This window comes from Nothobranchius furzeri, chromosome 15, assembly GCF_043380555.1.
Source record: "Nothobranchius furzeri strain GRZ-AD chromosome 15, NfurGRZ-RIMD1, whole genome shotgun sequence".
NCBI classification, from domain to species: domain Eukaryota; kingdom Metazoa; phylum Chordata; class Actinopteri; order Cyprinodontiformes; family Nothobranchiidae; genus Nothobranchius; species Nothobranchius furzeri.
This window is the reverse complement of record NC_091755.1, coordinates 51,888,934-51,949,881: the sequence shown is the minus strand read 5'-3', so window position 1 is coordinate 51,949,881 and position 60,948 is coordinate 51,888,934. Positions and strand designations below refer to the sequence as shown.

Genomic DNA, 60,948 nt, shown 5'->3' with positions numbered 1-60,948 from the left:
GCCATTTACCATGACACAAAAGCTGTCCAACCATTTACTAACACTTGTGAGACTGATGCACAAATACATGAAAACCTTCAGGGTGTACAATGCCAAAATTCACAAGACCACACACACACACACACACACGCACACGCACACACACCAGATATACATATTGTTATTTATGTTTATGGAGTTGAAGTAAATACAACTGTTACTCCTCAGCCTATTTTGTAATGTGCTTTGAGACTTTTATGATTTAAAAAATCTACATCTAATGGTCTTAATTACATTGATTTATATCAAAACAAGCATTGCTTTCAGCACACACTGTCCCCCTCATAACACCAACTGCGTAGTGTCATCGAGAGTTGGTGGTGACTGGTGGAGTGATTTTCAGAGGGATGATTTCTTCCATGTGTAACTCAACCTCCTACTTTCTCCTGAGTCACAGTCGGCTGCACAAAACGAGACAGATAGAGTGAAAGACAGACAGCCTAGATGGCAGGCAGACAGATAGTTGACCTTGCATTTTTTTCTCATGAGAGCCAAAAACGTATTGAATAAACACTGAACAAAATGCAGTTTTACATTTGTTAAACCTCTCAGCAAACTGTCATATTTGTGATATTCTTATAACTTATGCTCAGCATAAATGAGTACACCATACTTTTGTCAGAAAACCTTTAGTTTTCTTTCAGAATCAACATTTTCTATGAGATACCATTCTAAAACTTACTCCCACAAATGTGGGCCATTGATTGCAAACAGTGTTACTTTGCACACATGAGAGGGGATGTATCGGTGTAGCAATTCTCACAGGTAAAGCGGAGCACAGCACAGAGGCTGCACACATCATGGCTGCACAGGGACAGGCCTTGAACACCAGAGCAACAGAGGCCAAGATCTATGACACCAGACAATACATATAGGATATGCAAAGAGGCCCCTGAGACAAGTCACCATGTAACTGCAGGGTGTAAGATGCTGGCAGGGAAAGCATATGGAACACCACAACCAAGTGGATGGCATCGTGTGCAGGATCATCTGTACAAAGTATGGACTGGAAGCCCCAAGGTCAAAGTGGGAAGCCCCCTAAGGTGGTTGATAATGAGAGAGCCAAGTTCCTGCTGGACTTCCGGATCCAGACTGACAAAATGGTGATGGTGAATCAACTGAACATTGTGGTGGTGGACAAACAACAGAGGACAGTTGTTGCAGTTGATGTGGCAATACCAAGTGATGGCAACATCAGGAAAAAGGAACACGAGAATGTAGGGAAGTATCCGGGCCTCAAAGAATAACTTGAGAAAGACATTGGTGGTGCCCGTGGTCATCGGGGCACTCGGAGCAGTAACCCCCAAACTGGAGAAGTGGCTAAGCAGATCCTAGAAATAACATCAGACATCTCAGTCCAAGAAAAGTGCAGTTCTAGGAGCAGCTAAGATACTGCACAGAACCCTCCAGCTCCCAGGCCTCTACCCACTTGGGAGAATGAGAATATATATATATATACATATATATATATATATATATATATACATATATATGTATATATATATATATATATATATATATATATATATATATATATATATATATATATATATAGAGAGAGAGAGAGAGTTTTTTTTATCTGCGTAAAATAATCCATTTAAATCGACGGTGTATTTTCTAGTCGCCTTTTAGCTTGTCCCGTTCCGCTTCCCGTACATTTAACTGACGCATGCACGCTATGCGGAACTACAGTTGTAAACAAAAACGTATTATCGTTACGTTCGTTTTCTGAGCCCAAACGCAGATATATCGCGCTGTGTGCCGTTTGTTCAAGGTACGTTTCAGAGCGTAACGACATTTTCTCTTTCTTCAATAACTAAAAGCGAGAAAAAGGGAAGATTTTGTTGTCTTTAGCTGTTTGTTAGCTTATCGTCTGACGTTAAACAACCAACTTTACGCTTCGGTGAAATAATTTCGCTAACAAGTAATACCATTTCTCATTTGTGGGATTAACTTGATGTAAAAATTTACAAAATGTTTAAAACAATCGTTCAGCTTTATGTCTAACTTTACGTTAAAAATATCATCTGGAAACATGCCGACTACAGCTAATTTCATTTGAGTGCATTTTTAAATTTGGTTAACAGAAAACTCTTAACAGTATAAATCAAGTTTTCATGTTAGAAAGGAGGAAGCCAGAATCTGTTGTCATTATTACTAGACATGCTAAAAAAAGCAACAAAAATGTTATTTTAATGTACGTAGATGAAAATTAAATTAGGAACTAACTAAACAAAAAAGTGCTAATTTATTTATTAAAGGTTTTAACAAATAATGTAAGAAATAGGGAAAAAAAAATCCCGTGACAGATTAGAACAATTGTTTTGAAACTGGTAAATTTGACATTGTGCATGTTGAAGGCAAAATAATCATTTTCTTAAACGGGTTCAGGTTTGAAAAGTTTTTTAAACACACATATTTCTATGCATGTATATGTATGTGTTTGAAACAAGTGACATTTTCAAAATAATGTACAAATAGTTGTTATAAAAGAAATTTTTACTATAATGACATTATTATTTATAAATAAAAGAAAATATTCTATTTGAAAGCCACTGGCAAAATGTGACTTCAGTTTTGCTCAGTGATTTACTATTGGTGATCACTATGCTGTCGATCCATCCATCCATCCATTTTCGACTGCTTATCCAGGGTCGGGTTGCGGGGGCAGTAGTCTAAGCAGGGATTTCCAGACTTCTCTTTCCCCAGTCACTTGGACCAGCTCCTCGGGGGGAATCCTAAGGCATTCCCTGGCCAGCCGTGAGCCGTCTCTCCAGCGTGTCCTGGGTCTTCCCTTAGGTCTTCCACTATGCTGTATTCTGCCTTAATGTTTTGATTTGTTGTATAAATATTCAAGTTTGAGAGCTGTTATACTAACATTTATATGAAACAATATAAAAAGAAAATGAGGTGCATTTAATCAGCCTTGTCCCCTGCATTAGCTTTTAGAGAAATTATTAAGATGTTTGTAAAATATAGCTTCACTCTAGATTTATTAAACTAACACCAAATGTTTCTTTTTATGGGTTTCAGATGAGGTGTATTGCTTAATGAAGTGCCAGCTCATCACTGTAACATTCCTGCATTGGTGACCCAGAGAAATCATAGCAACAGAAATGTCACGAAAACAAACAGCAAAACCACTGCGGGGCAATAAAAAGGGAGAACAAGAGCGCAAGCGGGATGAGCGAGCGGCACGTCGAGCTATCGCAAAAGATCGCAAGAATCGCCCTCAGGATGGAGATGAAGGTGCAGAATTTGTCACTTTCTCCAATCAGCTCCAGGCCCTCGGGCTCAAGCTGAGGGAAGTCCCTGGAGACGGGTAAGAGCCCGTCTCTGATCCTGCGACCCATGTTTTCAAACATTGTTTGACTCCCCAAGACAAAATTTTCGTGTGATGGAAGTGCTAAATCAGTTTAATAAAGTGCTGCATGCAAACAATCTTTTATTTTGTTTTGTAGTTTTACACAATCCAATAAGACCTTATTACACCATGTTACAAGATGCAGAAACGTTGTGTAAACATTTAAGCACATCCCATAACTCAGTAGTTAATAGCAGTAATATCTTGAAAAAATACTGTAGGATCAATCTTACATCACTGTAGAGGTATTTGGCCATCTTATGATTCTGCTTATGTTGAGTGTGGTTTGAAGGCAAAAAGGGCATTTGATGTTAACTAAACATTGTGGTTTTTGTTATTGTCATGCATTCTCATTTTAGTCTTAATGACTTGAAGGATTATTACTTGAAACTCTTTGAAACAAGTTAATGAAATCTTAAATTTGTTTTGCTTGCTTCACACCTGTGAATTTTTATTTATTTTTATTTTTTTACTTTTTGAAAAATAGACTCCAAATTTCCTGGAGGACGATAATCGCATCTAGAGCGACGGGCAGCATTTTTCTTTTCTAAGATCTGTGAGCTTTTTCTGCCTCCTTGGTGTTGTGTTAACTCATATTTCAATGTTCCTGTTGCCTTAATATAGAACTTAATTCATGTTTTCTAACAATTGTGAATGATTGTTTTTTTTTATTATGTCTTTTTACTACATACCAGAGGTTTTGGGAGATGTACACTTGCAGCTCTGAAAATGGTATTGACCTTGAAGTGTTCTAGCTTTTTTCTTTCCCAATAAAAATCAGCAGCTTTGGATTTAAATATTCTGACAACTCTCCTTTGGGAAAATTTTGGTTAAAAATGTTCATGTGGTGATGATCTTTGTCTCCTGCAGGAACTGCCTGTTCAGAGCACTCGGTGATCAGTTAGAGGGTCACTCTCGTGGTCACCTGCAGCTTCGCCAGGAGACGGTTCAGTACATGATGTCCCATCGACAAGACTTTGAGCCTTTCGTTGAAGATGACATCCCCTTTGCACAACACTGTAAGAAATAAGAACAAACGGTGCATGTAAATTTACTCACTGATTTGATTCAATTCAATTCAAGTTTATTTATATAGCGCCAAATCACGACAAGAGTCGTCTCAAGGCACTTCACATAATAAACATTCCAATTCAGTTCAGTTCATTAAGCCAATCAGAAATAATGTTTCCTATATAAGGAACCCAGCAAATTGCATCAAGTCACTGACTAGTGTCAGTGACTATACAGCAATCCTCATACTAAGCAAGCATGCAGCGACAGTGGAGAGGAAAACTCCCTTTTAACAGGAAGAAACCTCCAGAGAATCCTGGCTCAGTATAAACAGCCATCCTCCACGACTCACTGGGGATCGAGAAGACAGAGCACACACACGCACGCACGCACGTACACACACACACACACAATGTGTCTACAGTTATATTGTGATGTCTTAGTAAATATTCTATTTGGTGAAAGATAAACCCCATTGTATTTATCCCAGTGGATCCACAATCAAACGGATAAACCAGTATCAGCACATCAAAAGTCAAGGAAACCAAAAAGTAATTATCAGGAGAGAGAGAATGTTTAATGTGATGTGAAGGAATACCAGTGGTTCAGTTAGGGTTAGGAGTTAGGTTTACAAATTCAATAATAAAAGATGTCACTAATATCTTCTTTTAGTGTCCAACCTCTCCCAGCCGGGTACGTTTGCTGGAAATGATGCAATTGTAGCTTTTGCTCGCAGTCAGCAGGTGAAGGTGGTCATCCATCAGCTCAACACGCCGCTGTGGGAGGTAGGCACTAAGCTACTGGCTTAACCGTGTGTCACTTAAACATCTCTAGTTTACCATAATTTATTTACTTATTCACAGATAAATGGTGCAGAGAAGCAGGCATGTAGGGAATTACACATTGCTTATCGCTATGGAGATCATTATGATAGTGTGAGACGGACTGGAGACAACTCTGAGAGTCCTGCTCAACTCCGCTTAGAGGTATGGATCAGTAGCTTCAGACTCACAAAATAACAGCGGAACAAATCTTTGCTGAAATGATAATTTACATAAGCTTAATGATATCTTCTGTAGAAGTTTGATCTATTTTTGATTAAAAATTTTATTAATTATTCCAATGAAATGCTACTACATGAACAAAGACATCATTAACTTGTTCCTTTGCCTTTTCCAGAACCTGCAAAATTCACACGGCCAACAGCGTGAATTTGGAGATGGTCAAGGTGACAGGCAGAAAAAAGCGTCTCCAGCATCACATGTAGAGGAAAATGTGATCCTGAGCTCCATCAAGAATCGTGCGATCCAGGGTCAGAGGATGCATTTGTTATCTGCTGAGAAAAAAATTATTTTTTCAGGAGTCAGCTCAGTTAGGAACTAGATTTCTTAAACCTTGCTTTTCTCGCCTCAGGTGATGAAGAAAACCTGCTCCAACTTAGTGCGGCAACAATCAACGCAGAATGGCTTGCTGGTTCCGTGTTTGATCGGTCTTGTCAGGATAAGTGCACGTTTGTCTCCTGCTCAGCCTGCAGAGGAGCATCCACAGACTGCAGTGAGCATAAGCAGCCAGCAGAGGGCAACATAACACAAAAATCTAAGGTGGAAAAATACTTTGCACTAACAAAATTAACTTAAAAATAAGCTGTTCATTGTGTTTAACATTTCATAATTTGAACTCTTATTTTCTTTCTGCTCTGTGCAGCTGACAAACAAGCAAAGGAAAGAGCAGCAGCGGCAAGAGAAGAAGAAGCGTCAAGAGGAGAGGCATCGACAAAAGTTTCTTCAAAGTAAAGAAAGCCAGGATCAGAACCAGAACCTCCCAGAGGCTGTCACTTTAGTACCAGCTCTCAACACTCTCAGTATATAGACTCAAGCATGGCCAAGAGTTCCACACTGTTACTTCTTCAGCTACCAGTGGGTGTTCACTTTTGCACACAGTTGAATAAAATGATAAATAATAAATGACTCGCACTTGTATAACACCTCTCAGAGTAAGGACTCCAAAGCGCTTTACACTACAGTGTATCATTCACACACTGATGGTGATGAGCTACGATGTAGCCACAGCTGCCCTGGGGCGCACTGACAGAGGCGAGGCGGCCAAATTATAGGATTATGTCACAGTGACAACCTTTTTGCTAAAGAGAACCATCTTACAGTACACCAGTGCCTGCAGACTTGTGTAAAAGTTGGAAACGACAGAATGACAGCGTGATCATGAGTGAATGAGTGATTTTCAGTGTTTTTGGGTTGTGTATGTAGAAACTCCTCAGACCTGGTGCACCCACTTCACTGCGTAGCTCCTTTCCCTGCGGTACATCTGTGTTTCCATGACAACCATGCAGATAATTCTGTGGAACCAGGCTGTTTGACTTCCCAAAGAACAGGTTGCCATTCATTCAGGTTGTCCTGTTTTGGATTAAATGAGGATTCTTCTGTTGTAGGGAATGTGGAAGTGCTTAATAAATAAAAGATCATTTACACTTTCTGGTTTAAGATGATATTAACCACAGTTTAAATGCTCTGAAACAGGTGTTTGAATCTTATCTAATATCCAGACATATTTGTGTTTCTATATATTTTTATGGTCTTTTTTTTCTTAAATGTGTAAATACAGTCACAATTTAGTGTGAACTTTTATTTGTTGGCAAAAGCTCAGCTCACATAATCTTAATGTGCATCTTTATGCATACAATGACTGGCAAACTTTTCCATAAATATCTTGCAGGATAAAACAATGATGTGATTTGGGCCTTTTTGTTTTGGCTTTGCAACTGGCTGCTGAAAAGTACTCCACCAAAATGAAACAGATCTTTGTAAAGTAATTTATGTGGAAAAAAATCCCTGATTCATATTATTGATTAGTTTTAATGTGTTTTCTGGAAAAGACCAGGCACTCAGAGGGTTAAAAGTGTATAAGGAGCCATTATTTATGTACCTAAACAATCCTAATTTAATGTTTTCTTCCTCCCTTTCAGCTATCCCAACTTGCCCTTGTTTTCATAAAAAATGGCAAAACCCCAGTAATTACCTAGTTGGGGGTGGGGGTGTGGTAGAGGCAAACAAACCCACACCATAACAGATAAATGACAGGTGTTGCCAGTGTTTTTAATATTGTAACGTAGATAAGGCCTGCTTCGTCAGTGTGCCACCCATGACAACCAGGGGTGTCATGACACCAGGAACAGGCGATAGTGAAATATCTCCTGACTTATCGGGCCTACAAAGTCAAGGTCTCCTCACAGGAGAAAAGACTTTTATCTAACTCCCTTTTAATAAAAATATATTATTCTGGCTCATAAAATTGTTTACTTAACAGGTTAAGTATAATTAATGTTTAATCTGAAGTGATATAATATGACTGTTTTACAGTGATGAATAAATCAACATAAAGGTTTATTATTTCATGACCTTAACTCATTTATAATTTGTTCTGCATTATCATAGTAGTAGAAATACAGTATTAAATAGATTTTTAAAAACTAGATTTTTGCCTGTGTCAAAGTATTATAAAGTGTTAGTTCCCTGGCAAACCCAAATTACCTGGTTTTATCATCAAATATTATAGTTGGATTATTTTATAATCCATATCTAGTATTACATTTTATTGAGTACCTTTACATTCTATTGACAATTTATTAAAAGTAACTACTTACAAAAGTTACAATATTCAGTGTCTACTTAAAATGATCAGAGGGGTTGTCCTGGACTTTTTACATCACTAATGAGTAAACAAAGGAACAAATATTCCCTATTGCCCTCATCTCCAAACGAGGGCAAAGATAACTGATCATGTCTGTTCTCTGGTCAAACTGAGAAACCCAGTTGAGCTTAAAAATATCAAATAAACGTGTTACAAAAAACAAAGACAGATGACAATGGAAGTTATTATAAAAGCTCATTTTGTTACAAACAGCATTTTAGAAAATAATAAATGTAAGTTAATGTGGAGTCCTTTCATTTTGGCTTCAAATCTGACAAATTATTTACAATTCTAAAAACTTTGTTGAAAGGCAACTTAAAAAACAGCTAGATTTATGAGGCTTATGTGTAGTAACTATTGGAACTACTGCCAGGGTATCAGTAGCACAAACATAAAACTTAGGACTGAAAACTCAGCTGTGTCTGAAATGACAAAATTGCAAAACAAAACAAACACTAAAGCGCTGCAAACAGAAAATAAAACTATTACAGGTGTGTTTGCGTTTTCAGCCTGAAATAAGATGAGATCGGAATCTACAGTTTTGCTTAGAGCAAACACGATTCTGATAAAAGTTCATTTTAAACATTCCAACAATGTTTTTAGTGGAAAATCCTAAACATGTGGTTGATTTAAAGATCTGTAGAAAATGTGTCTGATTGAGGGAACGTTAGTTTTGAGTTTGCGTGATTCTTCAGAAGTCCTGACAGATGTTCTCCTTGTTCTCGTCTCCCTGCTGTTGCCGGAGCTGACCTACTTCATTCTCCAGCTGGACTATGGCTCTCTCGATCTCGTAGTTTTTACTGACCAGAGACACCCAACTGTCAAACAAAAACACAGATGTTAAGACATCTGGAAACAACGTGTTCTCTCCACACAGTGACATGGAAGTTGTTCAGAAGACACACTTAGACTCCAGCTCGCGTAGTTTGGCCCCCGCTGCCAGCTGATCATTCTTACGCTGCCAGTTCAAATCTTGAATTTGCTTCCTGTCAACCAAAGTAATTGTTAAGCTTCTAAATATGAATTCTCAAAGCCCTTTAAATTAGCAAACAATGTCCAGGCATCGCAATTCACCTGAATTTGTGGAGTTCCTTTTGAGCCATCTCAATCAGAAAAGCCAGATTACTGTGGAAGGAGAACAAAAAAAATAATTAACAGTCTTCAAATAAAACAATGGTACTATTTCTGAAAAATAAAAGCTGCCATAACTCACTCATTGTAGACTTTCCATGCATTTGTTCCATACTGTGACATGAGCTCCAGGTTCTCAATGCGAACTGCTTGGTGCTCCAGCTGGGCCATGGAGTTGTTCACACACTCTTGCCACGCTGTAATGTCATTCTTCTGTCCTGAAGTTGGAGCTGGCAGCTCGTATCTTCACAGGCAGGAAGATATTAGAACATAATGTCCATATTTATTAAAATACTGAGCAAATGATTTGCAAAGCAAACATATATCTTGCAAGGCAACTACCACCAGAGCAGTTTTTACCTTTTCATGCTCAAAAGATCCATAGGCGAACGTGCCGCTAACCGCTCAAATTCGTTTCTCATAATTTCTGTCTGGAAGGGTGAAAACAAAGTGCAGTAAGTTCTGTGTCAAAGTCTGAAAGTCCATAAGAAGACCTCACATTTCTAATTAGATTCTTACCTCAAAAGCAGAGAAGTCAGGTGTAGGTAGGTAGCTCAGGTAGTTCTTCGTAGGTCTGTACCTTCTTGTCTCCTCCTCAACCAATGCAGCTGCCTAAGGGATCAAACAGGGTTTATGTTTGGTTCTGCAGCTTTAAAACCAACTTTCTCATTACTATTCTACGGCAATGCCCTGTCAAGCTTAATTCGCTATTTTGTAATAACAAAGGATGACAAATATTAAATACATAAATAAACTAATATATGAAGACTAAATCTGATTTTAGGTTTACAAGGAGCAAGAAGTACAAAAAGAAGTTATAAAACATCCACATAAAAGCTCCAAAGATGCCTAAAATGGTACTTGTCTATGACGTTGTTTACATCCTTATTTACTAAACGCAAATACAGATAACCATTTGATCACTGTTCACAAGGTTTAATGTGGCATTATCAACTATACAATTCAACAAGTTCACAGTTTGAATCTGAAAGATTCTAGGTGTTAAAATCTCAAATTATGCATCTTTTCCCGTGCCAAACTCAAAGGATAATTAGTCACATTAGAACCCAAATAAACCAAATTTAAAGAAAGGAAACATGTCATAAAATGTCTCTGCGACCTATTATGCAAATATATAAAATTTATATTCGTTTCATGTTGTTTTAACAAAATTCGTGCATTTGTTGAGATTCTTTGGTTTCTTCGTCTAGCAGTCTATTACGCACTAATAAACACTAACCAGCTATATATAAAAATAAACGCGTTAGTTTGGTCTATACAAGTAATATTAATTTAACAGTTAAAAGGCCATCGACTTTAAGGATTAATGAAAGTTTCCATGTAGCGTGTTGGCTAACACGCTTCTGATAGCAAACATTTTTTATTTCACTCACCGCCTCTCTGACACCTGGCGCATCATAACCTTGGTCGAAATACGGCAAAGCATCAACAAACACTTCACCCGCTACTGAAGCTGTCCCGGCCATTTTAATGAGTCTATTTACTGATTAATTTGTTGATTTATTTCTTCCTCGGCGGCTAGTAGCTAACTGAACCCAAGTTCTTTTTCCGGTGAAGAGTTTCAAAATAAAATGTCCTACATTTTTTTCCGTGCTCATACATAATGCTTACGGTTCCGTGTTCGATAGGAATGTGACGAAGGCAGTGCGTGATGAAGATGCACATCGAAGATGCGCATAAAAATACAGTTGAACTCCAACTGTGACCTGTTTTCCCTCTACCCTAATTTTTAGTAAATTTTCCTTGAAACCTTATGTACAAGACCCCATATAAAACTGTGCAAACGTTTTAAACCACCCATAATTTCTTCAAAACACGATTCCAAGACGCAACATTTCCTTGTAATATTTTAATATAGACTTAGTTTTAGAGGCTCCAAGAAGGTTCTTTTAAATGCGCGCGCGCGCGCGTGTGTTTAACGAGCATTAACGTAATTTCCCATTTTCTGTTTTGTCACCTGACTATGACAGCATTGGACCATTTTTTTAATGTAGAAAAGTGGATTGGTAGAAGACACAATTGAAGAATTTGGATCACTGACCCTGCCACCACCACAAGCCATATGTGTGCTCCATTTTTTAAATCAAAATCACATTGGCACCAGATAATATCTCATCCACACCAGATAGTTTCTCAGAAATTATCTGATGCAGACTGATACTATCTGGAGTACATGAGATCTGATGCTCATATGAATCTCTAGCCTGGACAGCCATGCCAATGTGTAGAATAGAAAGGGGGTAAGTCTGGCTGGTGTGCACAAAATACCAGCCTTTTTACCCACTTCAAATGCAAGAAATACATTCCAACAAAAATCAGAGATTTTTAAAAAAAGTATTCAATTGATTGATTGACTGAAAACTTGAGAAACCCATCCTCTTTCATTTGATCATCTCCACAGGTTATCTGAACGATGTTTTTTTTTTTAATTTTTTGGGGGGGATGATTTAATTAATTAAATAAAACATTTGGTTAGTATTCTTTAAAAGAAATATCAGTAACCCTATGATGAAACCTAAAATTAACTACTTTTGGGCTTTTAAGAGGAGATCCTTTCAGTATAGATGAGCTCTCGAACACTCACAAATTGATAAGTTGGCCATGAGTTAAAGCTGCTTTAGTGAATCTACAGTACAAGCTAGGTTTAGAGCGCAAACACCATCACAAAACACGCACCCTCTTCCCTTGTTTACCTTCCCCGAGATACTTCTACTGGAAATGGACACCTGCGTTGCCAGAGTAATTAAACCGTCAGTCACCATAAGTCTAGACATCTTTTGTTGTCAGCAACTTCAAATGGCATTTTTCTTTTTGAGACTTTCATATTTTGTTCTAAAGTTGAAGTGGTAGCAGCCAGCTGTTCCTCCTCTGATATTATTGAGCTGAGCACCTCTCCCACCAGTGTTCTGTTGCAAAATATGTGAGTGCGTAAAAAATGGAGGATCCAAAGAAGTGTGGTGGTTCAGCAAGACCGACAACCAGATGGCCCAATAGTTGCTTTTCAGAACAAAACATGTTTTGGGTAGAGCTTTTTAGAAAAATGCGAAAGAACGACTTAATTTTTCTTGTTTTTTTTAAATCTCCACAGTATATTCATAACTATACTAGAACTCTTAACAGGCATGAACATTGTAAGCCAATTAGTTTTCCAAATTTGTTATAGCAACTTTAAATTCGTCATGGCCATGTATTAAGTTGTGGCCAAGCATTTTGTGGCCAGTCATGGCCTCGAGATATATTTATTCCCTCTAAAATACATCCTCAGGTCTCAGATGTCAAACTTCAGACCATGGGAAATAAGTCCCAGGTTTCAGGAGAAACTGCTTCAGGGGAAAAAAGAGCTTTGACAATTCTGACTGGAATAGCTCCTCGGATGAGAAGCGAAACATCTTCAAGAAACCAAAGAAGTCCAGTTGCCTTAATTTGAAGTATTTTGGATGTTGGTTGTAAATTAAAATGGCTATTTAGTATAGAACATGTCCCATAATAAATAAGTTGGTATTTTTTGCTCATTTTCTTATTTAATAATTTGTGGAAGAGTTATAAACTCTGCTTTATTCAGCCAAAGTCAGATACTCCTTTCATCATCACTGTCAGAGGACATCTTGAAGCAGTATCTGAAAAAGAATTTAGGAAAAACAATCACAAAATATATTGACAGTGGCAGTAGGGGAAAAAAGTTAAAAAATGACTGGATTTAGACACCTATGCTTCCAGCATGTGTGTTTGTGTGTCTGTATGTGTTGTAACATATACAACAGAAAACAAGACTTGATAGTTTAAATGAAACATCTCCAGCACCACTGATGCATTGTACATTGTATAACATTCATTGTATATGTTATGTACCGTGAAAAGGCAAAATAATTTAAATTTGCTGTGGCACAGTTAGAACCCCAGAGTTTTTCTTAATGTCAATGTGCATGTAATTCACAAAACGTGAATTACATGTATACTTAATGAAAACGTGGTACAAGGTGCATGTAATTTTGTCCCAGTCCACACACACACACACACACACACACACACACACACACACACACACACACACACACACACACACACACATATGAATATATATATATATATATATATATATATATATATATATATATATATTCCAGCATGTGTGTTTATATACATATACATATATATACATATATATATATATAAAGCAGGGTCAGTCACTGAAAAAAAAGAAAAGAAAAACATATTAAACTTCGTAATGTCTTTTTTATTTCCTAGTTTTAGAAAAGAGACAAAAAAGATAAATAAAATCGATTATTTTTTTACGTCATGACGTAAACTGTACGTTCTCCTGGTTCGAGAACTTACGCAGAACGTGCAGTGGCTCTAAAGAGGAAGGAAGATGGCGGATAACAAAGGCGAGGAAGATATGGAACCGTCAGCTAAATCTGACTCGGTGTCTTCAGTGCAACATACTGAGCTGACGGAACCAAACCCCGAAAATGCGGTAATCATTTTAGAAACAGGTTCAAAGGGGGACGCGGAAACCGAGACAGACAATGCTAACGGCGAGCCCCCGCCCAACAGCGAAACAGTAGACATTAGCAGCGGCGGAACTGCTGTAGAAGTAGAGGAAGCCAACGGTAGCATTAGCAACACCGTTAGCCCTGCTGAGACCAGTGGCAGCACCAATGTGGAGCCCACGGTTGCCGATACCCTTCCCGCCTCCGATGCTCCTGCTGGCGGACCCTCAACTGAAACCCCTACCCCACCTTCCACTGCGGCGGCCACGCCGGTATCCACTCCCATTAATTTACTGGATACGTGCGCAGTGTGTAAACAAAGTCTGCAGACTCGAGACTGTGAACCGAAACTTCTGCCTTGTCTACACTCCTTTTGCCTAAAATGTATCCCGCAACCAGACCGACAAATAAGCGTACAGGTGCCTGGACCACACGGACAAACGGACACACATATAGGTGAGTGTGTTGTGTAATGATTTAAGTGCGTGAAAATAAATTGGTTATTTCTCCCATATTTTATCAATTGCTTTGATGTGTAACATCAACCTGCTCAATCGTACGTAGTATCACCTGTCAAGGGTTTAGAGGATTTACTTTCTGTTGACTTTAACAGTAGCCTGGGATGATGAATCTCAGTAGTTTTTGGTAGCAGTTGGAAATTAACTGACATTTGAGACTGGACACCTTTTAATGAAAACCTACTATAGTTCATTTTGAGACTTAACAATGGGAGACTTGTATAATTTGACTTATAATCCACATTTTCTTAAATGTAGTTTGCCAATTATTTCAACATAAAAATATAAACACTGTAGCAAATGCATGCACTGATTCTCACAATGAAATTAGCGCCAGGTCATGTTTTTAACACGTGATAGGAAACATCAAATCTCCTTTCTATTTATGAATTGATTTGATTTTCTCATTTAATGTAGATTTAATGCTTCTGTTACGTTTCTGAATGCTGTACAAGATGATGTTTTTCTGTGTAAAGAAATAATTGTGTATGAAGCAAAACAAAACCAATTTATTCAATGATTTGTTGAGGATTTGTAAGAAGGCAGATGATTTATTCCACACAATTTTTGACTTTCACAACAAGCCAAGATAAATTTATGCAAAATAACTATTTCTTGCAGCTTTAATGTCTGAAGACATTTTCTTGTAATTACAAAGTTTAGGTTATTCTGTCTTATGTTGTTGTATTTTGATCCAGTGTGTTTAAAGAACATTTTAACATGTGCAAGATGAATAGCAATTTGGCAATAGAAGATCTTTAGCCTTTTTTTTATTACAATGCAAAACAGTTATAATCTATACATTTATAAACATGTTATCTCAGTGCTTATGGAAGATGCTGATGCTACATTGCTTTATTAGTAAACATCTACATTTTAGAACTATTGGACAGTCACTTTGCAATAATCTAAAATAGATATTAAGCAGTCTTTTAAATGAGACTTTTAACAAAGATCAATTAAACTCATTTTAATTTTTATACTTTTAAATGTACAGGAACATGTCAAAGATCTGATATGCACATGCATTCTACCTAATCCATCTCTCTGGTAAACAAATGAAACTCTGACTGCTTGCTGTCGGTATTCAGTTTTATTATTCTAACAGTTTAGTCTGTGATTTACTACTTAGAAATTAATAGGAAGTTTTATATTAGCTGCAGTGATTCCAAGTATATACTTTGGTATGTTGTTGTCTTGGTAAGAGAACAGAAATGTAACTTTCTACAGTATTCTGTTAAAACATTATCAAAAAAATTAATAATTAACCATCTTCATCCAACAGGTTAATCTGTTAAAGTGTCAGTAACCAGACTTCAATTAATTATTAACGATCCGTCTTAAAGGGGCTAGGATACTGATTGATGGTCTGATGTTTTGGTATAAAGTTGAATTTTTTTTAAATTTTTGACTGGAAATGGAATCATGTTATCATAGTTAAAAGGTGTCTCACTCATAACTTTAAATAAGTAAATCATATTTATTTTTTATGCTAATAAAATAAGTAAATTCCAAAAGAAAGAATGATCACCATTTCACATTTTGACAGAACTATTTATTTATTCCTTGTCATCATTGCATATTATAACTGTATATTCATCTTGTTAAAGTATTTTCATTTGGTTTATTATCTGTATCATCCTCTGACTATTTGTGGGGGTGTTGCCAAATGATTAAATTTTGAATCACAAAGTTACAAATCTTTCAACCACTTTGTTTAACATTTTCTAGTTTATTTTCCTAGCTTCAAATGCCAAACAGAGCTGAGATGTTAACAGTTTCACTCCTTCAAGATTACTGAGCTTCTCTTCATTCTTAACAAGTACAAACGGTGAACCAGTTTAAAAATTAATTCTTACGAACATTCCTGAAATGATTTGATTGCAGTTTTGCTTTTGATAGAAAAGCAAAACTGAAATTAAACTTGATCATGATTTTTTACTTAAATAATTTTATTTTTGCTATAGTTGTGTTTATTGGGTCCAAAGCTGAAGATGGAATGCTTCAGTTGAAAATGTCATCAGTGTTGCAGGTTTGTGTGTGTGTGTGCGTGCGTGCGTGTGTGTGTATGCCTGCGCGAGCGAGTTCTACAATCAGTCCAGCTGTTTCCACAGCCAATCAAGCAGAGGTCTCATGCAGCTGGAGCTCACACGAACCGGCTGTGTGCTGCTCAAGCCAGTGTAAACCGGTTCTAGCTGGTCTAGTTTAGTTTTTATAACAGATAGTTGGCTTTTTCTGGGGGTGGGTGGGTGCCTGGGGGCTTGTGGCTATTTTGTAATTGCGGTGGGGTGGGGATTAATAAAGTATCTTTGCATTGAATGGAATTTGAAATGACTGATTGGAGGAAATAAGGTAAAAGGGAGATGCTAATTTTTATAACCTAATTTAAGACTGATATGTGAAGATTGTCATTTGACGATTAGCAGAGTTAAGTGGGAAATTTAATGTTCTTAATTAATTATTTGCTGGAAGTCGGCGATTTTAACACTAGTTCTATTAAAACAGTCAAACAAACTGATTAAGAAAAGCGGTCAGTGTTTAACCATGTGATTTGATTTTTTTAATTTAAAAAAATCCCAAAAATGATTGAATTTGATTTTCTAGAGACCCATGCAAAATCATGTAACTATGAATTTCTCACTGGGAAAACTGTTTATAATAAAAGATTTTCCCCAAAGGAAGTCTGGAGAACAGGAGCCAAAGCATATTTCATTTAAAGTTGGAATTTTTATGAGCCTGAGGACACTAAGAGTCAGGTAGCAATCTACATATGTTCTTGGTGATGGTGAATGACTGATGCTTTGACTTTCTGAGTTCTTATCCAAAAATCGGTAAAGTATCACTAATGATTAACGTTGAAGAACAGACCTTAAACCCCCATTTCTTATCTATTCTTGTTTGTGTCCAGTAAATGTGATGCGGTGTTCAGTTTGCTACCAGGACTACAAACAAAGTGACATCATTGACAACTACTTCGTCAAAGACAACACAGAGGCAATCAGCACTTTGGATGAAAAATCCGCACAGGTATTTATTTGGTCATTGTACTACAGTGTAGTAAATGTCCTCTTGTTATATTTGTATTTATCCACTATTTAAGCAGCATTTGGCATTATCCTAAATTTCTGACATAACTTAGATTATTTTTTTCTTATTGGAAATTTTTGAGAATAGATATTTACAATTCTATTTAGTGACAGAACTTTAATTATTCACTTTGGTGTTTTTTGGAGTCAAATGAGTTGGTCGAGGCTGCACAGTGGTGCAGTGGTTAGAGCTGTTGCCTTGCAGCAAGAAAGTCCTGGGTTCGCTTCCCAGCCTGGGATCTTTCAGCATGGAGTTTGCATGTTCTCCCTGTGCATGCGTGGGTTCTCTCCGGGTACTCCGGCTTCCTCCCACAGTCCAAAAACATGACTGTTAGGTTAATTGGATCTATAAATTACTCTCTGCTGCACACAAGATACCACGTTTTTTGGCCACTTCCTCTTAGAGGCTCCTGAGATTTAGAGTTTAGACGTATCTTTAGGTGATTTTAAGAAACCGGTGGAATTTAGCACTTGGTGGTGAAAAATACTTGTACATGTTTGTTGCCTTTTTTATATTAAAGTAAAGAACAGATTAGCAAATACATTTATTATGTCCTTTCTTTCAAGGTATGCACAAGCTGTGAAGACAATGCTGGGACCATAGGCTTTTGTGTTGAATGTGGAGAGTGGTTGTGTAAGACATGTGTGGAGGCCCATCAAAGAGTCAAAATTACCAAGGACCACAAGATCCGTACAAAGGAGGATGCTGATGCTGTCTCTGGTAAGATTGATTACATTTGGACTCAGTTAGCTAACATACCGACCTTTTTTCTCATGTTTCTGGAGATTTAAATAAGGTTCTTGTGTAGTAAAAACATGGCTTCTGTTTGTAACACAGCACTTCTAATTTAGTAAACTCTGCATGTTGAAATTCTTATGAGTTCTCTGTGTCTGTCCTCATTTAGGTGTTTATATGCTGATGAATACATGTAAAACTGCTTAAATTGTTTCTATTGTGTAATAGGGGTGTGCCATCTTGGGTAGCCCACGATTCAAATTAATTCAGCACACATTAATCCAAGTAACCAAATACCATTTACCCCACTATCCTCTTCATGTAAAAATGAACACATACCCAACATCCTTTTGAATGAAATCTACAAGAAAAACGTGAATAATGAAAATGAAAGTAAACACGATCAGTCCGTTTTGCTTTTGTAAACAGAATAGGCTCAGACGGCAAACATGAGCGATGCAAACATCCTGGAGCTTCTGGATTTAGAGCTGAAGCTGACAATTGTCACTAGACAATTCATAGGGACTGTGAAGAACAGACTCCATTTGGGCTGCATGGTGGCGCAGTTTTTAGCACTGTTGCTTTGCAGCACGAAGGTTGCAGGTTTGAAACTCGGCTGCGGCCTTTCTGCGTGGAGTTGCATGTTATCCCCATGCATGCGTGGGTTTCCTCCGGGTACTCTGGTTTCCCCCACAGATCATAACATGCCCTATAGGTTATAAATTGTAAGTCGCTTTGGATAAAAGCGTCTGCCAAATAAATAAACATAAACATAAACATTTGGAGCAGCTTGTGAAAAAACTTAAGTAGCATGGTTTCAATTGACATAAAAGCTAATAGGAAGTCCGTGACAGAACATAGACTGCCCCACACCCACTTTACACTGCAATTGCGTAACCTTTATGCACGATCGTGCCACAATACCACCTCAGAATGACCACTTGCGATGCATTGATTAAATGGTGAATTGGCACACCCCTATTTTGTAATACCTTTGACAAATGATTGTCATGATCTGTAAAATTTCTTTTCTGGTAATTATTTACAGTCTCTGGCTTCTAATGATGTTATGTCTTTGTGTATCCACTGGTAGAGTCTGTCAGTACATCGGGACAGAGACCAGTCTTCTGTCCTGTCCACAAGCAGGAACCTCTGAAGCTTTTCTGTGAGACATGTGACACATTGACATGTAGGGACTGCCAGCTTTTGGAGCACAAGGAGCACAGGTAGATCAGCATGCACAAATATGTCGTTAAAGGAAATTTGTTTCTTCTAGGGATGTGAAACTTAACTGATTTGTACACAAATGTGTCTCCACTGTTTGGGAGTAGTTCTACAGTCAGCTTTTGCTGCTCAAATATTTTTTTTATTTACCATATCTGGCCATAAACCAGAGATGCATTTGTTTCTTATTTTAAAAGGAAGGTTGCAAGGGAGTCCTGTGCAGAAGGCAGCTGTACGGCAGTCATTGGGTTATGATGAATACGTTTAGTGTGCTGTGAAAAATAAAGCTGTGATGTAGCAGCAAATATCAGTCTGAAGTTTAAGATGTACGTGTCACAGTCTGACATCATGTCACAGGAAGTTCATTAACAAGACCTCTGTTCCTTTTAGTGTTGCCACAGTTAATTGATTCATCATGAGCACGTTGACAGTCAAAAAAGTCTACTATAAATGTAATAGTTGATGTCGTTTTCTATAAGCATTTTGTAAATCTTGCCTGCTGTGGCACTTTCAGCGGCTGCTTTCTATCTCTCTGCTCAAGTCACATGTGCAGTAGTGGCCACCTGGGTCTGCCGCTGCTTTCAGTTTGAGGCACATGCCCAATAGTCTAGGAGAACATTGACGATGCACGAGCACCTTAAAAGGAAGCACGTCATGGCAGAGAACGAAGTTGCTTCTGTAAGATAATTGCCTCTTGTTAGCTGCTAACATCAACAGAGAGTTACTTGTATTCATAGATGTAGCAGCAACAGTAGTGATGGTGATTGTATTACCTTTAGAACACGTATGTATGTCACGTAAAAAAAAAGCACTCCTTTTCAACGGACGAGTTTGTTACTAAGCCAAAAATTACTATTTTAGCTGGATACATTTGTGAGCACAAGTCATTTTTATGCACAATTTATTTTTGGTTTTAGTTGCCTACCTCCATTTGATTATTATTTGTATTAAAAGGTTACAAAGTTAATTAAAAGGTGTTTGATAAGCTATCATCTTGTTTTAATTAATGGTACATAACTGATCACACTTCAAGCTAGAAGCTAATGATGGATACATTAGATCCTCCTGGTGCAATAAGCTATACTTTTATGCATGACACAATTAGTCAACTAATCGTTAACAAAACTGGCAATTAATCGACTACTAAAATAGTCGTTTGTCGCAGCCCTAGTTTCTTTATTCACATATAAACTCTGTGCTGTTGGAGTTAATTATCAACTTCTCTATTTCAGTGGGCTTTTCTCAAATCCCCCATTTCAATTATAAAGCCTGAATAAAGAATGTAACTCTAAAAAAGACAGACAACTTTCAAATGAATAAAAAACAGCATTTTCACTATCAGTTTGTAGCAAATGGAAATGGACATGTCTGATGTGTTCTGGTGTGGCGTGGCTCTGTCTACCGAGGCTCCTTCTACTGTAGATTGTTTCAGTGTCAGATCGCACCACGAAGCAGAAAAACAACTAAAGTTGTTACATCTGTAGCTGACTCTGTGGTTCCCTTGGGAAATGTTTTCGTTTAGAAATAACCCGGTAGATGGTTACTCACCAGCTGAATCCACTGTTGTACGTATTTTTTATTGTGATTATTCAGAAACTTTTTAAGATTTATTAGTTTCTGATTTTTATTATATTATCATTATTTTGGGTCTTTTTTTCCCCTTGCCCTTAGAAATATAGTCCATAAAAATTCATTCTTAATGATTCCTTTAATTGTTTTGTTTGAAAGTGATCAAACCAAAGCTAATGAGTTTGCATGATGTTATGATAACTTCTTATTCCTCAGGTACCAGTTTCTGGAAGAAGCCTTCCAGAATCATAAAGGAATCATTGAGGCCAACATGTCCAAGCTGCAGGAAAAAAAGAAATATGTCCATTACTCTGTTTCTCAGGTGCAAAGCAGGTCAGTTTCTTCTTCGCTTTTATTTTTTTCTGGACACAGTTAACACATTTCATTACTGTGATTATTGTTTTTACGAACATGTTTGTTTTGTTTTTATATCCAGGTTAAAAGAGCTGAATGAGACCCACAGGAAGGTGGAGCATGAGATTAAAATAGCAGTATTCACCCTCATAAATGAAATCAATAAAAAGGGCAAGGCCTTGCTTCAGCAGTTGGAGGTAAGAAGAAAACCATCTTCACAATGTGCTTGAGAATTGTTGTAATGTGATAGCTTTGATGGACGGGATTGGACACCCGTAACTTGTCATTATGGGAGCTTGATGTGTGCTTGTCAGTACATTGCAAGCACTCCCCAACGTAGTAATTTCTCTGTTGTCGTCAGTGTCGGCATCATTTTAATAACATGACTCAAAATATATGTTTGAGTGAAAGCTCAGACATGTGTCTGGAATCTCACCTATAAGACTAGCAGCGTTACACCACGCTCAGGACAATCCAGACTTTTCTCATGCATCGTTCCACAAATGTGGGATGACCTTCCAAGCACTACCAGAACTGCAGCTTCCTTTTCAATTTTCAAGAAACTCCTGAAGACCCTGCTCTTCAGAGAGCATCTTCTTAACCAGCACCTTGCTTGCACCCGTCCCCCCCTCTCTACTGTCCACTCCTTGTTCCCTACTCTCCATGACTGATGTCAATGTTGTTGTTGTTATTGTTGTTGTTAGCCTCAAGGGCAATATGCCGATTATCACTTGTAAGTCGCTTTGGACAAAAGCGTCTGCTAAATACATAAACATAAGAATCACAGCTGCACTTTTTGATTTTTATACATTCTGGCTCTCTTATTGCAATAATTTAATCTTCCAAAGGATTATTAAATTTTAGCCTAACCATATCCGACACAATTTATCCTGATCCAGAGTGTGAGTAAAGAACGCAGCATGAGGCTTGTGGCTCAGCATAAGGATACGACCCAACTGGCCCAACAGGTCAACCATGTGCTCGGTTTCTGCCACTGGGCTATCACCTCTGGCAGCAGCACAGCGTTACTCTACAGCAAGCGGCCGGTAGGTTTCTCGCCACTCTCACATGCACATCAAGGAAAGGAGCTACAGAGTAGATTCCTAACTAAAGAACAATATTGATTTTTACTTTTTACACATGCTCGTAGATCATGTACCAGCTTCGCCAGCTCTTCAAGGCTCGACTGGAACAAGCACCACAGTCTAATGGAGTGGTACGATTCTTCTGTGATCCAACCTTTTGGGCCAAAAACGTGGTCAATCTCGGTGAGACGACAGTTTTATTCTTAAATACTTTTGTTGGGAGGAATAATCTCATTAAGAGCCTTGGTTAAAGAATTGATCAGAATTTGGTTTGCTAATGACCTCAACGATAGACTGATTACAATCTGAGTCTAATCTGTAAGTCTTCAGTGACTCCATAGATCACTCATCAGGAGGACACGTTTCCAGAGTTTCTGGAAGCGGATAGAAAATTTTAGCAGTGGCCATCATTAAACAGCAATAAATACCTTTATGTTGTAAAACATCATTAAACAGCAATAAATACCTTTATGTTGTAAAACAGAATTAAACAGAAATAAATACCTTTATGTTGTAAAACAGAACAGCAACAAAAGGCCATCATAAAACTTTATCACTGTTGTATTTGATAAAGTGCTTTTAAAGCTTTTGTTGAGTTCTAATCAAGAGCAAGACATGTAGGGTGCTAGTGTCCGTTCTAGATATTTTTTCAAATTTTTTGTCAAATATTGTGCAAGCTTGAGCAACCGCCTCAGTGGCCTAGTGGTATGAGTGTCCATCCTGGGACTGGGAGATTGTGGGTTTAAATTCACGGTCGGGTCATACCAAGCACTTAAAAAAATGGACCCATTGCCTCCCGGCTTGACAGTCCGCTTTAATTTCAGCAGTGTGAATATTTATTATTAATGGGACTTTAAAAAATTTAAAGAATTCCTAATTTCTTTATACGTAGCTTCAGTTCATACTTTAAAGTGGCTGGTATCGGTTACTTGCATGATGCATATGTTTAAAACAGATTAAGATCTTATTAGAAGAAAGTTTGTCTCTTTGAAGGCAACGTATAAATATTTGAGTGATTGCTTAAAACCTTTTTGTATTGCTCTTAACACAGGTGTATGCAAGCATGTATGTCTTTTCTGAACTTGGTGTCTGCTGTCTAATCCTAATTTCAGGTAGTCTAGTTATTGAAAAACCACCTCCACCTGCACAACCTCCCGGTGTGTTGGTAGGACCAGCCCTCTCACCAGGCCAGGTCCTACCTGGCAAACACCCAGGACAAATCAACCTGGCTCAGCTACGGCTGCAGCACATGCAGCAGGCTGCTTATGCAAAGCAGCAGCAACAGCATCAGCATCAGCAGCAGCAGCAGCAGCAGCAGCAACAGCAGCAGCAGATCCAGCAACAAATGCGAATTGCCTCTCAGTTGTCCCAGCAGCATCCCAGACAGGCAGGCCCTCCCATAGTTCAACAGCAGGTACGGTACTATCCCGGAATAAAATCTTTTACTCTACTTAAACCGGATGTACTATGTGACTTTTTCACTCATAGCATTCAGCTCCGTCTGAAACTGTACAACATCCTTGCAGAACAAAGCTCACGAGTCATGTTCTCACACTGTTTGATCCAATGCTTGGATGCAACCTGACCGCTCACACTGTACGTCTAGAACCTGATCGGACCTGAAAATGTGCTAAAAATAGTCGTCCTAACACAACACGTTGGACCATTGAGTTCGAACTGTTATTCTTCAGGCTTACCATAGGAGGACACGCAGGGGTTTATGTGGGCTGGAGAAGGAAGACTAAAGAAAAGAAGTAAAGCATTTTTATGAATCTTGTTTTATTTTACATAAACACAGAAAACTCTCTTTCTGGAAAGTCCTCCTCGTGTGTAGAGTAAAGTGTAAAATTAAAAGGAAACAACGTGTGTTGACACGGTTCTGGTGCTTTTGCATCACAGTGCTGCTTCAAAAGTGCAATATCCTCAGAGACGAGCAAAATATCGTTTGAGGGTAATGCTCCTCTGTATTTGACTGCGTTATTTAATCAGCATTCTCCCTCAAAATCTCTGCGCCCAGCTGAGCAGGAGTTGTTGGATGTTCCACGCTTTAGGCACTGGGCCAGGAGTGATCGTGCCTTCTCGGTCCTGGCGCCTACACCGGAATGTGCACTGCAGGTTTTTAAGAGTCACCTGAAGACAAATTTTTATCGTATGGCTTTTATGGGATGAGTTTTATCTTAATTGCTTGTGATATGACCTTTTATCCATTTGTTTTTAATGCTGTTTTTATTAATCTTATTGCTCTTTTGTGATTTTATTCAATGTTGTGTTCAGCGCCTTGGGCTCCTGCAAGCTTGGTGGAAGGCGCTATATAAATAAAATTTGATTGATTGATTGATATTCATGCAACCATACGATTGCTGATCGAGAACTGGTCTTGAGGTTTTAATCGCCCTTTGTAACCCCCTGTATACTTGCACAAAGATTCTGTCACAAGAGGTGAAAATTGAAAACAGTCAAAAATCATAGTGTGAGCCCGGCTTAAGTAAAACAAAATACGAAAGGGTTATTTTTATTGTTACCTTTTAATGATGTTAATGTATATGTATTTCTATTTAACTACATCAGCCTCCAAGGCTCATCAGTATGCAGCAACTACAAAGGGGTCCAGGGGGTATGAACGGAGGGCCTAATCCATCCATGTACCCCTCGTCCCATCACATGCGCCTGCCTGGTCCATCTCAGGGTCGGATGCCCACAGCTCAGCCCAGACTTAATGGACAGCAGTACTCGCCCATGATGCAGCCACAGCTGCAGAGACAGGTGGGTTGCACATGCTTTAGTGGGTTTTTGTAATTTAAAAATCTCAGTTGCTGTTATTGTATAGATAATGCAGGGGAGGCAGAGTTTGAGCTACATCTTTTTCGCTATAAATGTAAAAGCTTAAAGGGATATTCCACCTAAGTCAAATTTAGTCTATTTCTGTATTCCCCAGAGTTAGATAAGTGAAAAAAAATAAGGATTTTGTAACCAGCACAGTAATTCTCTTGGTCTGGCACGGATATAACACAGTGGTTGAAAAAGCCTCCGGTTTCTGTAAACAAACACACGCATTAGCCACACTTCACGCTTACAGCTATTTATAATAGCCCAGCAAAGCTCAAGATGTTAGATTAAATAAAAGACCACTTACAAAAATTAAGGATGTGCTTCCTTTTGGTTCTTCACAAAATACAGATGGGATTGCAGTTTTTTTAGCCACCAGTGGCTTCTTCGACCATTGTGTTATATCCATGCGCCATGCAGCGGCGGCTTACAGCAGTGTTTTGTCGTAATATAGTTCCAAGTCTAAACCAGCTCTTCCAAATCCTTCCTGTTACTTCTTACTTTTCATTTGCAGTCGACATGATTATTGAGCTCACCGTAAATAACTGGTATAATTGTTGAGTGATTTTAGTCACTTTTGTACACAAAATGCTAACTTCTGCTATTCACTTCCATTTTTTTATGCTAAGCTAAAGCAGACGGACTGCTGCAAGACCAGGGGAATTACTGTGCTGGTTACAAAATGCTTTATTATCACTTTTCTAAATCGGGGGAATATGGAAATAGACACAATTTTTTTTAGTGGTGGAATATCCCACCTGCAGTTTTTTGGATTTCAGATGTAAGTTATTTTTTTATTGATTCTTGCTCAACTAATTATTTATTAAAGGTTTAAAAACATTTTAGTTCTCTGCTTAGCAAATTTTCAAATGGGTTATTTCCCCTGAAGATGCAAAATAATAAAAAGGAAAACTTAGAGATGTTTTGCCCAGGTTGAAGTGTGCTTTTGTGTCAAAGAGAATTTGTAGTAACTGGCTTACTGAAGGTCCTTTGTTTGGAGAAATTGAGATCATGTCCTACAGGACTGATATGTGACTGTTCATATTCCTGTGCTTTTATAAGGATACATGCATCTCCTCAGGTCTGCATAATAAGGCATCACTAGTGTATCTATACAACAGTAAACTCTTGTACTTGACACGGTGTGCGTCTCAGAAATTTTCCATTTATTTTCTGCACATGAGACTAGATAAGAGAACCCTCCCACTGTACCCAGCCCATTTTTCTCTGTGTCCAGATGTCTATAGAATCTGAGATGAGCCACCCAAGGTTTCGTTTCTTACTGCAGTCAGGGGTTTGGCACTTTTTCTTCTATACTCATGTCTTGTGCAGCATGTGATCATCCAACTGCATGATAATGGCATTGTTGCTTTTTATGCACAAGTGTTATGTTTTAAACTTTAGAGAGTGATCTCTGATTGTTTCCCATCCATGTCCATTTCCATTTCATTTTCCATTCCTCTCTGTGGTCATTACACTTCCTTTTTACCTTTAGTGTGTTTTTCTTGTTTTTTAATAAGATTCTTTTTTCTTTCTCTCCATAGCATTCCAATCCAGGACATGCAGGCCCTTTCCCAGTGGCATCCCTGCATAATGCCAGTCCCACGAGTCCAACCAGTGCAAGTATGGCTGGTTCCCATGTTCACCGTGGGCCAACCAGCCCCATAATTGGTCCCATTGAACTCATTCCTTCTGTCACTAATCCTGAGAAACTGCCATGCCTACCTGAGATTCCTCCAATTCAGGTGCCCTTATTTAAAATGTCCTTTTATTAAACAACAAGAAATAATTATGAATCCATCTCTAATGTGCTTGCTTCAACTAGTTTTTGCTACTGGTAGAAAGTCTGATCGCTTGAATAAACAAATGTTTTCTGTTTTCTTGTCTTGCCAGTTGGAGGATGCAGGTTCCACCAGCCTTGGAAATCTCCTTTCTCGTTACATCTCAGCCAGCACTCATCAGCTCGGCTCTCTTGACATGAACCCCTCACCTGGACTATCAACACTTTCTCCTGGATTGTCAGGTATCTACAAGTTCAAAGAGATAGACTGCCATTGCCTTCAACAAATCTCCTGACTTTCCACAGATAAATTATGAATCTGAAGGTTAAAGCAATGATATCTGTAGTAAAACAACCCTGAACTGATAAAAGGTTATTTTACTATGATAAACAATCAGTATAATACAAACGATTTCTTAAAACCATAAAGCTGAACAATACCCATAACTAGTTGCACTAAATTGCATTGTTTTTGTGTAATTTCCAACTCCTGCATGAACATTTTTTTCATCTTTCATACTTTTGTGTTCAGGACTGTCTAATGCCCAAACACCAGCACGACCTTCGAGCAACTCGAGCACGGGAAGCAGAGGCAGGTAGGACAACATGAAGCCATGCAAACTTTAAGGCATTTAAAAATAAAATCCCTACAACATATTTTAATTCAGAGCTAAAAGTTAGAGGAAAGGAGGGTTTCTTATGTTCTTCTGTATGACCTGAAACTTAAACATTTGTGCTACTGAACAGGGTTACTTGTCTTCTAAATGTGTTGAAGTTGTTTACACTACATGAGCTTTGGACTGGTTTATTGAGACAAGTTTATTTTCTAAAGTGCCTTCATTGCTAATACAGAAATTGAAAGTCTAATTCCAGGTTACAGTATGTACAGAACTCCAAGAAACCTGACAAACTAGGGAACTGAGTTTTATGATGTAACTTTTAGGTAATGTTCTGAAAAGAAATGTCTGACAGAAAAAAGAAAGGATGCCTGAGCTAGATAAGTGTTTTTTTTTCTTCTTTCTTTTTTTTTTGTCCGGGGGGTTAATCTTTTGTAAAAAAAAAAAAATAATAATAATAAAAAGCTAGAGCGTCTTTGTTTACAATCTGTAGGCCCATGAGGCTGCCGAGTCTGTGCCAAGTGTAATTGGACACTGATCCTAAGCCAATAACAGAAGCGACCCTGAAGCTGTGGTAAAGAAGACTAAGGGCTAATGTTTAGCCAACATTTCTAATGTTGAATTACAAGCAAATAGTCAGCTCTAAAAATATCTCAAGCTACTTTGTCCAATTACCAACAACTCAACATTAAAGTGAAATGTATTTATCTACTGTGTATGACTCATCGTTACCCCTGACCTAGAGTCTTCTGGTGCTGGTCCATAACTGGCAACAGCCATGAAACTCATGGAACGGTAGAAAGAAAGTGTGTTTGGAAAATAAGTTGCAGCACCCAAGTTTGACCACAGGATGCCCTTCTTACTTCATTTTTACATAATCCAACTTTAGCATAGAAGATGAGCTTCTATGCTGATATTTTTCTTTTCATTCTAAAGCATTTGTGTGGTTTAACCAGTGCCTCCAGTAGTAATATTTCCTGTTCTGAAACGGCAAAGACCCTTGGTGATTCTATAGACTCCAGTTTTAAAAATGGTTTGTGTCATTAATCAGTTTCAGCAGTTGCAACAATAATTTGCCCATGTTTTGTGCTTCATTTTCTTTCCAGCTGTAGCTCTGCAGGCAGAGGGGGAGCTGGAAGTGGAGCCTCTGCAGAGCAGGTTAAAGTGAAGAAGGAACCTGGTACAGAGGACAGCTACAGCTGTCCCTCGTCTTCTCTGAAGACTGAACGGGGAGCGGATGCTAGAAGGAGTGCCTGTATGGTATGAAAACAAAACGTTCATCTTTGGGAATAAAAGAATGAACAAAATTCAGGTTTAAGCATTGATATCTGTAATGTAAAATGTAGGGATGCTCCGATTTGATCACAAGATCAGAAATAAGGCCCGATCACGTAATTTTAAAAGGATCAAGAGGAAAACATTGGTGTTAACCTTGTAAAACAACAAACATGCAGTTTTTCCCCTACATAGGCTCAGGCATTGTGCTGCGCCTGAAATTCTAGCGCCACGGCTACATCATCAACCCCAACCCTTACCCCACTCTCACGGCATAACATGTTTCATAGGGATTGTTTGTTTCCCCCTCAGATGAGCAGTCCAGAGAACAGCCCCCTGGGAGCTGCATCTGCAGGCCACGACACTCTGAGGGTTCCTGGGGAACGCATTAAGACAGAACCTGAGCCAGACACGCCTTGTTCTGGACTAAATGGAGCCAGTACCATGACACCATCCACCTCTACAACCTCCACCAACACGTCAGCCACCAAGAACAGTTACAGTCAGTCAGAACTACCGCTCACAAATGGAAACGTAGACAAGAGCAGCAGCAGAGCATCAGAAGCAGCCGGGGGTTCTGGTGGGAAAGAAGACGATCCCAACGAGGACTGGTGTGCTGTCTGTATCAACGGTGGTAACCTGCTGTGCTGTGACCGCTGTCCTAAAGTGTTCCATATGAAATGCCACGTACCCACCATAAAAATCTTTCCAAAGTAAGTGACCAATAAAAACCACTTCATTTTTTTAGAATGAGAAATCATTTGAGGATCGCTAAAATATAAACCATTCTGAAGCTTTGTGTGGTGCTTGCTTGTCTCAGGGGCGACTTCCTCTGCACGTTTTGCCGAAGTATAGCCAACCCAGAAATCGAGTATTGTGATGAAAGCAGGAGACTCAAAGAGGATCAGAGCCTGACTGCTGAAGACCAAAGGGTCTGCACACCTAAACCTTCCTCAGAGAACGTCTTTGTGATGAGTTTACTGAGCTAATTCTCTCTTCCTCTGCCTACAGAAATGTGAACGGGTCCTGCTGTATGTTTTCTGTCATGAGCTGAGTGTGGGCTTTAGGGAACCGGTCCCTAGTTCTGTGAGTGCTCACACACGCACCATTCAGTCTGGTACACTACATCATGGCTCCTAAATTAAGCATTTTACTTCACTTGTATAATCCCAGAAATATGAATCTTTTTTTCTAATTGGTCCACATTATACATGATGACACATAAGGAGCATTAACTTGGTTTGAGTCCAAAAAGAGATAAGAAACTTATAAGATAAGCATCGTCTCATGCAGGAGATGGAACAGCACAGTCTAAATGACGATCATAGAAGGCAAGGCAAGGCGGCTTCATTTATAGAGCACATTTCAAACACAGAGGCAATTAAATGTGCTTTATAATTAGCAGGACCGTCCGTCCGTTCGTTCATTCATTCATTAGTTTGTCTGGAGCTTATCTGGAGTCAGGTTGCGGGGGCAGTAGCCTAAGACGAGAGGCCCAGACTTCCCTCTCCCCAGCCACTTGGGCCAGCTCCTCCGGGGGAATCCCAAGGTGTTCCCTGGCCAGGTGAGAGACATAGTCCCTCCACCATGTCCTGGATCTACCTTTAGGTCTCCTCCCGGTTGGACGTGCCCGGAAAACCTCACCAGGGAGGCGTCTAGGAGGCATCCTGACCAGATGCCTGAGCCACCTCAACTGGCTCCTCTCGATGTGGAGGAGCAGCGGCTCTACTCCGAGCCCCTCCCGAATGACAGAGTTTGTCACCCTATCTCTAAGGGAGAGCCCAGCCACTCTTCGGAGAAAACTCATTTTGGCCGCTTGTATCCGCGATCTCGTTCTTTCGGTCAACCACGACAGACCGGTACAACGCCCGCATCACTGCAGATGCAGCACCAATCCGCCTATCGATCTCACGCTCCAGTTTTCCCTCACTTGTGAACAAAACCCCGAGATACTTAAACTCCTCCACTTGGGGCAGGAGCTCATCCCTGACCCGGAGAAGGCATTCTACCCTTTTCCAAATCAAGACCATGGTCTCAGATTTAGAGGAGCTGATTCTCATCCCAGCTGCTTCACACTCGGCTGCGAACTGCTCCAGCGAAAGCTGAAGATCACGTTCTGATGAAGCCAAGAGGACCACATCATCTGCAAAAAGCAGAGACCTGATCCTCAGGCCACCAAAACGGATGCCCTCCACACCTTGGCTGCACCTAGAAATCTTGTCCATAAAGGTTATGAACAGAATCGGTGACAAAGGGCAGCCTTGGCGGAGTCCAACTCTCACTGGGAACGAGCCCGACTTACTGCTGGCAATACTGACCAAGCTCTGACACCGGTCATACAGGGACCTAACAGCCCGTATCAAAGGGCCTGGTACCCCATACTCCCGGAGTACCCCCCACAGGGCCCCCCAAGGGACGCGGTCAAACGCCTTCTCCAAATCCACAGAACACATGTAGACTGGTTGGCCAAATTCCCACGCACCCTCCAGGATCCCCCTCAGGGTATAGAGCTGGTCCAGTGTTCCACGGCCAGGACGAAAACCACATTGCTCCTCCTGAATCTGAGGTTCAACAATCTACAGACCCTCCTCTCCAGAACCCCTGAATTGACCTTACCAGGAAGGCTCAGGAGTGTGATCCCCCTGTAGTTGGAACACACCCTGTGGTCCCCCTTTTTAAACAAGGGGACCACCACCCCGGTCTGCCAGTCCAGTGGGACTGCCCCCGATGTCCGCGCGATATTGCAGAGCCACGTCGGTCAACACAGCCCCACAACATCCAGAGCCTTAAGCAACTCCGGGCGGATCTCATCCACCCCTGGAGCCTTGCCACAGAGGAGCTTTTTAACCACCTCAGTGACCTCAGCACCAGAGATTTGAGAGGCCAACCCAAAGTCCCCAGACTCTGCTTCCTCACTGGAAGACGTGTCGGTGGGATTGAGGAGGTCTTCGAAGTATTCTGCCCACCGATCCACGACGTCCTGAGTAGAGGTCAGCAGTACACCGTCCCCACTGCAGAAAGTGTTGGTAGCGCACTGCCCCCCCCCCCCCCCCCCCCCCCCCCCCGAGGTGCCGGATGGTGGACCAGAATGTCCTCAAAGCCGTACGGAACATGATATGAAAACATAAAAACACAAATTAAAATAGACACAGATAGAATTACAGTTTAGAGCTAAAGGAGAAGACAAAGTTACAGCGCAGATTACAGTGGAGATGACGCAGCATAAGAAACAATTCATTTAAAGGCTGATGGGTACATTAGGGTATTTAGTTTTAATTGAAACAACACTAGAGTTGGGGCAGATCTGAGGTCAAGGGGAAGCTGATTCCATATGATAGCAGCATAGTAACTAAATGCATCTCCGCCTTGTTTTGTTCTGATCCGTGGTTCTATCAGCTGATTGTTTCCAAGGGATCTCAGAGCCCTATTGGGTGTACCGTATATACAGTAATGAGAGCGAATATAATAAATAATCAGATAAATGAAACAGTCTCCTGATTTTTTCACTGTGCTTCTCTTCTATGGCGCCACTCTAAATGCTAACAGATTAATCTCAGTCAGTGTTTTAATGCTTTCAAGGACAAGTTTAACTGGCTGTTCACAGATCTACCAACTACTAGGCTTTAATTCCAGTTATCATCATCAATATTGTTATTAGCTCAATAATGCATTTATTAAATATCATTTTTCTGATTTATTACCATTTTATTTAAAATTGATTGGAAGAAAAACATTTCTAGTTACATTTCATTAAACATAATAAAACCTTATTATTTACGTTTTTGTTATTTCCATCTGAAATATTTATTGGTGTAACTTGACCCAGCTGTTTTTTCTTTTTCAATCCAGGTGCCCAACTACTACAAGATTATTAAGCAGCCCATGGATCTGAAAAGGGTGAAGAGGAAGCTGCAGCTGCGGAGCTCTCAGTATTACAAGTCCATACAAGAGTTTGTGCAAGATATGCGCCTCGTCTTCAAGAACTGTTCAACTTACAATGAGGTGAGCAGCATGTGTTTTCAGCCCGTTAGGGGAATGGTGTCCTCTTGCTGTGCATGCTGACCAAAGAGAAACTGATAGAAATGAGACAATGGATTCTGCTCTGAAGGGTGTTAGCTCTGCTGTTTTATTATCATAACAGAAGGAGTTCAATTAAACATCCTGGCTTTGAAACACATTCCTTAAAGCTGTTTCTGGTTGTTTGCTGTTGCATTTATTTTCTTACTAAGTAGCACTAACTTACTAGACTAAAGTAAGTAAGTAAAATCCTCACTCACTCAATCATGATGAGAAAATTATTAAATTATTGTACAATTTAAATTTATTTTTAAAGCAATTCTTGCACATATTTAAAAAAACAAATTATTTTTGTCAGTAAAAGAAAATAGAAAAGGTGCCTTAAAACTGAGGGTATAAAATTAAAGCAGTATTCTTGGAATTTAAATATAAAAGGAGGGAAGCAGGACTTGCTTCATTGGGTAAAGGTCTGAAAGGTGATGCAGAAGTCAGGCGATGCCTCAGGTACATAACCAATAGAGGTAACAGTCATTATCTCCACCTGTAAATAGCACAAGCGAATATTGAGAATTTTTAAAGACCAAGTTCACTGAGAAATGGGTAATACTTGTTCTCTTTGAAATGCGGCCAGTCACTCACATTTACTATGAAGGCTGAACGTGAACATAGGCGGCTTCTATCTCCTGCATTAGCTGCTGAAAGGAAATGGATGGGGAAACACTCGGACTAGAAAATCCTGACAAATCTATGTCACACTGTCAAATTAACATTCATGGACTCATCCATCTTGATATGCAACAGGGAATGCTGTTGTTAGTTTACCATCCAGGAAATGGCAGAGAACATCTCAGCTATTAGAGGCTAACTGTTAGCATAAGCAACTCCACCACCCAGCAGAGCTCCTCCAGGCATGTGTTATTTGTGGATGTAAAACATCCATGTTGCAGAGCAAACAGAATCTGGTAACGTGGTGTAGCTTTTAGCCAATCAGAGATGGGATTTCTGAATATCAATAGGGAGCCTAAGTCACTTCCGCATCATGGGTCCCCCGGAAGAACGAAAAAAATGAATGCACGTCAATGGGACTAAAAGCGCTATTTTCTAATTTTGCTTGTTTTGTGCCATGGATTTCACAATGTGCTTATTTTTGAACGGACACACACACACGATATTTTAGGTTTTGTGTGAAAATAAGTCCAGAACTAAAAATACGTTTCACGAAAGTGACGTCATCGAACTAGACACAGAGAAAACTCAGGGGAAATGGCTGTAAGTTCAGCAAACTTCCCACAGGAGGGAAGAACCACCCTAAATCTGGTCATTTGGTAAGTAGCAGCTACTTTGGGGAGAGGAGATTATGTGGTGACGTCACATATGCGCCGTGCCGATTTTTAGTTTGTAGTCATGCTAATTACAAACTTTTACAAGCTAATAAATGTCAAAGTACGTGACTGGCGTGGTCGAAACTCCCATCAATAGTTTTCATTTAAATTGCAGTACAACATATGTGCAATCCAGGGCGCAAGGCAAAGCGGATTAGAAAATAGCGTTTTTAGCCCTGTTGACTTGCATTCATTTTTTCGTTCTTCTGGGGGACCCATGGTGCGGAAGTGACTTAGGCTCCCTATAGGATGCCCAAGTCTCCTCCCTTTCTGGTCGGCACATGAAGGAATGGAAAAATCAATACAAGTCTTCGTCTTCGTCTTCCTCCGCTTATCCGGGTCCGGGTCGCGGGGGCAGCATACCAATTAGGGAGCTCCAGGCCGTCCTCTCCCCGGCCTTGTCCACCAGCTCCTCCGGCAGGACCCCAAGGCGTTCCCGGACCAGATTGGAGATGTAACCTCTCCAACGTGTCCTGGGTCGACCCGGGGGCCTTCTGCCTGCAGGACATGCCCGAAACACCTCCCCGGGGAGGCGTCCAGGAGGCATCCTGACCAGATGCCCAAACCACCTCAACTGGCTCCTTTCGATCCGGAGGAGCAGCGGTTCTACTCCGAGTCCCTCCCGAATGTCCGAGCTCCTCACCCTATCTCTAAGAATGAGCCCGGCCACCCTACGGAGGAAACTCATTTCAGCCGCTTGTATCCGCGATCTCGTTCTTTCGGTCATTACCCAAAGCTCATGACCATAGGTGAGGATTGGGACGTAGATCGACCGGTAAATCGAGAGCCTGGCTTTCTGGCTCAGCTCCCTCTTCCCCACGACAGATCGGCTCAGCGTCCGCATCACTGCAGACGCCGAACCAATCCGCCTGTCGATCTCCCGATCCCTCCTACCCTCACTCGTGAACAAGACCCCGAGATACTTAAACTCCTCCACTTGAGGTAGGACCTCTCCCCCGGCCCGGAGGTGGCAAGCCACCCTTTTCCGGTCGAGAACCATGGTCTCAGATTTGGAGGTGCTGATCCTCATCCCAGCCGCTTCACATTCGGCCGCGAACCTACCCAGCAAGAGCTGAAGGTCAGAGCTGGATGAAGCTAGGAGGACCACATCATCCGCAAAAAGCAGAGACGAGATTCTCCTGCCACCAAACTCGACACACTCCACACCACGGCTGCGTCTAGAAATTCTGTCCATAAAAGTGATGAACAGAACCGGTGACAAAGGGCAGCCCTGGCGGAGTCCAACCCTCACTGGGAACAGGTCCGACTTACTACCGGCTATGCGGACCAAACTCACGCTCCTCTGGTAAAGGGACTGAATGGCCCTTAACAGAAAGCCACCCACCCCATACTCCTGGAGCGTCCCCCACAGGGTGCCCCTGGGGACACGGTCATAAGCCTTCTCCAAATCCACAAAGCACATGTGGATTGGTTGGGCAAACTCCCATGCCCCCTCCATCACCCTTGCAAGGGTATAGAGCTGGTCCACAGTTCCACGGCCAGGACGAAAACCACATTGCTCCTCCTCTATCTGTGATTCAACTATCGATCGGACCCTCCTCTCCAGTACCTTGGCGTAGACCTTTCCAGGGAGGCTGAGGAGTGTGATCCCCTTATAGTTGGAACACACCCTCAGGTCACCCTTCTTAAAGATGGGGACCACCACCCCGGTCTGCCACTCCCTAGGAACTGCCCCCGATGACCACGCAATGTTGTAGAGACGTGTCAACCATGACAGCCCTACAACATCCATAGCCTTGAGATACCCAGGACAAACCTCATCCGCCCCCGGGGCTCCGCCGCTGTGTAGTTGTTTGACTACCTCAGCAACTTCTGCCCCCGAGATCGGACAGTCCATCCCTAGGCCTCCCAGCTCTGGTTCCTCCTCGGAATGCGCATTGGTGGGATTGAGGAGCTCCTCAAAGTATTCCTTCCACCGTCCGACTATAGCCTCAGTTGACGTCAGCAGCTCCCCATCCCCACTGTAAACAGTGTGAGCGAGTTGCTGCCTTCCTCTCCTGAGGCGCCGGACAGTTTGCCAGAACCTCTTTGGAGCCGATCGATAGTCTTTCTCCATGGCCTCACCAAACTCCTCCCACGCCCGAGATTTTGCCTCGGCAACTGCCACTGCTGCACCCCGCTTGGCTATCCGGTACCTGTCTGCTGCCTCCGGAGACCCACAGACCAGCCACGCCCTGTAGGCCTCCTTCTTCAGCCTGACGGCTCCCCGAACCTCTGGTGTCCACCAGCGGGTACGGGGGTTGCCACCACGACTGGCACCGGCCACCTTACGACCACAGCTAGCAACAGCCGCCTCGACAATCGCAGAGTGGAACAAGGCCCACTCGGACTCAATGTCCCCCACTGCTCTCGGGACGTGGTCAAAGCTCTGCCGGAGGTGGGAGTTGGAGACCGTCTTGACAGGTTCTTCTGCCAGGCGTTCCCAGCAGACCCTCACTATGCGTTTGGGTCTGCCAGGTCTACGCGGCATGTTCCCTTGCCATCTGATCCAACTCACCACCAGGTGGTGATCAGTTGACAGCTCCGCCCCTCTCTTCACTCGGGTGTCCAAAACATACGGCCGCAGGTCAGATGATACGACTACAAAATCTATCATCGACCTGTGACCTAGGCTGCCCTGGTACCAAGTGTACCGGTGGGCATCCTTATGTTCGAACATGGTGTTCGTTATGGCCAAACTGCGGCTTGCACAGAAGTCCAATAACAAAACACCGCTCGAGTTCAGATTAGGTGGGCCGTTCCTCCCAATCACACCCCTCCAGGTCAAGCTGTCATTGCCCACGTGAGCATTGAAGTCCCCCAGCAGGACAATGGAGTCCCCTGATGGAGCACTATCTAGCACTCGTCCCAGGGACTCCAAAAAGGGTGGGTACTCTGAACTGATATTTGGCCCATAAGCACAAACAACAGTCAGGACCCGTTCCCCGACCCGAAGGCGCAAGGAAGCTACCCTCTTGTCCCCCGGGGTAAACCCCAACACACAGGCAGAGAGTCTCGGGGCTAACAAAAAGCCAACCCCAGCCCTCCGCCTCTCACCCGGAGCAACTCCAGCAAAGTAGAGTGTCCAACCCCTCTCCAGGTCTCGGGTTCCAGAGCCAATGCAATGTGTCGAGGTGAGTCCGACTATATCTAGCCGGTACCGCTCAACCTCTGCCACAAGCTCCGGCTCCTTCCCCGCCAGCGAGGTGACGTTCCATGTCCCAAAAACTAGTTTTCTTGTCCGGGGATTGGACCGCCAAGGCTCCCGCCTTGGTCTGCCACCCGATTCGCATTGCACCGGACCCTTCATGTTCCTCCTGCGGGTGGTGGGTCCACAGTTGGACGAGCCCATGTATCCGGTTCGGGCTGGGCCCGGCCGGGCCCCATGGGCGAAAGCCCGGCCACCAGGCGCTCGCTCACGGGCCCCAACCCCAGGCCTGGCTCCAGGGTGGGACCCCGGTAACCCTCCGGGCCGGGTACTCCGACTCTTCGTTTTAACCGCCATGAAAGATCCTTCGAACCGTTCTTTGTCTCACCCTTCACCTAAGACCAATTTGTCATGGGAGACCCTACCAGGGGCACTAAGTGCCCCAGACAACATAGCTCCTAGGATCATTAGGGCACTCAAACTCCTCCACCACGATAAGGTGACGGTTCAAGGAGGAGCAATACAAGTCAATGGTGCTAAAAAAGCTATTTTCTTATCTGCTTTGCCTTACCCCGGGTTTCCACGGGAGCAGTCAGCAGCACGTTACTGCAGCAGCACGTCTTGCTCGCGTAAGCTGCTGCTTGGCCCTTCCCACGAGACGCGAAGCAGCAGGGGAGCAGCTGTCACCGACCGAGCACGAAGTCACACGAGTGACTTCATCAGTAAACACAACAAGCAGGAGAAAACTACAACATGGTTTGTGTTTTATGTTCTGTCCGTTTTATAATCGCCAATACGGACCTGAAAAACAAAGGAGACCGCTAGCTATGTGATAACTTCTCATGGGGCCCCACAGTTAGTAACCTTTTTTAAAAGTAAAGCAACCGGAAGGCAGTACGTTCTTTATTCTGAAAATCTCGGGAGCTTCGCTCCATTTCCGCATCCGATTTCCTGTCTTTCCTTCCCCAAAAATGTCGAACTTGACCCGTTTCAGAGGCGTCGCGCGTAGAAAATAGAACCGGCGCGTAAAGGCCGCGACATGCTGCTCCTGAGACGCGGCCGACTCGCGCTGCTGACGGCTGCTGACGGCTCCAGTGGAAAAGGTTCTGTTGACCACAGCGGTTCCTATCAGCAGCTATGACGTGCTGCTGCAGTAACGTGCTGCTGACGGCTCCTGTGGAAAGCCGGGGTGACACCCTGAATCACACATTTCAATTTAAATGAAAATTAATGATGTGTGTTTCGACCACGCCAGTCACGTACTTTGAAATTATCAGCTTGTAAAAGTTTGTAGTTAGCATGACTACAAATCAGACATCGGCACGTTGCACATATGACATCACCACAGAGTCTCCTCTCCCCTAGCATAGCTGCTACTTACCACATGGCCAGATTTACAGTAGTTATTTCCTCCTAAGGGAAGGATTTGAAGTAAAGCTTTTCTTCAGCTTTTCTCCGTGTCTGGTTCAGTTATATCAGTTCGGTGGTGCGTAATCTTGGACATATTTTCACACAAAACCTAAAATAATGTTTTCCCCCAGTTCAAAAATAAGTGTATTCTTGGCATCAAAATGAACCATTAAAACTCACGGACATCATATGTGAAATCCATGGCACATAACAAGCGGGATTAGAAAAATGCTTTTTAGCCCCATTGACTTGCATTCGTTTTTTTTTTCCAGGGACCCATGGTCCGGAAATAGACTGATGGGCTCGACACACGGGAGGCGACATCGCCTCTCCTCCATTCAGTTTCAATGAGACATGATAATCGCGGGTCTCCCTCCTACCAAGCGAAACACGAAAAACGTGCGTGTGAAATTTTGCGCTCGTGCACGTGTCGTGCACAGGCGACCCAGCGACGCGATCCCAGAAAGTTGAAACATTTTCAACTTTTCATCGCCGTCGCTCGGACGAGGACCAATCAACGGAGGTTTCATTCACTGACCAATGAGCGGACAGGATGCTCCGTACATCTCCGAGCAAACATGAAGAAGAAGTTTATTATTATTATGTTTTATATTGTAAAATCAGAAGTAAGATTTCACATAACTCTAGCAGCACCTTGTGAAACATCATATCTACCACTTTATTAACTCTGAACTGCTTAAATAACCTTAATTCCCTCCAACCTGACACAGCCAAACAAAACAACGGAAGTTTCGATTTCGCCATGGAACAGAACGCAGCTTTGCTGCTGGCCGCTGCCGCGGATTGCCTCCCGTGTGTCAGGTAATAAAAGCGACGGCGACAAATTTCGCTGATCGCGGTCGTTTGTCGTCTCCTGTGTGTCGAGCCCATTAGGCTCCCTATGAGTTAGGCCCAATCCAACACCTGCCCTGTGGCCCTCTGTGAAGTGCACTTGGAGGAAGTGCACAGTAAGGCTTTGAGTGTGTGGTACACAAAGAGTGCACATAATAGCCGAATTGGGACAGGAAGCATTGCATTATCGACCGCAACCCATGCCGGAACGCTGGTCGCTGTAACTTTTTTTTAAACAACTTTCTAACTAACAACCAAACAATAATTTGAAAAATTTGACATTAATTGCTGCTTTGTCTAAAACATTCAGAGCATTAATTAATTTTCCCATAATTAACTACTTTTATTTGAAAATACAAATTTTCAGAAATGGCATTTAAGCCTTTTCTCCTGCAGCAATGGATTGTGGGTAAAACTCTTCCCGACACAGGAGCACCAGAGCTGTTTTCCCACAGTAAATAACTCAAAAGGCATTCATTTATACCAGAGACCACTGCAGATTCAAATCTATGAGAGCTTTAACTTTTTATGCTTTTTAAAATTCAGTCAGTGTGAACAAAGTTTGGTACTTCATAGGGCTGCACAATATATCGAAAAATTATCGTCATCGCGATAACAGGACGTGCGATAGGCCCATCGCAAAGCACGTCAAAAACGGCGATAAATGTTTGGTTCAAACATTTCCATCCGTGTCATACATCAACTTTTTGTAAACCAGCTCTGTTTTTTACGCGGAAGTATTATTTGACCAATCAAATGTAGCCCTTCTGATATGCGGCCAATCAGATGGGTCCGTTCACGTAATATGCCCGCCCCCTACGAGCTGCCCCGTGCAGCCCGGCTGTCTCCATCCGAAGGAGGTTGAGATGTTTGCCAGCCTTACATAACCGCTCTTGTTTTCGTCACCACCACTTCCTCCGCGCGCCGACACCGGAGCGTCGGAGACGGTGCTGCCGAGCGGAGCTTCCCGGGCTGCGCTTACTTTGGGCTGCCGTGCCGCCGTCTGGCTCACCCGCTCCAGCACAGACTGTATCCCCAAAATTCTACTATCTCCGCATCGTTTTCCGCTGCCGCTCGCTTCCCTTGTTCGTCATGCTGGCTCAGATTAACGAACGGACTTTGTGCTGAGGTTTCTGGGTCCGGTTAGCTTCCAGCTAAAAGGCTACAGCAGCACTCTCCTCCCAGTCCCACCCTGAGCTGCTAAAGAGGGCCTGGAAAAGTTCCCCCACACATCAAAGTGATTTTTCATTTATGAGCTTTTATAACCTTGTTAATCAGGATAGTTGATTTGCTGCTGCACATAAACTGTCAGTCAGAAGCTCTGCTAGCCGGTTATCTTAAGAGGAGCTAGTTCAATTTGTTAGCTTGTTATCAGAATCATAGTTGCAGTTTCATCATCTGAGCTGCTTTTTAAGATCTAGGTAAACTTGTTCAATTTGGGGTTAAAAACAAACGTTTTCACAAATTTTCCATGTAGTTTTTTGCCAGTTCCTCTTCTGGAAGGTAGACAATTGTTTTTCTCTTTCCCTCAGAAAATCTTAATATTCTCCTAGTTTGGCCCAGCACAGTTCACTTCCCAATTACAGCAACAGCCTTATATCATAACCACATAAGTGGAGAAAATGCTCAGTAGCAATGAGAGAATTTGCTGTTGCATTTAAGTGATGTTAACTATTATTTAACATTTAAACTTATTTTCTGATTTTTATTTATTCAAAAACCCTGGTAAGGGATGTTTTTCTGTATTTGGAGCATCAGAAAAAGTTTTATGGTGGAGGTGATGTTTTAAAGTCACTGAGAAACTGCATGCATGCAGTTTGTTGTTTTGCTGCTAATACATTAGCAGGTGCAGCTGCATATTTTTGCAATAAAAATGTTATGTTGTAATGGGATTCATGCATTAGTTTTTGTTTGCTTTGAACCCAGAGCAGACATCACACGCCAGACGACATCAACACTGCATACTTTAGTATTTGTTCATTTATCGTGAGTAATATCGATATCGCAATATTAAGCACTGTTATCTAGGGCTGTCGCGGTTGAGGAATTCCCCCTGCGGTGATTCAGGGTGGCTTAATATTGCGGTGTGCAATATTATTGCAGCATTTTCTTTTTAATGCAGTACTATCTAAACATAATGTTTACACATTTAAAAAAGGTTAAAAATTGCCGTGCCTTCTTTTATAACACTTTACTGAATGCAGATCAAAGGGCAGTAACAACACAGATCGCAGTAACGTTTGTTTCTCCGACAGTCAGGAGTCCGACTGAACTTAAAAACAACAAAATTCAGGAGGTTAAACTTTTAAATGCAAATTTGGCTGCAGCATCTAACAAATAAGAAACAAGTCCCCATTTTGTTTAGTTGTTTAAAATCAAGCATAAAAAATTACATGTACCGGGCGCGGGGCACTATCATTTCACTTTCACTTTCACACACGAATGACGGTGATTTATAGCTTGGTCACGTCCTTGTTACCCACAAGGAAAACCAGCATGTTAACCATATACGGTTTGAGAGAGGATCTGAGAGGAGTGGCAACATTTGCAGCAACACTGAAAACCCTCTCGGATGGTGCGCTCGTTGCACTAAAAGCTGCGAGTTGTGAAGCGCGTTCCATCCGCAAGAAGCATCACCGCGCAGAAAGTGAATGCATCAAGCATAAACCAAGCTTAAATCAGGCTTTACACACACGTACTTGCGTGCGACTGGCGAGCAAAGGGAATCTCTCCCGGTTGTTGCTCCACCATGTCAGGGGGGTTTCTTTAGGGTGGATGCGTTCCTCCTGCAGGTAGCGAGTGAGCTCCAGCTCGGCTCAAACTCTCTTCGGGACGGTTGCAGAAGCAGTGCTTGTCCGGGACTTCAGCAGGTCTCCGAGCGTTTATTTATTTATTTTATTTTTTTGCCGCTGGTGGCAGCTCTGCCCTGGCCAAGGACTCTGGCTGCGCAGCAGCTGACGTACTGAAAACCAAAGTGCTCCCAAAGGAGCGAAGTAACGTTTCGTTTTGATACCAGTGCAGCCATCCTTCTCAACATGCATCATTGAGTTGAATCAAGTTCAGTAATCGCGGTGGCCCATGATGCAGCGCGGTGGGTTTCTTCATATTGCGATATTTCATTTTTGCGGTTACCGTGACAGCCCTACTGTTATCGAATATCGTAGGTTTTCCTAATATCGTGCAGCCCTAGTACTTCAATAATCTTTTCACCCTACTATTTGTTTTCACTTTCCTTCAAAAGGAGTTTATATCTTGTCTGTCTGTCTCATCAATACCACTCTGAGACAAGACGAGTCCCTTTGCTCCAAAGCTGATCGGTCAACTACTTAATGATTAGGATTGATTATTGATGAAGACTATTTTTATTAATGGCCGTTATTCAAGCTCTCGTGTTAGTGACAGAGTTTGAGTCTCAAAGTCAGTGTATACCTGTAAGCTAGCTGAACTGCTAAGCTAACACCTAAAAGAGCAGTAGCCGATCCAAGCTTAATTTAATGTATTTGACTGCATACATGCCTATACGATGAAAGATCTTTTCATATCTAACCTCACCGTGAGCACAGCATGGTGTTGGGCCACTGCAGCCTGTCTGCCCCACCTACTAACACTGATATCTAAACTATTAACTCTGCATCCCAGTGAAACACGACCGGTTTGTCTATCACATAGGTGATCTCAGAAACTTTCTGTGTATTCTTCTCTTTAAGTTTTATGTTTTCTCACGTATGGTTGATGTTGTTGCTTTTTCTCAAATGTGGTAAATGACATAAAAACATCCAAATGAGCTTTTTACAAGTTGGCAACTGGTAAACCAGCAGACTGATGTGGGGTAAAAACAGCATGTGTATGTAGCTACATTCATGTGTTGACAAAAGAAAAGAGTGAAGGACAAAAGTGATCATGCATTCAGTTCATTGTGTGTGATCTTCACCTTCTGTATAACTGACAGCTTGTGTTTAAGCACAGTAAAACAAACAGATGTCTGGTCTGTTGTGATCTAAACTGCCTGTGCTCTGAATTCTTCTCCTCGCTGCTTCACCCTTTGTTGTAATGTTATTACCCCTTTTAGATGTCTCGAATAATCCAAGTTTATGATGAGGAGAAAGAGATTAATACGCAGGTAAGCTGTTTCTAATGGAGCAACGATATCCTCTTCCCTCCCACTGAGGCTCCAAGAAATGTTTTTGCCCTTTTTATTTTACTTTTTTTTTTTTTTACTACAATGAATTTCTGAGCAGCAAAAGTCTTTATGGTGTCAACGTTTCTGTCAGCTGTGCAGAGGGAGTGTGAAGACCTTAGACTCTGGACTCGTTTCCCCCACTTTTTAAAATTCAAATCTAATGTTTTCGCCCTTATATTAATATTTCTTTTCTGGTGTTTTTACTTTGATGTTTGTAACTTAATAAGATGGTTATGGCTGACAGCAGGTGTGGTAAAGAGCCTCCTGGTGTTCCTGGCCCATAAGCTGATCCACATGTTTAGAATAGAAGATGCTCACACGAGTGAAATGGAGCAGTCGGTGCCAAAGGTTTCATGTTTCAGAGGCTCTAAGCAGCTTTTATAATGTTTATTTTACCCATTAAATCTAGTTAACTTAGCAAAAACAGCTGTTTTTCACCAGCTTGTTTTCCAAAGGCTTAATTCACTGAGAAAATGCATAATACTCATTCCTTTTTTTTTTAAATACAATGGGTCACTATTGTGCCACTGTGGGCAGCAGTAGCTCAGGGGTTGCAGGTTCAATCCCAGCTCCCACCAGAGAATGCTGCTGTTGTGTCTTTGGGCACGACACTTAACCCGCCTTGCCTGCAGGTGGTGGTCGGAGAGACTGGTGTGTCCCAGAGCAGCTGTGGCTACAGTGTATCACATCATCTGTGTGTGGAAGCCTAATAAAGCTGTGAAGCGCCTTGGGGGGTTGTAGAATCCTACGATGGCACTATACAAATACAGATCATTTGTCATTTACTCTGAGTTGCATGAAAATGGTAAACGTGAAAAACGTCTTTGACCCTCTTCGCCTGCATCAGCTGGGGGAAAACAAATGGGCAACTCCACAAGTGGCAGAACGCATTCACGCATGTGTTTTTAACCCAGGGAAGAAGAGCAAATGGAGGCAGCAGAAGAGTTACACTGCTGTTAGCCAATCAGGCGATGTTTGCATATCATGAATATTAATGAGTAAGATTCAAAATTATGTTGTCACCCCAGAGGAAAAATTCTTAAATGTGTTTTAAAGGTTTTATGGAGTTTTATTATCTCATTGACTGCCGGCCGTTTCATGATCAGAAAAGCCTCTCGCTGCCAGCGTTTGAGCGTTTTTACTGTTTTTTTTTTGAAGAGTCTCAGAATGTTGCGCTCTATGATGATGTCAACGCCAAAACAACCAAAACAAAGAACAGACTCACCTCTTACATCAGGAAGAATCGGCATGTTTCTAGCGTTATCCGTTCTTTCATAATCCGTTGCCGAATTGTGAGCGACAGAAGCTTTTCCGGTTCGCGCCGCACTTTTTTCACGGCAGCGGCTCAAAACGATCTAACACATGGATTTTCTGCTTCCTCATCATATGACGTGTGATGTACGCGAATGAAGATCAGCTTTAGAGCTGTGATGTTTGTTCTCACGGTGCGGGGGCTCGTTCCGACGCCTGCCCAGTACAAAAATGCAAATGACGGCTTAAGTCGTCAATGGCAGCAAGCGGTTGTATTTAAAATGACGACTTTAGTCATCAATGGCAGTTAATGAGTTAAGGCCACAAGGAGGAGTTGATCATTTACTGTATGCTGGTAAAGGTTCTCATTCATCCAGGTCATAGTAATCCAAAAGGGTTCAAATGAAGGCAAATGGAGTCCAGCTGCCTTCATTTGAACCCTTTGGAAGATTATTTACTGTTTGTTCACATAAAGTATTTATACAGACTTTAATTGTATAATTTAAAAACAAACCAAATTTAACCACCTGTTGACCGTGTTTGTGCCAGATCTGTTTGGTTGTAAATGTTTGTCATGATACTTTCTAATAAACTTTAACAGCATATTTAAAGTGAACTGACCGAAACATGACCAGTCGTTTGTCTTCTGCCGTGGTGTGATGGCAGCAGGAACAACTGGTAATATGTCCGTTATTCTTGAATGGATCATGTCAAATGGAATAAGTTTTATTTTAGATCACATGTACAAAATAGAAAGTTTGTTTCTGGTTTCAGAAAATGTTTTTATATTTCTAGTTGCAGAGACAATCAGGTTTTAACCACAAATCACATTTTTTTTCTTTTTGGATACAGGTGGTTTGGCAGTGAAGGTTTTGTCTTCCTGTAAATGCTGGTGTTGTCTTAAATGTGTTCAGCAGCTGAATTTGAAGGGAATGTTTGACGGTGCCAGTTTAAATGCTTCATGGAGCCACAGTGGGACAGGAAGGCAGGATATCTCTGCTCTGTACAACAAGCTGGAGCCACTCTGCCATCAGGAGTTTTAACCTACATCTAATTTGTCTCCTCTTCCTCCCTCCTGCCTCAACCCATTCATGTTTTCCCATTCCATCGTTTTCTCACACTTTCCTCCTCTGTACTACTCCTCACGCACTTCTTCTCCAACTTCTTCCTCCTTTTCCTCGTCCCACAGGTGGGATCGGAAATGGCAATATCTGGCAAGGCGGTCAGCCTGTACTTTGAAGAGAAGCTGGCAGCAATTTTCCCTGACCAGAACTTTCCTGACACGCCAGAACCAGAGTCCCCCGACGAAAAAGAGAAGGAAGACGAGGACACAGATGACTCTGAGGAGGAATTCATACAACCCAGACGCAAACGATTGAAAATGGATGATAAAATTGTCCATGTCAAGTGACAACAGAGATAAGAAGTGAAAAACTGTCTTCCTCCTATACCACACTTCTCTCTCCTCATCCCTTTCATTTGAAGAAGAAAAATGAAAATGTGTTTTTTTAAACTAACTGGATGATCTCATTGCCTTTAAAACAGCTGTTGTCTTCTGATATGTTTTTGGGAACCTTTGTGGGTGAGAAGATGGAAGATCTGCATTCCCTTTGTATTCCATGGACATTAACTTGTACAGAATTTGAAGTAAAAATTCTTTTGTTGTAGTTAGCAATTGGTTATTTGTTTTCTATTATCCATTTGCATTTGTAGATTTGTTGTGACGATTGCTTTGTAATACACCAAGATCTCCTGTTCTGTTGGATGTATAATATCTATAACATGGAGTCACCAAGTATTTGTATGACTGTTGGAAATGTTATGTAAATAAGAGAGTTTAACCCTCTGAAGGTATTGCTACAGAATAGATGTTTCGGTGCATCATCAATAAAACCCATTCTTGAAATAGATCAGAAAAAAATGTTTGTGGAGTTGCAAAGATTCCCTGACATCACAAATTACATCAGCTACCAAACAATGTCCCTGAAAGGATTTTGCTATACGGACAGTGATGTGAATAAAATGACAGAAAGTCCAGTTTTAGCCTTCTTGGTGTTGATTAGGATAATGCAAAGGCCCCCAGAGTGCTGTGATAAGTAGAATACTACATCTTCGGAGGCAAATAGGATGCTGTAGTCGCAGTTTGCCATGGAAAAAAAGAACTACCAATGAGCCAAACAAATAAATTTGATGTACTTAAATATGTGATTTATTTTCACTGTTGAAAAGTTAATTTTACCTTATATAGGCATTAGTCGACGTACAGCACACAGGTGACCTCTCACCTCCATTTATAAATAAGTCAATGGAAAACCTCTGAGATTTAATCGGCGCCTAGGTTTAACAGTTTTAGCTCCAGGTATGAAAGCCCAAATAAACTCACAATCATTGGGGCGACGGTGGCACAGGAGTTAAGTGCTCGCCCGGTAGTCGGAAGGTTGCAGGTTCGAGCCCCGCTTAGTCTGTCACTGTCGTTGTGTCCTTGGGCAAGACACTTAACCCACGTTGCCTGCTGGTGGTGGTCGGAGGGACCGGTGGCGCCAGTGATCGGCAGCCTCACCTCTGTCAGTGTGCCCCAGGGCAGCTGTGGCTACATTGTAGCTCATCCCCACCAGTGTGTGAATGGGTGAATGACTGATTGTGTTGTAAAGAGCCTTGAGGGGTTCCAGGACTCTAGAAGGCGCTATATCAAATACAGGCCATTTTACTATTACATTTAACACTGTTACATAAATAGAAGTTTTATTCCGTTGAAGAAAAAGAGCAGGTTTTCTTGTTGCTTACACCACAAATATAGCCTTTTAAAAAAAAATGCTAAGTGTGTTTCTACTATTGTAATTTTATAAAAATAGTTTCTTCCTCCTTAATAGTTAAATGGATACAGGAAACATGAGGATTTTATTTTTCAGCCACTGAGATAAGGAGGCTTATCAGTTCAGCTGAACAGTTCTTTCTTTTCGCCACTTGAGGGCGCCAAAGCCCCATCCCCTTTGCTTCTGACGGGTGTGTGTGCGACTACAGACAAATGCATGAGAGAGTTAGCAGCCTTGAAACAGCTTGATGAACAACTCTCCCCACGTTTTAAAAATGCTAATATAATGTTTCTGCTATGCTAAATAATGATTTCTCTATAGAACTACAAAGTCCGACTGGGGGAGGAGAGTACAGGTCTGCACTATGGAGGGGGGCGGAGTTTACAGCTCCTCCTCCAGATTTAAAGAGACAGTACCCAAAAACGGCTCGTTCTATTTCGTCTAGTCTTAGTCCTTAAGCTAGCTGCTATTGGAAGGATGATCTCAGCATCAGCCAATCATGAAGAGCTCAAATGTATGCCCACCAATGGTGGGCACCCCTTGTGGGTATATAAGTGGAGCGACTCCACTGTTCGCCTCCGTTATCTCTTCAAGCCAAGCTTAAGTGCTTTCTTTAAAGAGCAAATTATCGAAGAAACAACATTCAACTCACCAGCCATGTCCAGCGACGCCAGGACCTGCCCGGCCTGCCACACGGGCTCCATCTCCAGCGGCGACCTGCACAGCAAGTATGAGCTCTGTCTCGGGGCTCATCACGCTGGCCTGGCCTTGACCCCCCAGGCCTCGTGCCCATTTTGTGCCACTCTGCCCGTGGCTGAAAAGGTCCGCCGGGTCGAGTGCTTCACCCCCACCACCGACGAGGAAATTCCGGTGGCTGGCACGTACTCGCTGGACAAGGCTTTTCAGTTCTTCGTCATCAGTCAGGAGCCGGCTGGCTCCTCCTGACTGGACAATGTCATCGACAGTGAGGAGTACGACGAGGCTGGCTGCCATAGCCCTTTTTCCCTCCTGTGCAACATGGAGGTCGACGAGCCTCGCTCAGCGGGTCCTCCTGCCCCAGTGGCTTCTAGCTCCTCCCTGCCAGCAGTTAGAGCACTGCTCCAGGAGCTGCCCGTCATCATCTCCGCGGCCGCGGTCCGCAAGGGGCTAGCCGTTCCAGAACCGGCTCCGCCTGAGGCAGATGATTTGGAAAGGAATTTTCGGGTCAATACAGATGCACTGTCCAGACCCCGTCTGGCTGCATTTCCCCGCTGCCATGAGCTGCTGGACCACCACCTTCTCCGAGCCTGCTAGGCTTAAGGCGCCAATTTCCACATATGCGCCCATTACCAAGGTCGAGGGCTTCTCCGACCTGGGCTGGCAATCCGTTCCTCCACTGGAGCCGGACTTGTTCTCGCTGTGTGGTGCCAAGAACCACCTCGCTTGCCTGCGAGCAGTTCCCGCTTCTAAGCATGACCAGCTGCTGACGCGGCTGACTGATCATGCACACCAGTGCACCTTCCAGACCGGCGCTGCAGGAAATAACATCGCCCTTCTTGCCTTTGGCGTTTCCAAAATGGTGGAAGAGCTTGATGATCCTGACGAGTCAAAAACCATCATTACCAAAACTGCTTGTGCCATTCCCAATCTGTGCGCTGCTGTACTCACCGGTTCTGCTCGCATTGCTGCCTGGCAGACCCTTATCCAGCAGGCCTTGTGGCTCAAGGCCCTGCCCTCCATTCCTGATCACCAGCACAGGGAGATGCTGGAAGGCCCTATCACCTCTGACGTTCTGTTTGGTCCCCATCTTACGAGCGTCATCGAGAGGGCTGAACTGTCAGCCACGGTGCGAGACCTGGTCCACCCTCGGTCAGCCTCGCACTCCGACCGTTCCTTCAGAGGATGGGACGAACGGCGCGGAAACTTCAGGTACCCAGCTGCACCGCCCGCCCTGCGGAGCCGGCCTCCTGCTTCGACTCCACCACAGCGGGACTAGGGAGTTGGCGGCCAACGGTTCCGAAAGAGCCAGCAGACGCCGTCTTGGCAGTCACAGGCGCAGGAACCTCGCCGAAAACAACCACGAAAACGACTCGTTGGGAGGAATGTGTGTGCTTATGACTGTAATGTTAACTCTGTGAATGATTTTGGTTTTGAAATAAAACCCAAAAAATGTCACATTGAGAGCACAATCCTACAGTCCTCTGCCGAATCCTCACACATGTTCCCCACACGCACTGCGACACATCTGCATGTTCCCGCAGTCCGTCATTTTACACGGCCAGCTGTAAGGGTGCGCTCCATTTGCGCACCGGCCCCGGCCTCCGGCCAGGCCCAACTCATCCCGCTTCCCCCACAACGTTGGGTGGGACGGGATGTCATGGCGCTGTCACGACCACTCGCAGCGACACGGTGCGCGGCTCTATTCGCTGGCACTTTGTCGTCCCCGTGCATGGGCCCGGCTCCCACTTGTCCTTCATCCTTGGACTCCACTCTCCGCGGTGCGGATCAGCCTCTTCCAGCTGTTCACATTCGCCCTTTCGAGCACAGCCCTCCATGGGTCGCTCCCAGTTCTCTGGTGCGAGCGACGGCGGTAAGGACGCGAACCCAGTCCTCAGACGTCGTTCACGTGACCTCGAACACGCGTCCGCTGTCGGAACGCGCGCAAGAATGGCACCGCCTTTGCCTCATGAGCAAATGGATATCGGACACCATTCATTACGGTCACACACTCCATTTTCAGTCCGCTCCTCCTCCCTTCAACGGGATCGTGGAGACGACGTTCACGTCACAGGTACAATCTCAGGCCCTGGAGCTAGAGCTGCGGGAACTTCTGTCCAAGGATGCAATTTCCCAAGTCCCTCGCGGACGAGAGCTCTCAGGCTTCTACTCCCGCTACTTCGTAGTACCGAAGAAGTCGGGAGGAATGAGACCAATTCTCGACCTTTCCCTGTTCAACTGCTCCATAGCAGTGATGCATTTCCGCATGTTAACAATGAGGCAAGTCCTGGAATACGTGCGCTCCGGGGACTGGTTCACATCAATAGACCTGAAAGATGCATACTTCCACATCCCAGTAATTCCCAAGCACCCGAAGTTCCTGCGCTTCTCATTCAAGGGAGTTCAATACCAGTTCAATCGTCTCCCTTTCGGCTACTCGCTAGCCCCGCGCACCTTCTCCAAATGTCTGGAGACCGCGCTGCAGCCACTGCACACGGTGGGAATGAGGGTTTTATTTTATCTGGACGATCTGCTCATATGCGCCCGGTCCAAGGACGAGGCGTCAGAGCAAACCAGGAAGTTAATAGAGCATCTGTCAACCCTGGGGTTTTCCATAAACTGGGAGAAGAGCTCCATCCTTCCATCCCAGTCGATTGTGTTTCTCGGGGTGGAGCTGAACGCCTCTCTACTGAGAGCACGTTTGTCTCCGGCGAGAGCGGCAGTTCTCGCCTCGGTGATCTCCCGCGTGCAACCCCGCAAGATCGTGAGAGCCCTGTTAGTCATGAAACTTCTGGGCATGATGGCTGCAGCCCACGCTGTGGTGCCGCTAGGTTTACTGCACACGAGGCGTCTGCAGCGTTGGTTCATCCGCCTCCGGGTACACCCGATACGCCAGAAGAGACGTATGTTGATGTTTCCCCCTTCAGTGGGCGGGGACCTCGCTCACTGGGGGAATCCCTGCATCCTCTCACAGGGGTCCCCATTGGACGTCCTATGTCACACGTATCTGTGTTTACGGATGCGTCACTGTTGGGATGCGGGGGGCACGTGCTTGTCCCATACGGTGGCAGATCGCTGGCTCTCCCACACGCACGAGCACATAAATGTGTTGGAGCTTATGACAGTGAGGAATGTGATCAGACACTTCGCTGCCCTTCTTTGAGGGCCGTCATGTCGAAGTTCACACAGACAACCAGGTGGCGGGAGCCTACATAAATCGCCATGGGGGAGTTCGATCCCTCCCACTATTGCGTGTAGCCACAGATTTACTGTGTTGGGCACATGTCCACCTGCTGTCCATCAAAGCCACCTACATTCCGGGGGTCCTGAAATGTAGCAGCGGACATGCTGTCGAGAGGAGGACCCCGCGACTCCGACTGGCGTCTGCATCCCGCACTGATATCACAGATCTGGATGAGGTTCGGGGAACCCTCTGTGGATCTGTTCGCGGCTCGCGAAAACGCACAGTGTTGCATCAGTAGTAAAAGCCAAACTAACAGCTAATTGTTAAAAGCAAGGGTAAAATGGTGTGTCTTTAGTCTAGACTTAAAATCTGCCAAGGTGGTTGCCAGTCGAACTGTGACTGGAAGTTCGTTCCACAGTTTAGGACCGGCAACAGAGAAAGCTCTTTGTCCACATGATTTGTAACACCCTTTCAGGACCTCGAGGAGCAACAGGCTGGAGGACCTGAGTGTGCGACCCGGAGTGTAAATTGAAAGAAGGTCAGATAAGTACACGGGGGCAAGACCATGGAGGGATTTCAAAACAAAAAGTAGCATTGTATATTGGACCCTGAAAGTGATGGGCAACCAATGAAGGGATTTGAGAACTGGTGTTATATGCTGGCGCCTGTCAGTACGTGTTAGGAATCTAGTAGCTGCATTTTTAACGAGTTGAAGTCGGGCAAGGGTTGACTTATTGACACCCAGCAAAACTGCATTTGAGTAGTCGAGCCTAGATGTGAGGAAGGCATGAACAACTGATTCCAAATTTTTTCAAGATAAAACTGCTCTTAGTTTGGACAGATGGCGGAGTTGGAAAAAACAAGATTTTACAGTGGCATTGATCTGGGCAGATTCCTGACAAAGTAGTACGGATGGTGTACGAGGCTGTGAATGATAAAAATGAAAACACATGCCACAACAGTCACATATAAGAGGAATGTTGTGAAAATACCTTTAGCTGAGGTGTGATGTACCATTTTTGGCTCAGTGTGTAATGACAACGAGGCATTATTCATGTGGAAGGTCCTATGAAACTAATATTCTAAGTTTTATAAACAACCGAAACAAACTCAAGGGAATTCAGACTCCAAGAAGGAGGAATGCTTTAGATGAAATGCTTCTGCAGATACAGCTTATCATTCATCTCCAGGAAATGACTGAACTTAATTGGCCTTCCAAGCTGGTCCTCCATTTTTCAGGCAGGAGGAAGAAAATGATGATCATATTGACAAGTGACCCGACGTGACGAATCAGTTCGATGTATTAGTTTAGTCAGTTTCCACCAACTTCACGAGCACAAACAAAAGTAACGCCAGAGATGTGGTTTTGCATTTAATCTCAATGTGATTTAGGATTGAAGCTCAGTATACACGTGTTTCTGGCTTTTGTAGACAAATTTCTCACCATTAACATGATGAAAATGGTGAACGTGAGGATTATTTCATTTGCAGGTATGGAATCGTCTAGTGTGACTGACCCAGTGTTGCACTTTGACATTATGAAACTTTTAACGTTACTGGGAACGCATTTTCGCGCTGATAAGTGACATCACTCACTGCCGAAGCAGCCGTGATATGCTGACATCTGTGCAAAGTCCTGAAAGAGTTGAATTTGTATGGAGACACAACAGCTGAGAGGACCGGGACGTTGTATCTCCCCGTCAATTCCCCCATCCCGGAAATTAACCTGAAGTTCCAACAATGGAAACACGGCTGATGATGTTTGTGTTACACTTCTATCCAAAACCACTGAGGCAGCAAGGCAAGTGAAGTGTTTGCGCAAGCAAAATGACCAGGAAGAAGCTGGAACTGAACCGGCAACCCTCCAATTACTGGCTGACCTGCAACACATCCTGAGCCACCTTTATCGTTAATAAAATAAAACGTTGAATTATTTCATTTCCATTTGCAACAAAACATTATTATTATTTATTTATTTATTTATGTATTTTTCAGGCTTTAAAGGGTTAATGAAGACATGGCAAACCAAAGTATAGCAATAGAGTTGTATATGGTTGGAAGGTGATTAGTACATGAAAAACAGCTGGGCTAATTAACAGATGGGGCACAGGTGAGCGAGGGGGAGCTGAAAGGAAACTAATGAAAAGTGGCACAGGAAGGAAGTGATAAGAAAAGTACCAAAAATACTAAAATAACTAAAAAATAAAACATATTTATCAGATTTGTTTGTAATATCCATACAAGATCAGTTTCACACTTTAGCAGCCCAACACATGCTTTGATGGGAGAATTTGAACTGAAAGTTGACGTTTCTGAGCGAAAACGCCTCAACTTGTTTGCACCAGACTGCTTTTGATAGTTTGTTTCCACACTAGTTGGTGGCGGTAATGCACCATTTGTTGTGTGCCAACTGCCATTTAAACCCCAGAAGAAGAAGAAGAAGAAGATAGTTTGCTAATGACAGGAACTGTTAATCAGAGATAAGGCGTGGGCTCTTATCCAGGAAGTCAGCGGATCTCTCCTCTTTGACTTGTGGTGGCGTCAAAGGTCATGCATGCAACGATTCTTTTGTCGCTGCTAAATTGGAGTGAAAACCAAGGTTAGAGCTTTTCTTTATTTGTAGAAGCTGAGCAGATGGAAGTAAGACTCCTTTTGAAAGTAATTAATTTGAGATAGAAATAAAGGAAATGCAAGGATCCCTTCAGCTCTGATTGTTCTATAAAAGATGATTACATTTTCAAGGCTTGCTGTGGGAGTGCATCCTTGTTTTTATCTGGATGAGCGATGCATCATCTTGTTGTATAACAAAGTTTGCTTTAAACAAAATTAGCCAGGTGCAAAAAAATAAATGAACTCAGTATTTAGAAGATCCTTCTTTTGCAGAAAGAACAGCCTCTAAATGCTTGCTATAGCTTCCAGTGAGAGTCAGGATGCTGGTTGAAGGTATTTTGGACCATTCTTTACAAAACATCTCTAGTTCATTTGTGTTGCTTCCTGTGCATGAAAAATGCTATATAAATAAAGTTTGATTTGATTTGATAAACATGCTGGAAATGTGCTGGAAGCAGTCTGCAGTGCCAGGTATGTCAGTTCTATTTCTCCCCAACGGAGCGGCCCGCCAGTCTGAAGTTGCAAGTGGAATATTCTGGCAACAGAGGGTGGTGGGGCTGGGTGGCCTTTTATTAACCCTGTAAAGGGTCATTTTAGCACACACTGTAGCCACTAGCCAGAGATTTATAAATGAAAAAGCTATCTTCTTTTTCCTTATTTAACACAGTGAAGTAATTAGATGTTTTCTACCTTGGGCTGACATGCCTTCATCAGAGCCTCCAGCTGTTGGCGGTGTCACTTCCATTTAAGTGCGGGCAGCAAAGGACGATCTCGCCCTCTGCTGCCCGCATCTTTCACACTGATAACAGTCCCATGTGTGATCCAACGACGATGTTTACATGTTGGATGTCGGATGAGTAGCTGGTGGCTCTGATGAAGGGCGAAGTTCTGGCCAAACCCTGTTAGCCGAAGGTAAAGAAATATCTAATTACTTCACTGTGTTAAATAAGGAAACATAATTACACAGAGAGCATACAGAAGAGAAATAAACATAATATTGTCCTGCAGAAGTTGTTTATTTCTGTTCCATTGGTTCTGAATGGTGGAATTGAACTTTCAGACTGTCTCTTCCTCTTCTTCCTCTTCCTCTTCTTCCTCTTCTAAAGGTTCTCGAGGGTAAGCATAAGTCTCCATATTTGTAAGTCCAGATATCACACAGCAGCTCAAAGAGCTGCGGGACACGTTCATGCTGCAGATTTTAGTCCACCGATTGGTTGTAGTACTGTAGAACTCAGCATTGGAAGTGGAGGAGAAGGCATTGACGCCTCCAACAACGATGAGCTTGTCTTCAATCACTTCCAGACCAAAATTGCTGCGTGGAGTAAACATGGGTGGCACGGCCACCCAAGTATTGGTTTGCGGATTGTAGGCCTCAGCACTGCGCAGACGTTCAGTACCATCAAAGCCGCCGACCTGTTGGGAGTAAAAGTCTATTCAGTCTGACCTAATTGGTGGCATTTGATCTTTTAGAAGTTTATTTTAGATGTTTTCATAAAAGAAAACATCTAAAATACTGAACTCCAAACTCAAAATCTGCATTTTCAGGCTGTGTACTTTGTATAAAAGTAATTCCAAATCTGACGACAGCCTGAAAGACTGGGGGTCGCCTGTGTGTTAGTGAAGCAGACTGAGGGGAGCCTGAATGGAGGATGAAAGGAGACAAAGCACTAAGAAGAGGAAGAGGAAGAGGAAGAGGAAGAAGAAGAGGAAGGAAGAGAAGAAGAAGAAGAGCGCCTCTCAAGATAAAAATCACAAGGCGCTTCACAAAAACGTAAAAAAGCATTTAGAAAACGTTTAAAAATATATTTAAAATGAGCAAAAATAGACAATTGTGATTAAAAATGTAAAGAAAGAGAGAGAGTGAACAGGGAAGAGGGAAATCAGTGGATACTGAGGAAGGTGGAATAGGTGGGGAGAGCAGAATAAAGAGAGAGTGGTGAAGAAGGTCATACAAAAGCCAGCTTGAACAAGTGAGTCTTCAGCTGCTTTTTGAAGGAGACCACTGAGTCCACTGATCTCAGGCTCAGGGGGAGAGAGTTCCAGAGTCTGGGGGCCACAGCAGCAAATGATCTGTCACCTTTGGTCTTTAGGCTGGTGCGCTGCACAACCAGTAGGCTTTGATCACTGGACCTCAGGGACCTGCTGGGGGTGTAGGGACTAAGAAGATCACCAATGTAAGATGGTGCTTATCCATGTAAGGCCCTATAGACCAGAACCAGGATCTTGAAATGAACCCTGAAGTCTACTTGGCAGCCAGTGAAGCTGGAGGAGAAGCGGGGTGATGTGGGTGTGTTTGGAGGACTTGGTCAGAAGCCGAGCACAGGCATTCTGAACCACCTGTAGACGGTTCAGGGAGGTTCTGCTCAGACACGTGAAAAGAGAGTTACAGTAGTCTTAAGCGTGAGGAGATGAAGGTGTGGAGAACTGTCTCAAGTTCAGAGCGGGACAGAATGGGACTCAGCTTAGCAATGTTCCTGAGATGGAAGAAGGAAGAGCGAACAAGAGAACTGACATGATAATCCAGGGTGAGAGCTGGGTCAAAGATCACGCCAAGATTCCTGACAGAAGGTTTGGTGTGAGAAGCAAGCTGACCAAGAGAGTCTCTGACTTTGGGAACCAGCTTGTCTGGGGCACAGATGAGGATCTCAGTCTTATCTTCATTCAGCTGTAGAAAGCTCCCAGCCATCCAGGCTTTGATAGAGTCTAAGCAGGTGTGTAACAGCTGCAGCTTAGACATCTCATGGGGCTTGAAGGAGATGTACAGTTGGATGTCATCTGCATAAAGATGGTAGGAGATTCCTTTGAAGGAGCTCAGGATGTGCGGAAGAGGAAGCAGATAGAGGAGGAAGAGCAGAGGCCCCCAGCACAGAACCTTGTGGGACACCATGGGTAAGGGAGGTGGTGGAGGACCTAAACTTGGTGGAACTTACTGCATAAACACGATCCGCAAACGCAATGACTCCGACACCATTGCGCGGGCTGCTCATAGGGTGGATTAATGTCCAGTGGTTGGTTTCTGGTGTGTAAAACTCCGCTGACGGCAGGGAATGGTGTCCGTTGAATCCACCACAGATGTAGATCTATAAACACACACAGAAACAGTTTAAAATGGATAATTGAGTTTCTATAAAATCTGTTAAATAGTTTGTTAACCCTCTGGAGGCAGGCGTTGCAGATCTGCAACGTTAACCTACCTGGTTACTCCACACACGTGTTTCATGAGCATTTTTTAACTCAGAAGTACCGCTGAAGGACTTAGTTGTTCGTCCCGTTATCAAAACTTATTTTGAGACTGAGTGTGTTAAAATCTTCAAAAAATATATCTTTCTTGACATAAAAATCATAATAATATGTTATATTTCTGCTTATGGCTGAGGAAAAGCTTTTAGATTAGTGATTGAATAAACTAATGCCATTTTTTTCATAGGAGTTATTTCAAAGCAACTTTAAACTCTTTTTCTGGAAACTAAGAGCTCGTTTAACATCACACAAGTTTCAGTTCCACTAAAGCACAGCCACACACCTTTCCCTGAAATGCGGTGCAGCTGGCATTACTTCTTCGCTCATGCATGGATGCAATGAGATGCCACTGGTTGGTTTCAGGACAGTAGTACTCAGCTGTATCATGTCTTGTTTGTCCATTAAAGCCTCCCATTGCATAGATGAGCCCGTTCAGAACGCTGACACTCACAAAGCTCCTGCGATAGTACATTGGTGAAACCGCCATCCAGGTGTGGGTAATGGGATTGAACCTGCAGACGCTGTTGAAATGCTCCACTCTGTCACAGCCACCGATGCAGTAAACAAATCCATCTAAGAAAACAGAGCCATGAAAGGCACGAGGACGCTCCATGTTTTCCACGGTGATCCAGCGTTCAGCCCTGACATCATAGGCTTCTATGGCATTGGTTGAATCACCACCCCTCCAGCCTCCAATGGCCAGGAGGATGGCAGGTGGCAGACGAGGACGGCTAAGGGGGTCGTTGGTTCCAGTAAAACCACACTTAGTTAGGAGGATACGTAGGCGAAGAAAAGTTGCACGTGAAACAATGCATATGCAGGCTTGATTGGGATGCTCCAGCACAATTGTCATCACAGCATTCAAGCACTCTAAATCCATTGTGGCCAGTCTGATCTGTGCACAGATAAGAAGACAGACTTTAGATGACATCATGGGCTTCAGCAATTATTGCCAAGTATCCAGACACATATAACTGGTGTTTTATTCAATTAAATGTTATTTGGCCCAATTTAATCTTCAGAAAAATGTTTCAGACTAGTTGAAATCCTACTAATAACAGTCCATGAACTTGATTGCATGTGTTTTGTTTACCACCGTCAGGTTAGCACAAGCATCTCTGCACTGTGAAGAATATTAATCTAACTCTAGTCGTGGTAGTGAGTGTACCTTAGACAAAAGGACATAGGTGTCTCTCTGACGTTCCGCCGGCGAGTGGGATTCCCATCTGACGACAGACTCAAACACGGCGCTCTCCTGTCTCACCATCAGGTTGTCACTGCTGATGATGTCTTTGACTTCTGGCATGGACAGCTCCAGGAAACTGCCAGAGAGAGCAACCTCCTCAAAGTGGTCAAGGATGTAGGAACAGGCTGCAGAGCACAGCTTAGGAAGGTAGTACTTGGATGTAAGCCTCCAGGTGTTAATGCAGCTGTGTGGGGACAGTCGCGTAATGAGATAGTCGCTGCAAGCTTCAAGTATCTCCTCATAGGTGAGGTAGGCTGCCACTTCCAAAACGTTTTCAACATTGTTGTCTGTGAGGACAAGGACCCCAGTATAAACGTGGTCAATGATCATCTTCATTGTTTCAGCTGACGTGAAGGGCAGTTCGTAAACCCTCTCCTCTGGAGGAGACCACTGTGTGAAGAGGGATCTGGAAAAAGACACATCAGTGAATTACAGTTTTCACAGAGGCAATAAAGGTTCTTATGTTCATCTCTATTAACAGTACTCTGGAACCAGATGATGATTTTTATCTAGTTATTTACAACAGTGTAAATAAATGAATCTGAATGGTCCCTTTTGTTAAATCACAAACAAACTGATTACCTATTTTATTTCTAAAGCTGAGTTTAATTTTTAAGAGGAGATTACATTTTTATCGTCGTCGTCTTCTTCCGCTTATCCGGGTCCGGGTCGCGGGGGCAGCATCCCAACTAGGGAGCTCCAGACCGTCTTCTCCCCGGCCACCTCCACCAGCTCCTCCAGCAGGACCCCGACCAGATTGGAGATGTAACCTCTCCAACGTGTCCTGGGTCGACCCGGGGGCCTCCTGCCGGCGACACACCTCCCCAGGGAGGTGTCCAGGAGACATCCTGACCAGATGCCCAAACCACCTTAACTGACTCCTTTCGATCCGGAGGAGCAGCGGTTCTACTCCGAGTCCCTCCCGAATGTCCGAGCTCCTCACCCTATCTCTATGGCTGAGCCCGGCCACCCTACGGAGGAAACTCGTTTCGGCCGCTTGTATCCGCGATCTCGTTCTTTCGGTCATTACCCAAAGCTCATGACCATAGGTGAGGATTGGGACGTAGATCGACCGGTAAATCGAGAGCCTGGCTTTCTGGCTCAGCTCCCTCTTCACCACGACAGATCGGCTCAGCGTCCACATCACTGCAGACGCCGAACCAATCCGCCTGTCGATCTCCCGATCCCTCCTACCCTCACTCGTGAACAAGACCCCGAGATACTTAAACTCCTCCACTTGAGGTAGGACCTCTCCCCCGACCTGGAGTGTGCAAGCCACCATTTTCCGGTCGAGAGGGAAGAGGGAATATCCCCTCAGGTTTCTCATTTTAATAGAAAAGTCTTCTGTCAGCTTTCAGCAATTCAATTCATTTCATTTCAAGTTTATTTGTAAAGCGCTAAATCACGACAAGAGTCGTCTCAAGGCCCTTCACACAGTAAACATTCCAATACAGGTCAGGTCATTAAACCAAACAGAAAAAAGTTTCCTGTATAATAAATCCAGCAGGTTGCATCGAGTCACTGACTAGTGTCAGAGTCTTTACAGCAATCCTCATACTAAGCAAGCATGCAGCGACAGTGGAGAGGAAAACGCCCTTTTAACAGGAAGAAACCTCCAGAGGATCCTGGCTCAGTATAAGCAGCCATCCTCCACGACTCACTGGGGATGGAGAAGACAGAGCACACACACACACACACACACACACACACGCACGCACGCACGCACGCACACACACACACACACACACATGCACGCACACACACACACACACACATACAGCAGCTTGCAAAGATCTCCACGGTCCTGCTGCAAGAAGAACAAGCATTTTCTGAAATGCCAGCTGAATTCAACCCCCATCTCACTGGTCTGCAGCTGCCAATAACCTGTTAGATACACTAACACGCAGATGGAATCACATTCTACGTCAGAAATAAATCACAACATCTTAATTGTGTCTTTATTTCTTGAAAATTAATCCTGGTTTAATCAGAATATTTCTGCACAAACTTGAAATCATGTTGGGTTTTTGCATTCAGTGCACCAAAATGAGTCCTCCTCACTGTTTAAGAGCAACAGCATAGCCTGCA

The 60,948-nt window shown here is 42.8% G+C and overlaps 4 protein-coding genes across 7 annotated transcripts in view; 2 read left to right on the top strand and 2 right to left on the bottom strand.

Annotated features, from left to right (window-relative positions):
* Window positions 1-1,693: 1,693 nt before the first annotated feature.
* Window positions 1,694-6,899, top strand: otud3 (OTU deubiquitinase 3). Its single transcript, XM_015968556.3, has 8 exons — window positions 1,694-1,813; window positions 3,073-3,361; window positions 4,274-4,422; window positions 5,087-5,199; window positions 5,278-5,400; window positions 5,594-5,726; window positions 5,828-6,015; window positions 6,119-6,899. The coding sequence occupies exons 2-8, from the start codon at window positions 3,156-3,158 to the stop codon at window positions 6,281-6,283; spliced, it is 1,077 nt and encodes a 358-aa protein (XP_015824042.1). The 5' UTR covers window positions 1,694-1,813; window positions 3,073-3,155; the 3' UTR covers window positions 6,284-6,899.
* Window positions 6,900-8,301: 1,402 nt separating this feature from the next.
* Window positions 8,302-10,848, bottom strand: bcas2 (BCAS2 pre-mRNA processing factor). Its single transcript, XM_015968558.3, has 7 exons — window positions 10,645-10,848; window positions 9,770-9,862; window positions 9,611-9,681; window positions 9,333-9,494; window positions 9,194-9,244; window positions 9,025-9,105; window positions 8,302-8,937 (listed from the first exon to the last, which is right to left on the bottom strand). Exons 1-7 carry the CDS (start codon window positions 10,735-10,737, stop codon window positions 8,811-8,813), a joined length of 678 nt encoding a protein of 225 aa, XP_015824044.1. The 5' UTR covers window positions 10,738-10,848; the 3' UTR covers window positions 8,302-8,810.
* A 2,751-nt stretch (window positions 10,849-13,599) lies between these two features.
* Window positions 13,600-46,981, top strand: trim33 (tripartite motif containing 33). 4 transcript variants are annotated; one of them, XM_015968559.3, is made up of 21 exons: window positions 13,600-14,217; window positions 17,188-17,306; window positions 17,933-18,086; window positions 19,195-19,327; window positions 21,111-21,227; window positions 21,331-21,445; window positions 22,148-22,294; window positions 22,399-22,516; window positions 23,446-23,747; window positions 24,902-25,096; window positions 26,397-26,453; window positions 26,704-26,904; window positions 27,053-27,182; window positions 27,472-27,535; window positions 28,663-28,816; window positions 29,144-29,544; window positions 29,652-29,763; window positions 29,843-29,917; window positions 32,681-32,833; window positions 43,710-43,760; window positions 46,261-46,981. In XM_015968559.3, exons 1-21 carry the CDS (start codon window positions 13,641-13,643, stop codon window positions 46,480-46,482), a joined length of 3,597 nt encoding a protein of 1,198 aa, XP_015824045.3. In that variant the 5' UTR covers window positions 13,600-13,640; the 3' UTR covers window positions 46,483-46,981. The 4 variants fall into 4 exon arrangements, with proteins under 4 accessions (XP_015824045.3, XP_015824047.3, XP_015824046.3 ...); XM_015968561.3 differs by lacking the exon at window positions 26,397-26,453; XM_015968560.3 differs by lacking the exon at window positions 43,710-43,760.
* An 8,390-nt stretch (window positions 46,982-55,371) lies between these two features.
* LOC107391274 (kelch-like protein 10) overlaps window positions 55,372-60,948 on the bottom strand; it is a 12,211-nt gene continuing 6,634 nt past the window's right edge. The window contains exons 3-6 of the mRNA XM_054745567.2: window positions 58,783-59,266; window positions 57,898-58,509; window positions 57,305-57,454; window positions 55,372-55,787 (exon numbers count right to left, since the gene is read on the bottom strand). Coding sequence (XP_054601542.2) covers window positions 55,431-55,787; window positions 57,305-57,454; window positions 57,898-58,509; window positions 58,783-59,266 — 1,603 coding nt within the window. The 3' untranslated portion in view covers window positions 55,372-55,430. The remainder of the gene's footprint in view (window positions 55,788-57,304; window positions 57,455-57,897; window positions 58,510-58,782; window positions 59,267-60,948) is intronic.

Bases quoted from the DNA above. Each gene is read 5' to 3' on its own strand.
- otud3 (XM_015968556.3), top strand. From the start codon at position 3,156: ATGTCACGAAAACAAACAGCAAAACCACTGCGGGGCAATAAAAAGGGA. The intron at 5,200-5,277 runs GTAGGCACTAAG...ACTTATTCACAG, and splicing joins TCAACACGCCGCTGTGGGAG to ATAAATGGTGCAGAGAAGCA. The intron at 6,016-6,118 runs GTGGAAAAATAC...TGCTCTGTGCAG, and splicing joins ACATAACACAAAAATCTAAG to CTGACAAACAAGCAAAGGAA.
- bcas2 (XM_015968558.3), bottom strand. From the start codon at position 10,737: ATGGCCGGGACAGCTTCAGTAGCGGGTGAAGTGTTTGTTGATGCTTTG. The intron at 9,682-9,769 runs GTAAGAATCTAA...TCACCCTTCCAG, and splicing joins CTGACTTCTCTGCTTTTGAG to ACAGAAATTATGAGAAACGA. The intron at 9,245-9,332 runs GTGAGTTATGGC...CTCCTTCCACAG, and splicing joins GCATGGAAAGTCTACAATGA to TAATCTGGCTTTTCTGATTG.
- trim33 (XM_015968559.3), top strand. From the start codon at position 13,641: ATGGCGGATAACAAAGGCGAGGAAGATATGGAACCGTCAGCTAAATCT. The intron at 18,087-19,194 runs GTAAGATTGATT...ATCCACTGGTAG, and splicing joins GGATGCTGATGCTGTCTCTG to AGTCTGTCAGTACATCGGGA. The intron at 28,817-29,143 runs GTATGAAAACAA...TTTCCCCCTCAG, and splicing joins CTAGAAGGAGTGCCTGTATG to ATGAGCAGTCCAGAGAACAG.